This window comes from Mus caroli, unplaced genomic scaffold (genome assembly GCF_978045245.1).
Source record: "Mus caroli unplaced genomic scaffold, Mus_caroli_1 scaffold_18, whole genome shotgun sequence".
In the NCBI taxonomy this organism is placed as follows: domain Eukaryota; kingdom Metazoa; phylum Chordata; class Mammalia; order Rodentia; family Muridae; genus Mus; species Mus caroli.
In genome coordinates, this window is record NW_028227273.1 from 72,900,755 (window position 1) to 72,972,804 (window position 72,050).

At 43.0% G+C, this 72,050-nt stretch overlaps 1 protein-coding gene and 2 pseudogenes across 2 annotated transcripts; 1 reads left to right on the top strand and 2 right to left on the bottom strand.

The window, feature by feature from the left end:
* Positions 1-21,874: 21,874 nt before the first annotated feature.
* Positions 21,875-30,836, bottom strand: LOC110283944 (uncharacterized; annotated as a pseudogene).
* A 1,570-nt stretch (positions 30,837-32,406) lies between these two features.
* Positions 32,407-37,958, bottom strand: LOC110312208 (vomeronasal type-1 receptor 4-like). 2 transcript variants are annotated; one of them, XM_085833019.1, is made up of 2 exons: positions 37,547-37,958; positions 32,407-36,772 (listed from the first exon to the last, which is right to left on the bottom strand). In XM_085833019.1, the coding sequence occupies exon 2, from the start codon at positions 35,766-35,768 to the stop codon at positions 34,779-34,781; it is 990 nt and encodes a 329-aa protein (XP_085689145.1). In that variant the 5' UTR covers positions 35,769-36,772; positions 37,547-37,958; the 3' UTR covers positions 32,407-34,778. The 2 variants fall into 2 exon arrangements, with proteins under 2 accessions (XP_085689145.1, XP_085689144.1); XM_085833018.1 differs by having other exon boundaries at positions 32,407-36,884.
* A 22-nt stretch (positions 37,959-37,980) lies between these two features.
* On the top strand, positions 37,981-46,044 carry LOC147000496 (FERM domain-containing protein 1-like; annotated as a pseudogene).
* Positions 46,045-72,050: the final 26,006 nt, after the last annotated feature.

Below are 72,050 nucleotides of genomic sequence, written 5' to 3' on the forward strand. Positions count from 1 at the left end.
AAAACCACATGATCATCTTGTTAGATGCTGAGAAAGCATTTGACAAAATCCAGCACCCATTCATGATAAAAGTCTTGGAAAGATCAGGAATTCAAGGCCCATACCTAAAAGCAATCTACAGCAAACCAGTAGCCAGCATCAAAGTAAATGGTGAGAAGCTTGAAGCAATCCCACTCAAATCAGGGACTAGACAAGGCTGTCCACTCTCTCCCTACCTATTCAACATTGTACTTGAAATCCTCGCCAGAGCAATTAGACAACAAAAGGAGATCAAGGGGATACAAATTGGGAAGGAAGAAGTCAAAATATCACTTTTTGCAGATGATATGATAGTATATATACATGACCCTAAAAATTCCACCAGTTAACTCCTAAGCCTGATAAACAGCTTCGGTGAAATAGCTGGATATAAAATTAACTCAAACAAGTCAATGGCCTTTCTCTACACAAAGGACAAACAGGCTGAGAAAGAAATTAGGGAAACAACACCTTCTCAATCACCACAAATAATATAAAACATCTAGGTGTGACTCTAACTAAGGAAGTGAAAGATCTGTATGACAAGAACTTCATGTCTCTGAAGAAAGAAATTAAAGAGGATCTCAGAAGATGGATAGATCTCCCATGCTCTTGGATTGGCAGGATCAATATAGTCAAAATGGCTATCTTGCCAAAAGCAATCTACAGATTCAATGCAATCCCCATCAAAATTCCAACTCAATTCTTCAACGAATTAGAAAGGGCAATCGGTAGATTCATCTGGAATAACAAAAAACCTAGGATAGCAAAAACACTTCTCAAGGATAAAAGAATCTCTGGTGGAATCACCATGCCTGACCCAAAGCTGTTCTACAGAGCAATTGTGATAAAAACTGCATGGTACTGGTATAGTGACAGACAAGTAGACCAATGGAACAGAATTGAAGACCCAGAGATGAACCCACACACCTATGGTCACTTGATCTTTGACAAGGTAGCCAAAACCATTCAGTGGAAAAAAAGACAGCATTTTCAACAAATGGTGCTGGCACAACTGGCTGTTATCATGTAGAAGATTGTGAATTGATCCATTACTATCTCCTTGTACTAAGGTCAAATCTAAGTGGATCAAGAAAAAGACAACCAACAGATTGGGAAAGGATCTTTACCTATCCCAAATCGGATAGGGGACTAACATCCAACATATATATATATATATATATATATATATATATATATATATATATATATATATATATATAACTCAAGAAGGTGGACTCCATAAAATCAAATAACCCCATTAAAAAATGGGGCTCAGAACTGAACAAAGAATTCTCACCTGAGGAATACCGAATGGCACAGAAGCACCTGAAAACATGTTCAACATCCTTAATCATCAGGGAAATGCAAATCAAAATAACCCTGAGATTCCACCTCACACCAGTCAGAATGGCTAAGATCAAAAATTCAGGTGACAGCAGATGCTGGCGAGGATGTGGAGAAAGAGATACACCCCTCCACTGTTGGTGGGATTGCAATCAGGTACAAAAACTCTGGAAATCAGTCTGGTGGTTCCTCAGGAAATTGAGCATAGTATTACCTGAGGAACCAGCTATACCCACTCCTTGGCAAATACCTAAAAGATGCTCCAACATATAACAAGAAGACATGTTCTACTATGTTCATAGCAGCCTATTTATAATAGCCAGAAGCTGGAAAGAACCCAGATGTCCTTCAACCAAGGAATATATACAGAAAATGTGGTACGTTTACACATTGGAATAATACTTCTTGATTTTCTTGAGGTTTGTAAGTTGTACCTAGGAATTCTAAGTTTCTGGACGAATATCCACTTATCAGTGAGTGTATATCAAGTAAGTTCTTTTGTGATTGGGTTACCTCACTCAGGATGATATCCTCCAGATCTATCCATTTGCCTAAGAATTTCATAAATTCATTGTTTTTAATAGCTGACTAGTACTCCATTGTGTAAAGGTACCACATTTCTATATCCATTCCTCTGTTGAGAGACATCTGGGTTCTTTTCAGCTTCTGGCTATTATAAATAAGGCTGCTATGAACATAGTGGAGCATGTGTCCTTCTTACCAATTGGAACATCTTCTGGGTATATGCCCAGGAGAGGTATTGCTGGATCTTCTGGTAGTACTATGTCCAACTTTCTGAGGAACTGCTAGACTGATTTCCAGAGTGGTTGTACAAGCTTGCAATCCCACCAGCAATGGAGGAGAGTTCCTCTTTCTCCACATCGACAGCATCTGCTGTCACCTGAATTTTTGATCTTAGCCATTCTGACTGGTGTGAGATGGAATCTCAGTGTTGTTTTGATTTGCTTGCTTCTCAGCCCTTCCATAACCCTTACTTGAGAATTTTTATAAGCTCTATACCCCATTTTTAATGGGGTTATTTGAATTTCTGGAGTCCAGCTTCTTGAGCTCTTTGTGTATTTTGGATATTAGTCCCCTCTCAGATTTAGGATTGATAAAAATCTTTTCCCAATCTGTCAGTGTCCTTTTTTGTCTTATTGACAATATCTTTTTTCTTACAGAAGCTTTGCAATTTTATGAGGTCCCATTTGTCAATTCTCAATCTTACAGCACAAACCATTGCTGTTCTGTTTAGAAATTTTTCCCCTGTGCCCATATCTTCAAGGCTTTTCCCCAATTTTTCCTCTCTAAATTTCAGTGTCTCTGATTTTATATGTTGTTCTTTGATCCACTTAGACTTGAGCTTTGTACAAGGAGATTAGAATGGATCAATTTGCATTCTTCTACATGATAACTACCAGTTGTGCCAGCACAATTTGTTGAAAATGCTGTCTTTTTTCCACTGGATGGTTTTAGCTCCCTTATCAAAGATCAAGTGAACATAGGTGTGTGGGTTTATTTTTGGGTCTTCAATTCTATTTATTTGGTCTACCTGTCTTTTGCTGTACCAGCACTATGCAGTTTTTATCACAATTGCTCTGTAGTACAGCTTTAGGTCAGGCATGGTGATTCTCGCAGAGGTTCTTTTATCATTGAGAATAGTTTTTGCTGTCCTAGGTTTTTTGTTATTCCAGATGAATTTGCAAATTGCCCTTTCTAACTCAGTGCAGAATTGAGTTGGAATTTTGATGGGGATTGCATTGAATCTGTAGATTGCTTTCGGCAGGATAGTCATTTTTACTATATTAATCTTGCCAATCGATGAGCATGGGAGATCTCTCCATCTTCTGAGATCTTCTTCAATTTCCAGAGTGCTCTTCACGCTGTAGGACCTCGGGATCACTTCGAGATTACGGTGAGTGGAATGCAACATCAGGTCCAAAGAATTGTGGAGGGTCTTGAGCTGGCAGGAACAGGGACAAAGGAACTCTGCCTGACCAGAGGCTGGAATCCATTCAGGTCGGGGCCAGCCCCACCATCTTCTGTGTGAACCTGGCCAAGGGCGTCTAGGGCCCCAGAGGACTCTCCACAGCGCAGGACCCCTAGCACACCCAGGACCTCCTGATCATCTGAGAGCATGTGGGCGATAGAAGCAACAGAGCTTCTTGGTCAGGGTCACGTTGGACCTTCATCCTCAGCCAGAATGCAGAGCTGAGACCCAGACCCCTGGGCACATTCCTTGCCAGAGGAGAGTTGGCCTACAGGGAGGGTTCTGACCCCAGAACTCAAGAGGTGCATCAGAGCTCCAGACTGGAGGTGGATCAGAGCACTGTTTTCATTGTGTCCCATAAGTTTGGCATGTTGTGCCTTCATTTTTCATTGAATTCTATAAAGGCTTTAATTTCATTCTTTATTTCTTCCCTGGTCAAGTGATCTTTGAGGAGATTGTTGTTGTTCAGTTTCCAAGAGTATGTGGGCCTTCTGCTGTAGTTGACGCCCAGCCTTAATCCATGGTTATCTGATAAAATGCAAGGAGTTATTTCAGTCTTCTTGTGCCTGATAACATGGTCAATTTTGGAGTAATTTCCATGATGTCCCAAGAAGGCATATTATTTTGGGTTTGAGTAAAAGGTTCTGTAGATGTCTGTTAGATCCATTTGGTTGATAAAATATGTTTCATTAATTCTGTTTAGTTTCTGTTTTGATGATCTGTTGATTGGTCAGGTGTTGAAGTCCCCCACTATTCTTTTGTGGGGTTCAATGTGTGATTTGAGCTTTAGTACTGTTTCTTATATGAAGGTGGTTACCCCTGCATTTGGAGCATTGATAGTTAGAATTGAGATGTGATCTTCATTGATTTTTCCTTTGATGAGTATGAGGTGTCCTTCCCCATCTCTTTTGATTGCTTTTGGTTGAAAGTCTATTTTACTACATATTAGAATGGATGCTTTTTTTCCAGCCATTTACTCTGAGGTAGTGTCTATCTTTGGTTTTGAGGTGTATTTCTTTTATGTAGCAAAGAGGTGAATCTGTTTATGAATCAGTCTATTAGCCTGTGTCTTTTATTGGTGAATTTATTTCATTGATGTTGAGAGATATTAATGACCAGTGATTTTTAGTTCCTGCTATGTTAATGTTGATGGTAGTACTGTGTGTGTCTGTGAGTGTGTGTTTTCTCTTTTTGGTGGTGTTGTGAGATGATGATGATAATGATGATGATTTTTCTTCCTTGGGTGCACTCCTTGTGTTTTTCTTTTATTATCTCCTGTAGGGCTGGATTGGTAGAAAGCTATTATTTAAATTTGGATTTGTAATGTAATATCAACATTTCTCTATCTATAGTGATTGAAAATCTTGCTGGATATAGTACTTTGGGCTGATCTCTGTGATCTTAAGGAGTCTGTAAGACATCTATCCAGGTACTTCTTGCTTTTAGGGTTTCTTCTGATAGGTTTGCTTTTATGTTTTTGGGCATTTTCCTTGTAGCTTTTAGTATTCTTCCTTTGTTTTGCACATTTAGTTTTTTTAGTTATTATGTGGAAGGAGGATTTTCTTTTCTGGTCCATTCTATTTGGTGTTTTGTAAGCTTTTTGTATATTTATATCCATGTCTTTCTTTAGGTTGGGAAGTTTTCTCCTATGATTTTGTTGAGGATATTTTTCTGGCCCTTTGTCCTGGGGACCTTTACCTCCTCTATTCTGATTATTCTTAGGTTTTTTTTTTTTATAGTGTCCCAAATTTTCTGGATAATTTGAGTTAGAAACTTTTAGATTTGGCATTTTCTTTGACTGATATACCAGTTTCTTCTATTGTATCTTCTATGCCCAAGAGTCTTTCTTCCATGTCTTGTTTTCTGCTGGTGATGCTTATGTCTGTAGTTTCTGTTATCTTTCCTAGGTTTTCCATCTCCAGAGTTGCTTCCACTTGTGTTTTCTTTATTGAGTCTATTTCCATCTTTAGGTATTCGACCATTTTGTTCATTTCCTTCACCTGCTTGTTTGATTTTCCTGTATTTATTTAAGGGGCTTATTTATTTCCACTTTAAAGTACTCTATTATTTTCTTGAGATGAGATTTAATGTCATAGTTTTACTCTTCACATGCCTTAATATATACAAGGCTTGCTGTAGTAGGAGGACTGAGTTCTGATAGTGGCATATTGCACTGCCTTCTGTTGATTGTATTTTTTGCACTTCCCTTTAGCCTTGTGGATATTTCTGGTGTTGGCTGGCCTGAGAGTCCCTGTGATTAACAGGCCTCTCGCACTGTTTGACCCAGGTGGCAGTAGGCTTCCCAATAAGTTGAGAGAGCTGACAGCTGGGGAGTGGGATATTGATCTGAGATTTTAGATAGAGGTGTGGACTGGAAGAAAGATAGATGGAGCTACTAAAGAACCAGGCATACCCCAGAGCTCCTGATCTGGGCATGGATGTCTCACCTGCATGTGCCAGTAGGGAGCAGGCCTTCTGAGAGGCAGGTACAGCTATCAGCTGGAGAAAGGTGTGCAGATCTGAGTTTGCAGGCTGAGGTATGGACCAGAAGAAAAATAGCTTTTATGGGTCAGTTCTCTAACAATACATGAGCACCTTGGAGCTTCCAGAAACAGCCTGTACAAGTCACCTTGTGGCAAATGATGGAATTATTAATATGAAAATTTCTGAGAGTCTGCACAGGTGAGAGTGTGGAATACAGAAGCTACACAGCTTCTGGTCCAGGCAGAAGAGACACAGCTTCTGGGGCAGACCCCGTGTTGGGCTCCAGACATCCAGGCACCTTCCCTGCCAGAGAAGAGGTGTCCACACCCCCACCCCCACCCCCTGGGCAGGCTTTGCTGGAGTACCTGGGGGACCCAGCTTGGTTCCCGTATCCCTCAGAGACTAGTCTGCACAGGTGAGAGTGTGGACTACAGAAGCTACACAGCTTCTGGGACAGGCAGAAGGGACATAGCTTCTGGGGCAGACCCTGTTTTGGGCTCCAGACATCCAGGCACCTTCGCTGCCAGAGGAGAGGTGTCTGCCCCGCCCAGGAGGGCTTTGCCTGAGCACCTGGAGGAGCCATCTCTGGTCCAGGATCTCTCAGAGACTAGTCTGTGTAGATGAGAGTGTGGAATACAGAAGCTACACATCTTCCAGAACAGGCAGAAGCGACACAGCTTCTGGGACAAGCACTGTTTTGGGCCTTCATCTTCTGCCAGGAGGCAGGTCCAAACGCCAGATATCTGTGCACCTTCCCTGCAAGAGGAGAGCTTGCCTGCAGAGAGTACTCTGACCACTGAAACACAGGAGAGAGCTAGTATCCCAGGTCTGCTGATAGAGGCTAACAGAATCACAGGAAGAACAAGCTCCAACCAGAGACAACTATAACAACTAACTCCAGAGATTACCAGATGGCAAAAGGCAAATTTAAGAATCTTACTAACAGAAACCAAGACCACTCACCATCATCAGAACCCAGAACTCCCACCTCAGAAAGTGCTGGATACCCCAACACATCTGTAAAGCTAGACCCAGACTTAAAAACATATCTCATGATAATGGTAGAGGTATCAAAAAGGACTTTAATAACTCACTTAAAGAAATACAGGAAAACACTGATAAAGAGGTAGAAGCCCTTAAAGAATTATAGGACAACACAACCAAACAGGTGATGGAATTGAACAAAACCATACAAGACCTAGAAAAGGGAAGTAGACAAAATAAAGAAAACCCAAAGTGAGACAACGCTGGAGATAGAAATCCTAGGAAAGAAATCTGGAACCATAGATGCAAGCATCAGCAACAGAATACAAGAGATGGAAGAGAGAATCTCAGGTGCAGAAGATTCCATAGAGAACATGGACACAACAATCAAAGAAAATGCAAAATGCAAAAAGATCCTAACTCAAAAACATCCAGGAAATCCAGGACACAATGAGAAAATCAAACCTATGGAAAATAGTAGTAGATGAGAATGAAGATTTTCAACTTAAAGGGCCAGCAAATATTTTCAACAAAATTATAGAAGAAAACTTCCCAAACCTAAAGAAAGAGATGCCCACGAACATACAAGAAGACTACAGAACTCCAAATAGACTGGACCAGAAAAGAAATTCCTCCCAACACATAATAATCAGAACAACAATTCCAGAATATTAAAAGCAGTAAGGGAAAAATGTCAAGTAACATATAAAGGCAGGCCTATTAGAATTACTCCAGACTTCTCACCAGAGACTATGAAAGTCAGAAGATCCTGGAGAGATGTTATGCAGACCCTATGAGAACACAAATGCCAGCCCAGGCTACTATACCCAGCAAATCTATCAATTACCATAGACAGAGAAATCAAAGTATTCCATTACAAAACCAAATTCACACAATATCTTTCCACGAATCCAGCCCTTCAAAGGATAATAACAGGAAAACACCAACACAAGGACAGAAAGTACACCCTAGAAAAAGCAAGAAAATAAGCCTTCAACAAACCTAAATAAAGACAACCAAAAAAATAGAATCCCAACTTCAACAACAAAAATAACAATAAGCAACAAATACTTTTCTTTAATTTCTCTTAACACCAATGGACTCAATTCCCCAATAAAAAGCAATAGAATAACAGACTGGCTACACAAACAGGAACCAACATTTTGTTGCTTAAAGGAAACCCACCTCAGGGAAAAGGACAGACACTACCTCAGAGTGAAATGCTTGAAAACAATTTTCCAAGCAAATGGTCTGAAGAAACAATCTGGAGTAGCCATTCTAATATAAAATAAAATTGACTTCCAACCCAAAGCTATCAAAAAGAGAGGGAGGGGCACTTCATACTCATCAAAGGTAAAATCTACCAAGATGAACTCTCAATTCTGAATATCTGTGCTCCAAATACAAGGGTAGCCACATTCATTAAAGAAATTTTAGTAAAGCGCCAAGCACACATTGCACCTCACACAATAATTGTGGGAGACTTCAATACCCCACTCTCACCAATGGACAGATCATGGAAACAGAAACTAAACAGAGACACATGGACACTGACAGAAGTTATGAAACAAATGTATTTAAAAGATATCTACAGAACATTTTATCCTGAAACAAAAAGATATATCTTCTTCTCAGCACAAATGGTACCTCCTCCGAAATTGACCATATATTTGCTCAAAAAACCGGCCTCCACAGTTACAAAGATATTGAAATTATCTCATGCATCCTATCTGATCACTAAGGCTGATCTTCAATAACAACATAAATAATAGAAAGCCAACATTCACGTGGAAACTGACCAACATTCTACTCAACGATTCCTTGGTCAAGGATTAAATAAAGAAAGAAAGTAGACTTTTTAGGGTTTAATGAAAATGAAACCACAACATACTCAAACTTATGGGATACAATGAAGGCAGTCCTAAGAGGAAAACTCATAGCCCTGAGTGCCTCCAAAAAGAAATGAGAGAGCATACACTAGCAGCCTGACAGCACACCTAGAAGATCTCAAACTAAAGGAAGCAAATTCACCCAATAGTAAGACAGCAGGAAATAATCAAACACAGGGCTGAAATCAACCACGTGGACACAAAAAGAACTATTCAAAGAATCAACCAAACCAGGAGCTGGTTCTTTGAGAAAATCAACAAGATAGATAAACTCTTAGCAAGACTACCTAGAGGGCACAGGAACAGTATCCTTATTAACAAATCAAAAATGATAAAGGAAACACAACAACAGAACCTGAAGAAATACAAAACATCATCAGAACCTACTACAAAAGCCTATACTCAACAAAATTGGAAAACCTGGATTAAATGGACATTTTTCCAGACACATAACAGGTACCAAAGTTAAATCAGGATAAGATTAACATTCTAAACAGACCCATTTCTCCTAAAGAAATGAAACAGTAATTAATAGTCTCCAAACCAAAAAAAAAAAAAAAAAAAAAAAACCAGGACCAGATGGCTTTAGTGCAGAGTTCTATCAGACTTTCAAAGAAGACATAATTCCAATTCTCCTCAAACTATTTCACAAAATAGAAACAGAAGGTACTCTAATCAATTCATTCTATAAAGCCACAATTACCCTGTTACCGAAACCACACAAATATCCAACAAAGAAAGAGAACTTCAGACCAATTTTCCTTATGAATATAGATGCAAAAATACTCAATAAAATCCTCCCAAATGGAATCCAAGAACACATCAAAATGATCATCCATCGTGACCAAGTTGGCTTCATCCCAGGGATGCAGGGATGGTTTAATATACAGAAATCCTTTAACATAATCCATTATATAAACAAACTCAAAGACAAAAATCACCTGATCATCTTGTTAGATACTGAGAAAGCATTTGACTAAATCCAACACCAATTCATAATAAAAGTCTTGGAAAGATCAGAAATTCAAGGCCCTACCTAATCATAATAAAAACAATATACAACAAACCAGAAGCCAACATCAAACTAAATGGAGAGAAACTTGAAATAATCCCACGAAAATCAGGGATTAGGCAAGGCTGCTCATTTCCCCCCTAACTATTCAACATAGTACTTGCAGTCCTAGCCAGAGCAATTAGACAACAAAAGGAGATTAAATATACATATTGAAAAGGAAGAAGTCAAAATATCACTATTTGCAGATGATATGATAGTGTATATAAATGACCCTAAAATTTCCACCAGAGAACTCTTAAACCTGATAAACAGCGTCAGTGAAGTTGCTAGATACAAAATTAACTCAAACAAATCAGTGGCCTTTCTCTACACAAATCATAAACAGGCTGAGAAAGAAATTAAGGAGACAACATCCTTCACAATAGTCACAAATAATACAATATAACTTGGTGTGACACTAACTAAGGAAGGGAAATTTTTGTATAAGAACTTCAAATCTCTGGAGAAAGAAACTGAAGAAGATCTCAGAAGATGTAAAAAACTCCCATGTTCATAGATTGGCATGATAGTAAAAATGACTATCTTGACAAAAGCAATCTATAGATTCAATGGAATCCCCATCAAAATCCCAACTCAATTCTTCACCGAGTTAAAAAGGGCAATTTGCAAATTCATCTGGAATAACAAAAAATCTAGGATAGCAAAAACTATTATTAACAATAAAAGAGAATTCTGGTGGAATAACCATGACTGACCTCAAGCTGGACTACAGAGCAATTGTGATAAAAACTACATGATATTGGTAGAGTGACAGACAGGTAGACTAATGGAATAGAATTGAAGACCCAGAAATGAACCCACACACCTATGATCACTTGATCTTTGACAAAGGAACTAAAACCATCCAGTGGGGAAAAAAAAAAAAAAGACAGCATTTTCAATATTTGGTACTGGCTCAACTGGTGGTTATCATGCAGATGAATGTGAATTGATCCATTCTTATCTCCTTGTACAAAGCTCAATCCTAAGTGGATCAAAGAACTCCATATAAAACCAGAGACAATGGGGTACAGAACTTATCCAAAAAATTCTCAAGTAAGGAATACCAAAGGGCTGAGAAGCATGCAAATCAAAACAACCCTGAATTTCTACCTTACACCAGTCAGAATGGCTAAGATCAAAAATTCAGGTGACAGCAGATGCTGGCATTCCTGTTTGCATTTTGAAAGGTTCCTGAATAAACTGCTTTGAGAAGAATGCTGTCATCGCTCTTTTCTGCTGGTCAGATACAGAAGTGACACATACATACTGTCTTAATCAGGGTTTCTATTCCTGCACAAATATGACAAAGAAGCAGTTGAGGAGGAAAGGGTTTATTCAGCTTACACTTCCATACTGCTGTTCATCACCAAAGGAAGTCAGGACTGCAACTCAGGCAGGTCAGAAAGCAGGAGCTGATGCAGAGGCCATGGAGGGATGATTTTACTGGCTTGCTTCCCCTGGCTTGCTCAGCCTGCTCTCTTATAGAACTAAGACTACCAGCCCAGGGATGACACCACCCAAAAGGGGACTTCCCTCCTTGATCACTAATTGAGAAAATGCCTTACAGCTGAATCTTGTGGAGGCATTTCCCCAACTAAATCTCCTTTCTCTGTGACAACTCCAGCTTGGGTCAAGTTGACACAGAATTAGCCAGTACACATACATACATACACACATACATACATACAAATACACATTCACATCATGAGTGGATAGAGCAAACTCCAATGAATAGGCTCGAGCCACTGCTTTTTCTTTCCTACAGCTTATATGTACCATTAAATCTGGCAAGCAGTATAGAATTACAATGTGATTTTTATTTTGTACATTACAATGCCCATTTTATTTTTCTTCTAGGGAATGAGTATGAAAAGCAGTATGTTCCCTAATACTTTCACATTACATAGCAGAAGTAAAGAAAACAATTTTTTCTCAAGACTCCAAGTACATTCATAGCTAAACAACTTGTTATAGGTTAACAGTGTAAGCAATCAAAGTAACTTTTTCAGTTACCAGTTTGTTGCCAGCAGACAGGAGATTACTATTACAAAGAAAGAATCAGTTATGTAATTTTAAATTATAAAGTGGTTTATAAAAATCTTAAATTAATCACAAATCTAAACTTTTCTATAAAAAAATAGTCATTTCTTCTTTAAGTCCGCAGAATGAACATCTACTCATCAGCAACTTTTAATATATCATACAAGGAAGCTGAGGCAAAAATGTATCAAGGCATTAATTACCACCTAAGTTGACAGGCCTGTCTCAGTAAAAGTCACATTAGCCAGTGCTAGTTAGTTTTCTAATAGTTTTGTTCCCTGACCTCAAAATGTCTCTAGGTCAACTATTAAGAGTGTGTGTGGATGCTTCAGTCCTATTTAGAAGAGGGAACAAAATAATTATGGAAGTAGAGGGTGGGAGGGATTTGGGAGAAATGGAGGGAAATGGGGAAAAGGGTGTCTAATCAGGTATAAGAGGAGATGGGGGAAATGCACAGAGGTTCTGCACAGGAAATTGAACAGAGGTATGTAGCAATGGGAGATGGGGAACTAGGGGTAGCCACCAGAAAGTCATAGATGCCAGAAAAGAAAGAGGCTCCTAGGACCCAACAGTGATGGCATTAGCTGAAATACCCAAGGAAGAGGAGGGAGAACCTGTAGAGACCATATCCAGTTGTCCCGACCAGCAGGACAGTTGAACAGGGACTTGAGGGGCCACCTGGAAGAGAATGGGGCACAAAGAAACACAAAGAACAGACAGCAAGACTGGTTTCTGTTCAAGCTGACTGTCTTAGTTAGGGTTTTACTGCTGTGAACAGACACCATGACCACGGCAAGTCTTATAAAAACAACATTTAATTGGGGCTTGCTTACAGGTTCAGAGGTTCAGTCCATTATCATCAAGGTGGGAGCATGGCAGTATCCAGGCAGGCATGGCGCTGGAGGAGCTGAGAATTCTTTGTCTTCATCCAAAGGCTGCTAGTGGAAGACTGACTTCCAGGGAACTAGGGTGAGGATCTTATGCCCACACCCACAGTGACACACCCATTCCAACCAGGTCACACCTATTCCAACAAGGCCACACCTCCAGATAGTGCCACTCCCTGGTCCAAGGATATACAAACCATCACATTCCACTCCCTGGTCCCCATAGACTTGTTCAAAAACATGAGTCTATGGGGGCCATACTTAAACATAGCATAATGCAAAATGTGTTTAGTCCAACTTTCAAAGTCCTCATAGTCTATAGCAGTCGCAACAATGTTAAAAGTGCAAAGTTCAAGGTCTCTTCTGAGATTCATTCAACTTAATTAACTGTAATCCCCCAAGCAAGGCAGGAAACCAGCTGGGAAAACTCCAAACTCTGCATCTCCACGGCTGATGTCAAAGCAGTCTTCAGATCTCCACTCCTTTTTCATCTTTGTTGACTGCAACAAACTGCTTTCTCCTGGGCTGGTTCCACTTCCTGTTAGCAGCTTTTCTCAGCCTGTATCCCATTGCTCTGGCATCTTTAACATCTTTGAGTCTCCAAGGCAATTTCAATGTTATAACTTCTTGTTTCAGTATCTGGGATTCCACTTGATCTTTTAGACTCCTCCTAAGGGCTGGCATCACTTTTCCAGCTCTGCCCTCTGTTGCACTCTAAGTTCAGGTTGATCTACTCCACTATGGCTGCTGTTCTTGGTGATCATGCCATGGTACTGACATCTCCAATACACTGGGGTGTTCCACTCCAACTAGGCTTCACCAATAGCCTCTCATAGGCTCTCTTCAGGGTGCCAATCCTCAAATCCTTTGTATGACCCCTTCAGTCCTAGGCCATCAACTACAGGTGAGGCTTCACCTTCTCCAATGGCCTTCCCTGGCCTCTCACAGTAATAAGCCTCAGCTTCTCTCCATGATCCCTTTATTCCTTCACAAGCAGTACCACCGGAGTGACTCTTACACATTACCAAGTCCAGCCGCAGCATGAGGTACAACCTTGGGTATCTCTGGAACACAGCTTCTTTGTGTTCCCAGAAAACAATTTCCAGAAGATTTCACCTCAGTGATGCTGGTCTCTTCTTAATCACTGCTAATTCCTTAGCTCCAGCTAACCAGCATCAATTTTCCCAGTAGTTCCTTCCATTCTTAACTCTAGAGCCAGAGCCACATGGCTGAAGCTGCGGAGTTCTGCTGCTTACAGGAACTAGAACATGATCCCCCTTGTACTAGTGAAAGACCCTGAAAGGAGCCCCTTGCTCAGGCCTCAGGACAATAGCGGACACCCAAGAACTCACGACAGACTGAGCTTGTTGCAAACCACATGAGGCTTTATTCGGAGAAAGCCAGAGCTCTGGGGACGACTCATATCCCACGCAGGGGTAGAGGAGTCAACCTCGAGGGGAGAGAGGTCCCAGTTTTTATAGGCCCTCAGGGGCGAAAGGAGAAGGGGGGAGTAGGAGATTTCCAGATCTAAACAATATCTATTCTAAAATGATTGATTCCTCAAGAAATGGGTATGGGAGAGAAACAAGAAAAGAATCTAATGAAGGTGCAGCAATGGGCACACACCTGGTCAGAACATTGGCAGACACACAGGTTGGAGGAGTGGCCATAGCATTGTGCACCTTTATTTTTCTAAATCAGTGAAGCCAGTTCTACTAACAATAAAATCTATTTTACCAATTCCAGGGCATCTATGAACTTTTACATTCTGCCAGGATCTTTCATTCCCCACTTCTTCTAGTTACTAGTTCTAATCTTAGAACTAAACTGCAACCTCTTCAAGGGTCTGTAGAGACTAATATTGTTGTCTTAATACTAACAACTGAACGGCACTAATCCTCTCTCTAACAAAGGTCATTAGTTTATTAAGAATTAGTGGGCCACACATCAGCAGTAAAAGCAAAATTATTAGAGGGCCCATCAAGGTAGAAATGAGGGTGGTCAACCAAGGGAATTTATTAAAAAGTCCTTCAAACTATCCAGTCTGTGCTTCTCGGTCTCGTTTTCTCTTATCTAATCTGTCTCTTAACTTGCTCATGGAGTCTTCTATGACTCCAGAATGGTCTACATAAAAGCAACATTCTTCTTTTAAGGCAGCACACAACCCTCCTTCTTTAAGGAAAAGCAGGTCTAACCCTCTGTGGCCTCCCTTCCCCCCAGCCTGGAACCTGCCTGCTCAAGGGTGGAGCTACCGGCTCATTCGTCCTGCCACGCCCACTGCTGGAACCTGCCTCTGCTGCCTGGAGTCACACACGTGTTCGTCCTGCTACTGGACCCTGAGTTACTTGGCGGGAAATTGGGTTCCCTCCCCCTTCCTTTATAAACTGAGTGTCTGGAAATATTAAATTGAGTCTTGATCAGAATGTTGTCTTGACTCCATTGTTTCTTCCGCCCCGTCTAGATTCCTCTCTTTGCAGGGAACTGCCATTCTCAGTGAACCGTTCGTGTTGTGGACCGCGGGTGGGCCGCAACAGTTGGCGCCAGAACTGGGACCTGAAGAATGGCAGAGAGATGCTAAGAGAAACGACTGCTGTGTGGAGCTCCACAAGAAAGGAAAGAATCTTCGTATCGGAGGAGCATCGGAGCAACGGACAGGTACACATGCTAGCGCTAGCCTAAAAAATTTCAGTTTTGAGAGTGTTGCTGGGGATGCGGTAGGATACGAACAAGTTTGAAGCAGTGCTGACCCAACACTGGTTCTGCTTGGGGTCAGCAGTTCGTAAATCGGAACTAGATACGGAGACAGGCGGTGTGCCGCAGTTTTTTAGAAAACTGCTTAGGTGGAAGAAAGAAGGGTTCAAAATCATGGATCAGGTGATTGTGTTTAGTTTTCAGGAGTTGCTTAAGGAAAAAGGAGTAAGGCTTGAAGTACAATTAGTAAGAAATTTTTTAGATAAGATAGATAGCTGTTGTCCATGGTTCAAAGAAGAAGAAACGATAGATTGTGGAACCTGAGAGAAAGTTGGTGAGGCCCTGAAGCAAGTTAAAGTTTGAGATTAAGCTTCAGAGGCTGAGTCTCTTAAGATATTTCTAGTTTAGATAATGATAAATGTGGTTCCTATCCTAAATAGTAAAATTTAAGATAAGATATAAAGCAATGCCTCTTTATTAAAGCGTTAAAGCTTGCTTTAATAGGTATTCATAGGTATTAATTGATATCCAAACTTCGTAATATAATAGTAATGCTTCTAATATTGATTTTAACAGTGATAAATTGCTTTAAACGTAGGTTTTGCTTTCCCAAAGTTGTAGATATTATCCTAACCTTGCACAAAAACTTAAAAATTATGGTTAAAACTGCCATTGTTCCATTGACTGCAGCTTGCAGTTTGATTGCAAATTTAAGATTGATGCTCAGATTAAAAAGTATTTTACCTTTGAGTCAATACAGGGCTCTGGGCAGTCCCAGAGCGGCTTGTGGCCTTTTCTTTTGTTTTGCAAACAATGCCTAAAAAAGTTTTTCCCTGTGTTCAAGAAAATTTCTTTTTAACAGTGTTACAGATCTATTCAGATGTTTAAAATAATGCTTAAATTCAAAGATTTTTGCTTCTAGTAAACTGGTAATCACTAGAAAATTTTGCCTCTATGTATGGCTAATATAGCTTTACATTATGTAAGAAAAATGTTTATTGTTTCTGCTTCTTTACAAGAAGCCAAAAGTTTTAATCTTTCAGTATATATTGTTTCCTAAGTGGAAAGTATTTTATTAACTAATGCTTCTCAAGGGAAGTTTACCTTAAATCCTTGCTCTCACCCAAAAGATTCAGAGACAGTATCCTTTTGTTATTTGGTGTTTTGGTTTGCTGCAAGGGGTTTTACAAAAAATAAAGAAAGCTTTTATAATTGTTGTTAATTGGTAATTAAAAATTAGTTGTGCCGAAGACAATTCTTTGGCCAGAAAAAACATTATTGTAAAGTCATTTTTCTCATCCTCCCAGCCAATCGTTAGCCCACGTGGGCCCAACTAGCTGCTGTGGAGCGGAGTCTTAAGACACACAGTTGCCCCTATTCCAGCACAAATAATCTGGTTGTGTGCTGTAGATGGTGTTTTAAAATGCTGAACAATCAAACCTTAATTTATATATTGATAGTCAATGCTATATCTCTGAGCTCATAATTACTTAAAATTGTTCGTCCCTCAGATACTATTAATTCTCAAATTTACAATTGCTTATACATATTTTTAGTTAATAAATAAATAAATTATGCACGTGTGACTCTTAATAACTTTTCTAGCCTTCTAGTTACAACCGTTCCTTAAGAAAAATGATTGAAAGTGCAATTAGTCACTGCCCCTTTACAGCCAAATATTTAAAATGTTTTGTCCAAAAAGTTATTAATTCAAAAGGTTAGATATTGTAAAATTTTAAACTTTAACCTCTTAAAAGACAAAAGAGAGAAATTGTATCCCCATATATACTATTTAGTGCATTTCCATGCACACTATTTAAAACATACCTTTATTTTCAAAATTTGAGATTAAAATGTCAAATTTAATAAATGCTTTTTAGTATCTTAAAAGGATCTACTTATTGGCTTATAAATTGATCCTAAAACAGCTACCTTATTAGGAAAGGGAAAAACAAGTTCTCTCCACAGAACTCTACAGAAGCATATTGGTAATTCGTGTGCTGAGCTGACAGGTAAGTTAACTCAGTGTCCTGATTAAAAGGACTAAGAGATTAAATTCATGTTTTAGATCCATCCTTACTTGTCATTTTTCCAGTTTAGACTAGCTTCTAGCCTTTTAACCTTATGGCAATAGTACATCAGAGACTGTATATTCAGACTTAGTAAAATTAGTCATTTAATAGAGTCATAATGATTTTTCACTCTTCTTCAGTGTGACCAGCCATTCTAACTCAATCTTAGACTGGTCTAATATTCAGTTCAATTATTAGAGATTCCTATATTCTAAATTACCTAGTAAAGTTAATTCAGAGCATTTTCCCCAAGGTCACCAAAGGCTCATCTTGCCTTTACCTTATTTGTCCTAAACTTTTTGCAAACTGACATTAAAGGTCAGTCTGCAGCGGAACGCCACTGGCACCCAGTTACTTCTAATTCTTATGCATTGGTAAAATGGAAGGACGCCCTGACTAATAAATGGAAGGGTCCAGATCCAGTTCTAATCTGGGGAAGAGGCTCGGTTTGTGTTTTTTCACGAGATGAAGATGAAGCACGGTGGCTACCAGAGAGATTAATTCGTCAGGTAAACACAGATTCTGTCTCTCCTCGTAAGTATCATTCTAAAGACTAAAATTCCTCTTGAGCTGGGAGTGGAAGCTCTCAAAAAACACTGTTTCCTCTGAGCCAATTCCCCTACAAGAGGCCGGAGATTAACTTTAGCTTTACAATTTGCATCTAAATAAAGTACCTTGACTTCTCCAAACAGAAAATTTACATTACTACACTCTAATTGTTTAGTATTCTTCCTTCTCTCAAGCAGGTCAATCTACATTCTCCGGTTCTCCGCCCCGCCCCTAAGAGCAAACAGGTGGTTCTGCTAATCTCCCTTCCAGGGACATCCCAGCATGTGGCTTTTCAGTCTAAGATAAGATTTAGATTTACCAGGAGAGCTAGGGAAGTAGAAATTTCATATATATTTACAAAGATTAGTTCTTATTTTGATAGATATAGGCTTAGTCCCTTAGCTGGCCTCTGGCTTTTCACCCTTGCTGTTACTGCAAGGTGTCCTTAGTTCCTCAGGCTACTGGGAATAACAGGGATGAAGAGGAAAGACTTTCAGCTCCTAGTTTAACCAAAATTAATGGTGTTAATACTGACATAATTCTTGTCTAGGCCTTGCTAAATCTGAGGTTGACACATAGAGACCTCGCAATAACTCAGAATTGCGATACTGATTCATAATCATATGAATACGGTATGGGTACCGCTTGGCGCAGGAGATTACTGCGGAGGGAAGGTCCAGTTTGACCGTTTCTGAGTTCCCTGTGCGACACACCTGATTTGAAAGAGGTTGGTATCTGACTCCAGCTAAAAACCAAAAATACTTAAGGCTCTGCCTCCCCTCCCCAAAAGATACCAAGAGCCACAGATGTGAGTCGTTACAATGCTCACGGGAGGAATCAGGCTAATGTCCACCCAAGTCAAGGTTAAAGGCCCACTCATCTACGGATGAGAAAATCATTTGATCACCTCTGTTAAGCATTGCCTATTTAAACTTAATTAATAGGGGGGAGAGAGATTGGAGACCTTGCTGTTGTAAGAGCAGGCCCTTCACTGCCTCCCACCCAAAAAATAAAAAAGCCAATTGGCCTTGTACTAGGAGCCAGCCAGTCTTAATCTCTTCTCACTGTTTCCCTGCCTGTCACCCAAAATTGTGGATAATTATCAGTTCAGTGTTATTCTAAAATTGTTTAGCTAAACTCAGCCAGGGTTCCAACGCCCTACTTAAAAGGCAAACAGGTAGCTACCTATTCAGCACTAATTAGCATTATAAAGTCAGAGCCTACAGCCCAGTGCTGGTATTCAGTCAGTGCTTTTAAGACAGTCTCAGCCAGATACAGTTTACCATTAGAATAGTTAGGGAATCCCACGGAAATAGGTTTTTTCTTTAGCCCTAGGAACTCAGGCAGAACTATTGAACATAGATAATTTTTCTGCCACAGGCCACCCCCTTTTTTTATTTTTGTTTTGTTATCTAATGGGGGGAAATGTGGCCTCCCTTCCCCCCAGCCTGGAACCTGCCTGCTCAAGGGTGGAGCTACCGGCTCATTCGTCCTGCCACGCCCACTGCTGGAACCTGCCTCTGCTGCCTGGAGTCACACACGTGTTCGTCCTGCTACTGGACCCTGAGTTACTTGGCGGGAAATTGGGTTCCCTCCCCCTTCCTTTATAAACTGAGTGTCTGGAAATATTAAATTGAGTCTTGATCAGAATGTTGTCTTGACTCCATTGTTTCTTCCGCCCCGTCTAGATTCCTCTCTTTGCAGGGAACTGCCATTCTCAGTGAACCGTTCGTGTTGTGGACCGCGGGCGGGCCGCAACAACCCTCTACGATTCTGAAGAACTACCTCTGACAGGGATGTTAAAGATTCTTTTAACTTAGTGATAGACTGTTCTAGGACCGCAATATCAGTGTCCATTGCTTGTCTTAATTGATTATAATAGCGGGGCACGCTGTCTAGGGCCGCAGCTCCAGTTCCGATTCCTGCCACTATTCCTCCTACCCCTAAAAGCATGGCCAAAGTCATAGTCACAGGCTCCCTGCGAAGGCGAGTCAGCCGTCTATCAAACTCATCAACAAAAGTTTCTGAGGGATGGTAGATGACTCTGGGCACTAACTGCACCAGGATGCAATAGTCTCTAATGTCATTGAACACTGATGTCGATACACAGGGGGTCAATCCAGTGCTGCAAGCCCACCACTTATTGGGACCAGGTGACAAATAATAAGTCAATTTGGTCTGGGGGCTCTCATAGGTAACATTACACAAATGTCGATGACTCAGAGGCACTTTTCCTATGCATGTGACTTTGCCAGATACTTCAGTGAGGGTGAGTGTGTGGCTACGTCCCCAACTGCAGTGATCATGACTGGTGGTATTATTATAAGTTCCCGTTACTGCCATCCCCTCGTAATAGAGAGGTCCAGATGTTAGACACAGCCAACAAGACTTGGTGCTATTGAGATTGGTACCATTTAACACAGAGAAAGCTCCTTGGAGGAGGCCTAACAGTCTTTGTCGGGTGGATGATAGCTCAACTTGCTCTGGGGCTATAGAGTACAGAACAGGACTCAAAACGTTTTTCTGTGGGGAAGACATTTGGTGAGTCTTTTGAGTGTGGGGTAAGGTCGGGGATGGTCTTGGGAGAAGAGGTCGGTTTGGCTCAGGGAGCACCTTATTAGGGCCTACTGATAGGGCCGGAGGACTTTCAATGTTTAGATGGACATGGAGCAATGAACCAGGTCTACTACCATAATTGTAGAACACTACTCCCCAGGTCATGCCTCCAATCCACTGGGCAAGAGCATATTTTTCCCCATGTTTGTGAACTGCAGTTTCACACGGTCTAAGTCTGTAGACTTACATTCCTGATTTCTGTATAGCCTCATTACTGCACGCTTGCCTGGCCCTTATTTTGAAAAGAAAATTCTAATCCATCCCCAGAGGGCTCAACAGTCCATTTCCAATCTCCATTGTTTGAGGTAACACAACTCCATTGACTGCAAATGGAGGCCCCCCACACCAGGAGCTCTTAAGGTGCTCGGGGCAGCTATAGAACCCATAGCTTCGAACTACATTAGGGGGAGTAATCCTGGCTGCAGGAATGATTTGGCAGAGGCAAAAATACAGGGTTGGCCACCATGCCCCCAGAGGTTCTAATTTTGAGGTGGCAAATAGTATTTACCCCGATTGGGATAACACTTGCCAAGTGAGAGTTATAGGCTGGTGTGGGTTGTCACTCTTCTCTTTCAGGATGGCGCCGACGAAATAGGCATAACTTAAGAGGATTATCAGTCCTTTCCAATTCCCATTCATCTTGAAGTTCTCCAGGAGCTCGCTTTACGTGAGAGGCGTGAATCCAAGCAGAGATGCCTTCTACTTTGACAGCAGTGGGGGTGGTCAGTAGTACAATGTAAGGGCCTTTCCACCGAGGTTCTAGATTGCCAGCTCGATGTCGTCTGACAAGAACTGTATCTCCCACCTGGAACTGGTGAGATACCATCAAATCTCCTGGTTCATAGGCCTCCTTGAGCTGCTCCCAGGCAGTGTTTCTGACCACTTCTAGGGCTTTCATGCGTGTAAACAATGAAGAACCAGGGTTAAATTCTAGAAAATCTGGCACTCTCCCTACTTCAGTGAGCGGGGGAGGTCCCCCGTACAGAATTTCATATGGAGTAAGCTTAAATTTTCCTGGTGTGTTCCTAACACGGAACAAAGCAAAGGGAAGGAGGGCTGTCCAGTCATTCCTGCCCATCTCTATTGTCAATTTAGTCAAGGTTTCTTTTAGGGTTCTATTCATCCTTTCTACCTGTCCTGAACTCTGGGGTCTATAAGCACAATGTAATTTCCAATCAATCCCCAGTTGGATGGCCAGTCCCTGACTTACCTGGGCAACAAAGGTGGGTCCATTATCAGACCCTATTACCTTAGGTATTCCAAACCGTGGAAAAATTTCTTCTAGGATTTTCTTAACCACAACATTGGCTGTTTCTTTTTTTGTTGGGTAGGCCTCCACCCTTCCTGAAAAGTTATCTATAAAAACTAAAAGATATTTATTACCATACTTAGCTGGCTTTACTTCAGTAAAATCTACTTCCCAATAGGCTCCAGGGTGATCGCCTTGTAGTCTTCTCCCTGGGGGATATCTCGAATGTCCTGCATTAGTCATGGCACACGGTACACAGTTCTTAACTACTGCTTCTGCAACATCAGAGAGTCTTAAAACATAAAAAGCAGATGCTTTAACCAGTGTTTGCAGGTGTTTGACTCCCAGGTTGGACAACCGATGTATATTTTCAATAAATCTCTTCCCTTCTTTTTGTGGTAATATTATTTTAACATTACTGGCTGCTCGTTGGCCCTGTGAATTTTTTGCAGTAAACCCTAAATTGTCCATTAATTTTATATCTTCAGGTGTATACTCAAAACTCTGGCTACACAATTCCAGTTCTGGCAGAGCAACTTTCTGGAACGGTTCTATCTGTTGAGTCCTGAAGGGCAGAATCTTAGGGCCGAGTGCAGCCTGTTTAGCTTTAACATCAGCCATATTATTTCCCCTTGTCACAGCATCGTGTCCTTTTTGATGTCCAGGAAAATGTATAGTGGCCACTTTGGCAGGCAGATGACTAGCCTCAAGGAGGCTCAAAATCTCCTCTTTATTTTTTATGTCCTTGCCTGCTGATGTCAGCAACCCTCTTTGTCTATAGATGGCACCATGGACGTGGGCTGTAGCAAAAGCATACCTGCTATCGGTGTAAATGTTGATGGACTGCCCCTCAGCCATCCGAAGGGCCTGGGTCACGGCAATTAATTCAGCTTTTTGAGCTGACATACCTTCTGGCAGGCTGCCAGCCCACATGACTCACTTACCATCTACCACCGCTGCCCCTGCCATCCTCTTACCTTCTACTAGGAAACTGCTTCCGTCTGTGTACCAGTTTGGAACACCTGGCCACGGCTGGTCACGTAGATCACTTCGGATCCCAATTTCCTCCACAAGGATGTCTGCACAGCAGTGAATGGGTGAGGAATCATCTGTTTCAAGAAGGAAGGTGGCAGGGTTGAGAATAGCGGGGGGCGGGAGGGGGCAAACACGACCCATTCAGTCAGCAGCAGACTCTGGTAATGAGTCATCCGGGCATTTGTCACATCGGTCTGGGGGCTGACGGATAATGCTTTCAAGAGAGTGGGGGGCTACCACAGTTATTTGCTGTCCCAGAGTTAATTTGTCAGCATCCTTAATGAGTAGGGCTACTGCAGCAATGGCCTTTAAACATGTGGGCCATCCGCTGGCCACTGGGTCTAGCTTCTTAGACAAATATGCCACTGGCCTCTTCCACGGCCCTAGAGCCTGAGTAAGAACTCCTCTGGCCACCCCTGCCCTCTCATCAACATAGAGGATGAAGGGCTTGGTTAGATCTGGCAGTGCCAAGGCTGGCGCAGTCTGCAGGGCCTCCTTAATATTTTCAAAGGTTTTCTGATGTTCTGATGTCCATCTAAATTCTCCACTTTCCTTGGTCAGGGAGTACAGGGGGGAGGCCAGTGTTGCAAACCCAGGTATCCAAAGTCTGCAGAACCCAGCGGTGCCCAAGAATTCTCTCACCTGCCTTGGAGTAACCGGTGTTGGTATTTGAGTCACAGTCCTTTTTCTAGCCTCTGTCAGCCACTGTTTTCCATCCCAGAGGGTATATCCCAAGTAGACTACTTCCATCTGACATAGCTGGGCTTTTTTAGCAGAAGCCCGGTAACCCAACTCACCCAGTTCTGCTAGCAATCTCTTGGTCCCCTGCCAGCATTCTCTCTCCGTGGTTGCAGCAAGATGCAAGTCATCAACATATTGAAGCAGAGTTTTCAGTTCAGAGGGAGGCTAAATCTCAATGTAGAGCCTCATCAAAAAGGGTGGGGGAGTTTTTGAACCCCTGGGGTAACCGTGTCCAGGTCAATTGTCCCGTTTGTCCAGTGTCAGGATCTCTCCACTCAAAGGCGAATATGGGCTGGCTGGAGGGATGTGACTTCAGGCAAAAGAAAGCATCTTTTAAATTAAGTACTGTGTACCATTTTCGCTCTGGAGGGAGTGAGCTGAGGAGGTTATAGGGATTAGGAACAGTTGGGTGAATATCTTGAACCCTCTTATTGACCTCTCTCAGGTCTTGGACTGGTCAGTAGTCACTCGTGCCAGGTTTCTTTACCGGCAGTAAAGGAGTATTCCAGGGTGACTGGCAAGGTACCAAAATACCTAATTGTAATAGTCTCTGAATATGTGGCCTGATTCCATCTCTTGCTTCACGGCTCATTGGGTATTGGCGCACTCCTATAGGAGTTGCATCTGTCTTCAGTCCCACAACCACAGGGGGAACTCTGACAGCCATTTTCATGCCTCCAGTCTCTGCCCATGCTCTAGGGAAAGCAGTCAACCAGTCTTTTAGGTCTGGCACCTCCGTTTGCTTTATGCCTTCATGCAATCGGTATTCTTCCTCAAGCTGCAGGGCTAAGACTATGGAGGTGGGAGATTCCCAACATACTCTCAGCCCTTCTTGGGTAAATCTGATCTGGGCCTTTAATTTAGTCAGAAGATCTCTTCCTAGAAGCAGTGTGGGACACTCAGGAATGACCAAGAAGGAATGACTCACTTGGCCTTTCCCCAGATTTACAGTGCGTGCAGTGGTCCAGGGGTATTGTTTCTGACCAGTGGCTCCAATCACTATGTTTTTTTTATTTTTTAATTTTCCCAGTGGATGTTTCATCACAGAATGCTCTGCCCCTGTATCAATTAAAAAGTCCATGGGGGTCCCCTCCACCATCAGGGTTACCCTAGGCTCGGGGAGGGGGTCCGAGCCCCGTCTCCCCTATTCATCATCTTTCAGAGTCAGGACCTTAGGGGCCCTTCCCTTCTTCTTTGGGCATTCCTGTGCCCAATGTCCTCTTTCCTTGCAATAGGCACATTGGTCCTTCTCTAAAATCTTATGGACAGATCTTCTTCCTCCAGGTCTGGGTTCCTTGTTGCCCAGGTACCCTGTCTGTCTATTCTCTGGCCTATTCCTTCCTTCACGTTCCCCTACTACTGTGGCCAAAATCCTGCTTAAATTCCTCTCCTGTCTTCTTTCCCTTTGTTTCTCTCCCTCTTCTTCTTCTCGCTTTTCCCTCTCTCTCTTCTCTTCCTCTGTTTCTCTCTTATGATACACCTTCTCTGCCTCCTTAACAAAATCCTGTAAAGCCGTGGCATGTAATCCTTCTAGTCTCTTTAACTTTCTTTTAATATCTAATGCTGATTGTCCTATAAAAGCCATTGCAACTGCAGCTTGTTGGCTCTCAGAGATCGGGTCAAAAGGAGTATAGCATCTATAAGCTTCCATCAATCTTTCCAGAAAAAACAGATGGGGGCTCGGTAGGGCCCTGCATCACTTCCCTTACCTTAGCCAAATTGGTGGGGCATCTCGCCGCTCCCTTTAGACCTGCGACCAGAGCCCGGCAGTAAACTGCCAGTCTCTCCCTACCTTGAGCTCTGTTGTAGTTCCAATCTGGTCGATCCAGAGGGAACCCAGCATTAATCTCATTAGGTAGGTTGGTTGGGGCTCCATTCACTCCAGGAACATTTTTCCGAGCCTCCAGGAGAATGCGCTCTTTTCTTCAGTAGTAAACAGAACCTGGAGGAGTTGCTGACAATCACCCCAAGTGGGTTGATGAGAAAACATGAGAGACTCTACCAGCCCCATAAGGCTGGTCGGATTCTCAGAAAAGGAGGCATGGTTAGTTTTCCAATTATACAGATCAGCTGATGAAAAAGGCCAATATTGGAGGGTCTGAAGAGACTGCAGGTCTGTGGGCAGGTCACCCACAGCCTGTAAAGGAAAAGCAGAAGTAGTGTCAGGAACTCTATCTGCTGGGGGACTCTGGGCTCGTCGGCTCTGGGTCCCCGCTGCTGGCCCTCTGACCGCACTGGCAGCAATCCCAGAGCCTGGCACAGGGACCTGCGGAGGCAGAGGATAGGGAGGAGGGGAAGGGGACTCTGGCCACTCGGAGGCCCTTCAATCTCAGGATAGATCTTGGGGGGAGCTGTGGGTTGAAAAGGAGGCTGCGTTTCAGGTGGAGCCTGTGGTTTCATTTTTGCTTCTCGTAGAGTCAGGGCTCAGGAGCCTGACCTATGCTGGAGAATCCATGGTTTGATCCAAGGTGGAGGATTCTGGACGAGGTCCTGCCAAACAGTAATGTAAGGCTGTTGATCTGGGTGGGACCCAGGTCCATTCTGAAAGACAATGGCTTTAACTTCAAAAATACGAGTCAAATCAAAAGTCCCCTCCGGTGGCCATCCTACATCAAAAGCTGGCCACTCGGAGATGCAAAAAGTCTGCCAAGGTCCTTTCTTAATTTCTACTGAAAGATTATGGGCCCTTGATCTAACTTCAGTCCAGTGGTCTAAAGTCAAACTTAGGGGGGTCGTTATAGTCTGCCCCATTGTTGACACCACGTAAAACACAAAACAAACACAAAAAACACCCATACACACACTGACAAATATCTGTAAACAGACACAAAAAACAAACACACACTGACAGATGCCTGTTTTCCATCAAACAGATAAAACCAACTCAGAAATGCATATGGTCGAGGGAGTACACTCCCCGCCCCAGACAGACTCCTGGAGTCCTTCCCCTCACTCAGGGCATCCCCCAGAGTGAGCAGCAGCCGGTGATTCCAGCACATCTGCTGTTCACACTCAGTGCCTCATCCCGAAGCAAAGGTCTCCGTTTCTCACGAAACGTCGCGGCTGCAAATTTCAGCACAGAACCTAGCCGGCTTACAGAAATATTTTTGGACAAAAATCTCACCTCCAAGTGGGTCTTCAGAGACTTGGGTGGTCACGCCAATCCTGGACGAGCCCCCAAATGAAAGACTCCGAAAGGAGCCCCTCGCTCAGGCCTCAGGACAATAGCGGACATCCAAGAACTCACGACAGACTAAGCTTGTTGCAAACCACATGAGGCTTTATTCGGAGAAAGCCAGAGCTCTGGGGACGACTCATATCCCACGCAGGGGTAGAGGAGTCAACCTCGAGGGGAGAGAGGTCCCAGTTTTTATAGGCCCTCAGGGGCAAAAGGAGAAGGGGGGAGTAGGAGATTTCCAGATCTAAACAATATCTATTCTAAAATGATTGATTCCTCAAGAAATGGGTATGGAAGGGAAACAAGGAAAGAATCTAATGAAGGTGCAGCAATGGGCACACACCTGGTCAGAACATTGGCAGACACACAGGTTGGAGGAGTGGCCATAGCATTGTGCACCTTTATTTTTCTAAATCAGTGAAGCCAGTTCTACTAACAATAAAATCTATTTTACCAATTCCAGGGCTTCTATGACCTTTTACATTCTGCCAGGATCTTTCACTATTACATTATCACTAGCTTTATGTTTTCTAAATCCTTCACTGCCTAAGCTTGGCTATCCTGGTTCTTGCTCTGTAGATTGACCTTGAATGCAGAGATCAGCATGTCTGTCTCATGGGGTTAAAGGTGTGTACCACCATGCCTGGTTCTAAATTCAGCTGTGTAGGGTCTTGCCCCAAGGTCCCACTCCCTTAATCTGTTATTTCCTAGAACACAGGATTTTGCTCCATTTCACTTCCTGGTATGACTTTAATACTCGAACCATATATTTTATATTTTGCCTTTCTAAGCTTGCTATGCTTGTTCAAACTTCTCTTTGTGAGACTTAACCAGAGAACAAAGTCTCTGCTGGGCTTTTTTGAAACTTCCTTTGTCAATGCAATTAATGCAATTAATCCAAGTCTCTTCACCTTAGCCTCAGGCAGACTTTTCACACAAGGGTAAAAAGTAGCCGCATTCTTCACCAAAATACCACAAAGACAGTCTTTATTCCACATTCTGAAAGTCTTCTCCTTTGAAATCTCTTGGGCCAGGTCAACACAGTTCAAATTACTCCCAGCAACAAAGACTTCCATATTCCTACTAGGATGACCCATTAAGCCCCATTTAAAGCATTCCACTGCTTTCCAAATCCAAAGTCCCAAAATCCACATTCTTTCAAATAAAATCATGGTCAGGCCTATCACAGCAATACCCCACTCCCAGTACCAACTTCTGGGTGGCGCCTGCATAATGTGCAGAGCCATCAGTAAACTAGGACCTAGTCCTCTTCGGTCATTCAATCATAGGGAACACCCCATGAGGCTATAGGCACATGCTTGGCAGCAGATGGCATTGTAACAGGAGTAGAAACCATAGGCATTTGAGCAACTTCTTGTAACTTGCTTGTGCCTTCAGGACCTGCTCTGGCCCGATCACGTATATACCACTTCTATTTGATAATAGACTGTTGCTGTGCACGTCCCACTTTATAACTTGCAGGGTCTGATAGTACCCACTTCATGATGGGTAGTTCAGGTCGCATAGTAACTTGGTGTCCTATTGTTAAACGTTCAGTTTCCACTAAGGCCCAATAGCAGGCCAAGAGCTGTTTTTCAAAGGGAGAATAGTTGTCTGCAGATGATAGTAGAGCTTTGCTCCAAAATCCCAAAGGTCTTTGTTATCCAGGAAACTCTGAAGCACCTTGTTCTCATCAGAGATTTGGTCTTTTAGTCTCTCCTGAAAAAAAAAATCTTGTAGTTGCTGAGCTGTTCTGACAGGATAGAGTTCCCCTTCTTTAGCTCCTGCTGCTTCCTCAACACTACAGCTTCCTTCTTCTTCCACATTTCTATTGTCTGCTCCAGCATCTTCCAGTGCTGCTTCTGCTTGGTCAATCTGAGGGTGAGCTCTGCCAACTGCTCTGTCTTTTCTTGATCTTTCACAATAAACGCCTCCTTTTCTTTTCTTTTCTTTTCTTTTCTTTTCTTTTCTTTTCTTTTCTTTTCTTTTCTTTTCTTTTCTTTTCTTTTTTCTTTTTTCTTTTTCTTTTTCTTTTTTTTTTTTTTGAGTTGCCAGCTCAGCCTGAAGCTCTTCTACTCTGATCCCCAAGGCCTTCTTTTCCGAGACCATCTTCTGGTTGCATTCTTTCAGCTGGCACAGCTCACTCTCCCAAGAAGTCTTCTCTTCCTCCCAGGAGGCCTTCTTTTCCTCCCAAAAGGCCTTCTCTTCCTCCCAGGAGGCCTTCTCTTCCTCCTAGGAGACCTTCTCTTTCTCCCAAGTTAGTCTTCCAATAGTTTTGTTCCCTGACCTCAAAATGTCTCTAGGTCAACTATTAAGAGTATGTGTGGATGCTTCAGTCCTATTTAGAAGAGGGAACAAAATAATTACGGAAGTAGAGGGTGGGAGGGACTTGGGAGAAATAGAGGGAAATGGGGAAAAGGGCGTCTAATCAGGTATAAGAGGAGATGGGGAAAATGCACAGAGGCTCTCTGTGCATGCACAGGAAATTGAACAGAGGCGTGTAGCAATGGGAGATCGGGAACTGGGGGTAGCCACCAGAAAGTCATAGATGTCAAAAAAGAAAGAGTCTCCCAGGACCCAACAGTGATGGCATTAGCTGAAATACACAACTAAGAGGAGGGAGAACCTGTAGAGACCATATCCAGTTGTCCCGACCAGCAGGATAGTCGAACAGGGACTTGAGGGTCCACCTGGAAGAGAATGGGGCACAAAGAAACACAAAGAACAGACAGCAAAACTGGTTTCTGTTCAAGCTGACAAATTTTAATTTTTTCCACAGAAGTTATATACTCATAGGAGCAGGGAGGGGAATGTAGGGAGGTTGCTTTGTCTCTGGCTAATACATCCAATCCCCAGGAATAGGATAGTGACTGGGAAAATAGTTCAGCAGGAGGATCAGAGCAGAAAGGGTTATTAGGCACCTAAGATTTATAGCTATATTTTCTCCGCTGACTTCAGGTTCTGTGTCTATTTGTACTCAGGTGGACTAGTACTTTCCCACAGAGACCAAGACTTTGTAAGTAAGCACTTATGGCTGACAAGGAAGCTAATATTCAAACAGGATCGCTGCCAACATCCAGTGGTGAAGCATGGCCTCCAGGTTTAGGAATGGGGCCACCCACCCATCTTCAAAACTTTGACCCAAAACTGCTCCTGTCTAAAAGAAATACAGGGACAAAGAGTGGAGCAGTGACGGAAGGAAAGGCCATCCAGAAACTGCCCTACCTGGGAATCTATCACATATGCAGACATCAGACCCAGATACTATTGCTGATGCCAAGTGCATGCTGACAGGAGCCTGATATGGATGTCTCCTGAGAGACTCTGCTAGAACCTTACAGACAGATGAGGATGCTTGCAGCCTTGGACTGAGCATGGGGACCACAATGAGGGAGATAGGTGAAGGACTAAAGAAGCTGAAGGGGTTTACAACCCCATAGGAAGAACAACAATATCAATCAAACATACTTTCCCACAGTTCCCATGGACTAAACCACCAAAGACTACACATGGAGGGACCATGGCTTCAGCTGCTAATGTAGCAGAGGATGGCCTTATCTGGCATCAATGGGATGGGATGTCCTTGGTCCTGTAAAGGCTTGTGCTCCAGTGTAAGGTACCACTAGGGCAGTGAGGTGGCAGTGGGTGAGTGGGTGGGTGGGAGCACCCTCATAAAAGCAGGGGGAGAGGGATTGGATGGAGAATTTGCAGTGGGGAAACCAGGAAAGGGGATAACATTTGAAATATAAATAAATAAAATCTCCAATAAAAAAATTTTTTTTAAAAAAGAGAGTGCATTTTTGAACTTCAAATTTCTCCCTAAGATTTTCTATTTCACAGTCACTAGCAAAAACACCCTAACTAACTTTGCTAACAATTTTATCTTTCCAAATGCATACTAAGTGAGATGGCCATTACTAACAATCTACATGTCTATGTTCTTTACAGAGGTGGTGATTGACTCATTAATTTGCTCCTGCAGCAATGCTTGAAAAATTTCAAGCACCATTATTGTAAGTGCCAATGACAGTGTTCAGTGAAGGGATGGAGACCCCTTACAGATTTTGTATAATTCTTATATTAAGATGGATGTGAAAGAAACAAGCAGAGAAAAACTCCAGAACACAAAGTCCACTGGATACACAGTACTCAAGAACGTGTCTCTGAGGCATACCTATCTTAGTTGTGCTAACTAATGGGCCATATTCCTTGAGTTTTAAAGGTGTTTGTTGTTCCTCCTGTATAACCTTCAGAAACACACACACATGTATGTGTGTGTATGTGTGTGTATATATTCACACACATCACTCCTCCAAATTGCTGCTGTACTGAATAAGAAAGGGAGAAATACAATAAGAGCTAGAAAAAAGGAAATGAGTTTTTTACTCTTTCCTCTGAATTGAAATATCCATTCCATCATGAGGAAAGTGATCATAGACTTAGAAGGATTCTAAAGCTTTTTTGTTGTCATATTGGTGAAACACTGAATGACTCCAGACCACAACACTGTAAGAAATCCCTTTTCCATACTTCTTTTACTGGTCCTAAAAAAAATCAATTTGTTTTCCAAGATACAAGGATTTTTGTGGGTTTGCTTTCTATGTGTATTTAAGCTCCCCAGGAAGAGCCTATCACAAAATATTCTAAACACAATTCTAAAACTTTGTTCTGAAATTTGTTTCCTCTCCAGGGTAGATATTTGCTCATGTTTCTTCAGAAACAGTGTCACTATTTAATTTCTTCAGACTAAAAGGGACTCACCATGTCTGAGAAAGAAAAACAAACAGCCCTTCTAAAATTATCCCACAAAATAGAAAGCTGTTTTTCTATACTATACTCTGACACCAAAATGAAAACAGTGAAAATGTATGTTTCCTGGTGTATGGCTTAATTCTCAGAACATGCCAAGACCCAGCTTTAAATGCCATGGCAATCCAGGGCTTACATGGGGAAAAAACCATGTGGGTACACTTTAGTAGAGTAAGGAAGCTTGATTACAAAAGCAGAAATAGCAGTTATCCTTGTGACCCATTCTTTTGTAGAACAACAAAATTGTTAACCCCAAATTGTTCCAGTCTAAAAGAATTGCAGGGACAAAAATGAAGCAGAGACTGATGGAATGGCAGACCAGTGACTGGCCTAATTTGGGATCCAGCTCATGGGCAAGCAATAATCTCTAACACTATTACTGATGCAGTATTGTGCTTGTACAGAGGAATGTAACATGGTTGTCCCCTGAGACTCAAACAGCTTCTGACTGAGATAGATGCAGATACTCATAGCCAAGCATTGACCTGAGATCAGGGACCCAGATGGAAGAGTTAGGGGAATGATTGAAGGAACGGAAGGGGATCCAACTCCACAGGAAAACCAACAGTGTCAACTAACCTGGACCTGTGGGAAGTCCCAGAGTCTAAGTCACCAACCTAAGAGTGTAAGACCTCCTTTCGGGGACCCCCACTCTGTCTCGGGAGGAGAGCACACCCAAAGAAACATGAGAATCCTTCTTACTGCAAACACATGAGACAGTTTAATGGTGGACCTCCAGGTCGAAAAGTATCTCACTCATGAGACAGTGGATTCGACCCTAAGGCTCGAAAGCTAGGGGTTTTTATGAGGTAAAGGGCTTAGGGGTGGGGAATTCAGCATAGTGACACACTATTGGCTTATTCAAACATCAGCAGAAAAAATACATGTAAGCAAAAGAATACATGCAGGTCAGGGTGTCGGATTTCTGTGAGTTGGATGTTTATTAATGCGAGCAGAGTATCTGGTTAATTTATGACTTTAAACTGTGTCAAAGGGCAATGGGCAGAGGGAGGTGCCAGGCCAGATGGTCGTTGACTCAGTTCAGATAGCCCTGTTATGTCCTGACATTCCTCTTTATCTTTATGGTCAAGCTGTTCCCAAGAATGCTTTAATGATGGGGCATGCCTGGGTTTGTTCTTCTTTCAGCCCCAGGCAGCCTCTAGGCTCACAAACAACCAGCAATTTCTGAGTACTTTATATGACTTACAGGTCTTGAAATTTCATCTTTCTTTCAAGAGCATACATGGACTGGACCAAAGACCCTGGTACATATGTTGCAGAGGTCTGCCTTGCCTTGTCTCAGTGCTAGAGTATACACCTAATCCTGTAAAGACTTGATGTGCTAGGGTAGGGGGATACAAGGGTTGGGTACCCTCTCAGAGGCAAAGAGGATAGAGGATGGGAAGACGAACTTTGTGAGAGGATACAGCATTTGGGATATAAATAAATAAAATAATTAATAAAAAGCATATCAGACAGTTTTTTGAATAGTCTTCAGTGTCTGAGACAAAATGGAATAGGCTGCAAGGTTATACCTTGTATAAGCTAGGAACTTTCATGACGGAAGCGTTTTTTGCCTTGTGGCTTCTCATAAAGTATGTTTAAACTGTAAGTATTCTGTTAGCCATCACAACAGAAACAGGAAGAGAAGAAAGGCAACTACATCACTAACAGAAACACAGAGATTGAAAAGGCAATGCTGAAGCTTTTTTATGGCTTTTAAGAATTCTCACCTGTCTACCAATTTCCTCTAGGCAGAAAGAAACAGAAGCCACCACCCGCAACAGTTGACTTATTGTTTAATAGCACTGAAGAGAGGATCTTGTGATCCTTGCAAGTTTCTTCTTTCACAGACAAGAAAAATTTGTCTTCTTCCTGATTCCAGGGACCTCATCTCCCCCATACTTCTTCTTGAGAGAATGTTTCAATTTAGAGGAAACTACTGTACTATGAAGACAGTCAGTAGCAAACAGCCACAATTAATCCTTGGCTGAAAGTTGTATTGAGAGGTAAAATCCCTGAAATTCCTTCCTGATGCTTGTTTGATTGTTGTCAGGCCCAGTCCTTTGCAGCCACAGTACAGGTAAAAACTCCACCTGTGAGATCTTGATTCTAACCAAGGAAAAGCATGATGGACAATGGAATAGTCATTTCCAAGGTTGAAGTTCCATGCATAGTGTACTTTTACTGGGAAATGTTCTTAACAACAAGAAAACTGACTTTCATGAATGCTTCAGAGATACAAACTAATAACTGAAAAATTAATCTAGGAAAGGAATTCAAGCTTGTCATGTCCTAATTTGACATTTTTGATACTCATTCAATTATTTTATATTTTGAGTGTTTTCAACCGTAGTATGCATTTAATTTAAATTCCAATTATGTACATCACTGTGTAAGCAATTAAAAGTAGTGAAAATCCACATATAGAAAAAAAGTTGTGCCGGACAATGGTGATGCACACCTTTAATCCCAGCAATTTGGAGGCAGAGACCAACCTGCTCTATAGAGTGAGTTTCAGGACAGCCAGGGCTACACAAAGAAAGAAACAAACAAACAAAAAGTTGTTGGATGGCATAAAGCATAAATCACATGGTGATGAGCACCCACCATATTTCTACCCAATTTCCAGCAAGACAAAGGCATATTGCATGGACTCAAGTGAAATATTGTGTGCATTAGTTCCAAGGTTATTTAAAGTAACACCACTAACATGAAACATAGGGAGCACAATGAAAGAATTTCAGTTTATTTTCATTTTGACTCAGACCCCATAAAGAAAAGCTAATACGAAATGCATTTTGTTTGAAAGCAATTTGTTATTGTTGTAGGTATCATTATTTCAGTTTCTGAAATTCACAATTATTTGTATCCTTTTATGTCTTGTGATTGATATGTTCTGTGCTGTCTTCCAGTGGTATTTCTTGATGGATAGTAGACTCAATCTCAGTAAATATGTGCTGACTTGTTCTTATATGAAACAAACAAATGAACAAACAAACAAGCAAAAACATACACATACCTTTAGCACTAAATATTGTTATACAAAATATAATAATATTCCTAGTGAATACAAACATTTCTCTGAGCATGATAATTAATGTCAGAATTCCATAAGTGTTTGGAATACATAGGATGACCTTTAGGATTTTTGATAGTTTACCCAAGCAAAGCAATGGATGGATGTGCTGGAACCATGTCTCATGAGTAAGTAGGGGCTTACAGAAGCAAAACACATTGAGAATATTGAATGGATACTCACTAGATGCCAGGTAAGATTAACTAAAAAGTTTAAACAAATAGTTAAAAGTGTGGAGAGTGTATAGAAACAGACAAAGGTACTCACTAGGAGAAGAATGGTTTGTGTTGCTCTGGACTCATGGCTGGATCTAGGGAAAACATTGCGCCTAATCATATGTTCCATCCTCTGCTTGTGCCTGTGCAGAATAAGAACCATAGAACCACTGGAGCACAGCATGAAAAACATGCACACAGCACCAGGGATAATCACATGTACTGCATGCAGTACCTCAGCAGTTTTGTCAAAAAAAAGAGAAGAACAGTAACCCAAGTCCTTGAGATTTGTGTTGTTAACATTGCACAATTTTGCAGACATATACTTAAGGGAAACAATGCTAAAAAGGAGAGATAGAATCCAAGTTAAGTATAGGGAAGAGCTGATGTACTTGGGTGCTTTATTTTTAAAGATTGTCCAAATGGCATCCTCTGGGCTGATGGTGATGACCTGGAAGACACTCAATAAGCATGCACTGCCAAATGACACACCTCTTCCCACCCTATGAAGGTAGGAAAGTAGTTTGCACTCAAAATCATTGAAGAAACATTGGAAACCAAAAGCTGCCATTGCTTGTGGAACACCTTTACATAGGAGAGTTAAGAAGTTGGACACAATCAAGTGCGTCAAAATCCAGTCCATGTGCTTTAATTTGTATGATTTGAAGTAAAGCACTATATAATTGTAGAGGAGACACGAATTGCCCAAAACTCCAGCAACAGTCTGTGATACCAAAATAACCCCTATAGCCATATCACCAGACATGATTTGACGAGAACCTTCTGCCTGATCCCGAGGATTCTGCATGAGGAGGTAGGCATGGACTACTTGCTTCATGTTACTTAAAACCTGGCATTTGCCATGCAACTTATTCTCACTAGAATTAATAAGTGATTCACTATGATTTTTTAAATGTATAGATCCTAGATTTCTAAGAAAAACAATGTATAATTAGTTGACACTTCTAAACCTATAAGGTATATATTATTACTTAATGTGTTATCAGTGAAGATGAAGGAATCTGAGTTACGTACAGTATAGTTGAGATTTAGAAATTTTGCTTGTTTCAGAATACTGAGAGGAATATCTGGCTAGGTGGTGATATTTTGGGTGTATAACCATTTCACATGCTCCATTAGTTCTAGCTATTTATTGGGTTTTTCAGGTATACTTGTGGAGTATTTGCCTCTATTTTCTTATGTTCCTATTGTGTCACATGTGGCTAGACTTTCATGATTTCTTTCAATTTCAAGTAACCATTGGTTTGTGAATATTAATGGTATAGACCAATATAAATTATTAGAGAACATTGAGATCTGTTGATAGAAGTGCATAAGCTATTCTATCAAAAAAACTCAGGGTCCTGAAAGATTATATGTCTTTGCAATGAATAAAGTGCAGCATGAGTCAAAGGTGTTGACCTAGAACTCACTTATTTCATATAAAGAAAAACAGCACATCAAACAATCGTAAGACTTGTTGGTTGATCAGTGGTCAAAACATCACCTTATAAAACAAAGAAATCACATAATAGCAAAAATGTATAGAAAGGAATAAATACATTGCTTATTTCGTGTGATGAACTGATGTACCAGTCATTAGCTGAGCTTTGTAGTGCTATTAGCATTGAAGCAGGTTTTCATTCTGATTTTTATAACAGTTTATGTACACAAGCTTGAATATTTGTAACCCAGGCATGTCCCATATGATATAATTTTTTTCAGGTGTGAATAATTTCATCGGGTGTGCTTATCAGCCCTTACTTTTTTCAGCAGTATTAAGTAACCAGAAAAAGACAACAAAGGAGTCTTCTGAGACTTCATATGTTCACATATTCTTCTCTATCAACAAAGAACATCTTAAATCGGTGAAAACATTTTGTGGCTCCTATGAAAATTGATGCTACAAACTGTTTATTTTTGTGTTAGCTCTTCCTGAATGTCCTCACCAAGGCTACAGACAGAAATAGACTCTTGGTTAGAGATGGGAATGTTATCGGGATGATTACTACTAGTATCTCACTTACCTGACTCATTTTCATGGTTTTCAAAGTTATCCAGGCTTTTCATTAATCATTCTTGTTGACACTTCACCAGAAGAATCCTAAACTAGATTTTTCAGAGCTACTAACATTATACCCATATTCCATCAAGGCTTGATTTCTAGTTTGTAATGAATGTGCAAAAAGTATCTCGGTGTGCATAAAAGTGTCAGTTTCCAGAAAGTCTGACAGAATAATAACGCAGATGAAGGACACTTTTCTACAAACCTAGACACTTCCTTCATATTCATTACAAACTTGTAAACAAACCTTGACAGAGTATAGGTACAGTGTTAATAACTCTGAAAATATTGTTTAGGATTCTTGTCCTAGAGGCTCAACAAACTTGATTAAGAAAAATCCTGGATCACTATGAAAACTAGATTTCATAGCTATTTGGATTAAGTGGCAATGGCCTCTATGAGTGAAGCTTCTACTCAGTCATGAGAATCAGGGTATGTCTAGAATCACATGCCTCTTACTGCTGTGCTTCTTTTGCTCAGGGGCAATTCTGCTTTCTCTGTTATGAAACAGCTTCAGTCTCAGATCCAGTTTTAGTCAGGTGATGACTTACCAGAATGTTGTTAGTGTATTTTCTTCATAAACTCTGATTGCCAGACAGGTGTTAGAAAATCACATTCTAGAATTGTATTCATACATTCTAGAATTGTATTCTCAGTGCTCTAGTCTTGGTAAGTTTGTTGCCTTAAATGGTGGGCAGTGCCTGAAATGTGAATCTGTTAGTCTTTGATCTCCTCTCCCCTCAGTCTTGCAATTACGATTTCACCTGCAATAGCAATGGACACAGAGCCTTGAGAAACAAAAAAACTTAGCTGAAAATTGTTTGCCACTGATAGCAATGATAGAAAACAAGGGCCAATTTAATATTCTTCTCTATTAAGATGTTACTGTTGAAGTTGATCTGGTAATTCTTAATCCAGAGAGGAAAGCAAGATCTCACAGAGAGCAAGCAGGAAATCCTGAGGTCTGACATGTAATGGCGTGGCAATGAGCTACGAATGTATTTACTTCTCTAAGGAGGTAAACTTATTAATCTTATAATTGGGATACCCATTGGGATACTAGAAGATAGTTTTTCTTCATTGGCATTCCCTCTTCCTTTATTTAACAAAATATGTGCTTAAGTACATAGATGGAATTCTCACCCACAGGAACATAGTCAGAATCTTAGTCATTCCCTCCAGAGAAATACATGAAATGATGTCATATTTGAAGTTAAGAAATTTTCTTAGAAGTTTTGGATGTAAATTAAATTTCTATCTTTAGAAATTGGGAAGTAGTGTGCTCATTGGCTGCAACTGCCTCTTCAGGCCATGTCTATGCCTCTCCATTGGCATCGTTTAAGGTGAAAACTTTCAAGTATGTAGGCGACTCCAGGCTCCTCTACTATGTCTTGAATATGATGCTCAATATCATGGTTCCCCTGTCTGTAACTGGAAAATAGGGATATGGTAGTAATATCAACAAAGAAGATTATTGGTATCATACACCAACCCCACAGTATATGTCAGGTATTTCATATACATACCATTGGTAGTAGTCCAGGACTTTCTGTGTGTGTGGGGGGGGGGGCGGGGGGGCTTAGGTTCTGTTCCAGAATCTGTTGGGGATTGTTGTATATAAATACTAAATTGTGAGCACCACGATTTGGTTGTCCCCAGATGAATGAATTCTCGTGTGAACCTGCCATTGTTATTTAAACTGTGCTCCCCAGTATAAGGCTATTGGTTAAATAAAATGGCTACAGCCAATAGTAGGTAGAATAGAGGTAAGTAGTTATTGAGCTGGTGGGTAACAGGTAGGGAACACGCTAGAGTGAGAAGAGGAGGAAAAAGGAGAAGATGAGAACAGGAGGTCTCCACTAGATGAAATGAACCAGAAGAAGTGCATCCTGAGAACAGACTAATGGACTAGAAATAACCTGGGACAGACTTAAACAGCAAATAACTTGGGGAGAGAAGCTGAGATTTAGGCAGTTTGCATAAAGAAAACTGCCAGTAATCTCCCAGTAATTGTGCTAAGCTGATTAAATAGGACCCATGTCTCAATTATTAAGGTACTGCCCCTGTCATATTTAGAACTAATAAATTAATAGTATTTAAAACAATAATAAGCATGTTCATGGTTATCACCCTGCTCAGGTACAAACAGAAAGTGCAACATACTCAAAGAACCTATTTTTCCTAAAGATGTTCCTTGGATGCTCAAACCTCTGTAACATTCTAGGACTGATGAGCACTTTTGTATATCTGTATACTCTCTCCTGAATGTTTCACATTTGTTTTACTCTTTTGAACAAACCTTGTTAATGGCTATTGAAAAGTTTAATACCATTCACTGGGGGATTCCCAATGAAGGAAGGAAGGAAAGAAAGGAAGGAAAAGCCATTCGGGAGCTAATCCCTGGTACCACCACCTGGGAAACCAGCCCCTATATCAGGTACCATGATGAATCCAGACTAAAAGTGAAAATGAGCAGACAAAGATGCAGACAGAAAAGTTGACTGCCATTTATCAGCATCAGCATGCATCAGCAGCAGCCATTTATCCAGAAGAGTACACCCTCTTTGATTGGATAAAATATAGAAAAACATACTGAAATCTTGGGAGACTGAAGATAGTTCAGAAGAGAGGTAGGCAGGCCAAATGGGGATAACATTTTTAGTCCAATAATAATTTGGACATGCAGCTCTCTTCTCTTCTCTTTTGCATCCTAGATACACATAACTTCTAGTTCCCCTTTGCCCTAGACAATCATTTGTGTTCAGGCTAACTTGGTAAAAACTAGCTGCCTTTAGAGAACGATAACCTTTTCTTCAGCACCTCTCTTTACTCGCTCTTCCACCTGATGGCATCCATTTTCTTCTTATCTTACTCTATCCTCTGCTTCTAGTTTGTGAATCTTGTCCAACTATGTGGGCACCAGTGCTCCTCATCCTGCAACTAGCAATAAAAGGAACTTATTTTTCACCCAGTCAACCCCACCAACACAGACACAGAAAACACCACATGAGACAAGCAGTCATAGACACAGAAAGTCAAATAGAAAACATCAGGCTAAACAACTGTTGTAGGGTGGTAAAGTTCATGTATTAATTAGCTCTTACCATTTCCATGTAAGTCACCTAAAAGCTTTGTCTCACAGTCCCAATGTTATTCTTCCATTAATTATGACTCAAACAAACAAGTTATTCCATACATTCATGCAATAATATAGAAAGATTCTTTTGCTAAAATAATTTTGTTAGCCACTTCCTACAAATCACCAATAGGTTCCACGTTAACAATTATGTAATATGATAACCACCTGAAATGTTAAGTAATTCCACTTTCTTTCTGGATGTGGGTAGGACTTGCACATCCTGAGTCCAGTCTCAGTTGGGAACTGTTATAAACAGCCTATTTTTACTTGGGAATGTTTAAAAGTCTGAGGCTCCCCTTCTTTTAGCAATTTTGTTCCCTTCATATGTCAATGGACTCAGGGAGTCTCTTTCTAGACTGACGTGACCTCAGACTTGCAGTTTAGAGTTGGGACTCATTATGGCCCATTTCTGATTATCACACATGGGGACCACTGCTAACTCCCCTACACAGGACACACTGCTTTATGTGACAGCTGGTTTTAAGTTTATATGCAGGTCCCAAATCCATCAGTTGATGCTTGTCTATTTCTGATCATTAAGTTCTACCTTTCTGAAACAACAAAAGATCCAACACCCTCTGTTTCCAGTGCCCAACACTACCAGCCACCTTCAACTGCCAGTGACGTGCTTCTCCTTGTTTGTTGTGACTCCTTGAACCTTCTGACCATATTCCTCAGCATCATGAGTTCTAGGGTAGGATAAAGACTCCCCTTTATCCATGCTGACCTGCAGCTATGTCTTTGGTTTTGTCACAGACTGTGGTGACACTGAAATGCTGCACTAGAGCTGTTCTGGGCAGAAAAACACCAGCACTGTGATATGTCACCGTGAGGACTGACTCAAACTCTCCATAATTTAAATCCTAAAATTATACTGCTAATGTCTAGCTACTGTAGAAACTCTTTATAATAAAGAGATTCTTGTGAGATCCAGTTCAAGTTCCATAAAATCACCAGTTTGCCTACACAGTGTTTATAGAAATACTATTTAAACTTCTGAACTTAGAATGTATGTGTATGCTTAAAAAAATCACACACACACAAAATCTAAAATTTTATTCCTTATTTTCAATGTAATAAAACATTAGCTCAGCAGTTAAGAGCCCTGGCTGTTCTTCTAAAGGGTCCAAGGTTGATTCTCACAGAACTGGAGATCATCTATAACTCCAGTCTAAGGGGATCTGATGCCCTCTTCCAGCATCAGAGGGCACCAGGAACAGTCATATATGCTGGCAAAATGTTCAAGCATATAAAATAAAAAATTAGAAACTCTACTATATCCAATAGAAAAGAATAATTTAGCCTGTGATGTTGGGGTTATTGATGTCAGCAAATAATAAAACATCCCAGAAAAAAATTGTCTTCTCAAAAAGACAAATGAAGTTAACTGTTTTTTTTTTTAAAACAAATTAGGTGCAAGTCTGAAGAGAAGTTGGGATTTAGTTGGATTTTATAGCAGGCATAGACACTGGTTATGACAAACCAAGGTTCAAAGAGACAGGAAAACAACGGTCTTCACTGAGAACTTCAATGAGGGGGGTGCAGCCAACTTTGCACACCCCAGAGGAGCCAATGTCAAAACAAAAGAATGTGGTGGTTAGGAAAAACTGGGAGAAACAGAACCCCACAAGAGCAACAAAATCCAAAAGCCCAGGGACCATCAAATGCTCAGGGAAGGCAACTGTACTGGCTGGTTTTTTCAACATGACACAGGCTGGAGTTATCACAGAGAAAGGAGATTCAGGTGAGAAAATGCCTCCATGAGATCCAGCTGTAGGGCATTTTCTCAATTGGTGATCAAGCAGGGAGGGCCCATTGTGGGTGGTGCCATCCCTGGGCTGGTAGTCTTTGGTTCTATAAGAGAGCAAGCAAAGCAAGGCAGGGGAAGCAAGCCAGTAAGGAACATCCCTTTGTGGCCTCTGCATCAGCTCCTGCTTCCTGACCTGCTTGAGTTCCAGTCCTGACTTCCTTTGGTGATGAACAGCAACATGGAAGTATTAGCTGAATAAACCCTTTCCTCCCCAATTTGCTTCTTGGTCATGATATTTGTGCAGGAAGAGAAACCCTGACCAAGGCAGCAATTTAAAAGCAAAACCTAAGCTACACTTGCCCTTTTCCACAACTGAGCTCCTCTTGTTACCCGGCAGGAGAAGCACTGCACAATGGTTTAGCTAACAAGTTCAATCACAGAGCTCAAATTCAAAGTGCAGAGCTATCTCCGGTGCCAGGCTGGAGGCCAGACAGCTTTTCCCAAAGCTTCTCTCAACCCACACTCACACAGTCCCTCACTGGCAAGTTTTTCCAAGAACAGTAGCTGTAAGGTTGAAATGAGCTCAACAGACCTCTAAAGAGAGCTGCTTCTATGGTCCTTGTAGACACCTGGGTGACATGAGAGGGGAGCAGAACCAACGATTTATAAGCATCACATCCTCACCTTTGGGTGTGAGGCTAAGGCAGATAAAGTCTGGACATAGTCTGTAATTAGCTTATTTGTTCTGACTCCAGGAAGTCAGTACAGAGAAAGGGCAGGGTGGGGTCTGAGCTAGCTGATGACCCAGTCCTCAGATTATCAACAAGAGAGGAGTTGATTACATCATAAGGCACATGGCTGCCATGCACCACGAACATGGTGGACTCTGTTCACCAGGGTCTGACTCCAAAGGAGGCAATACTGTGCTTCACCAGGGATGCTTGCCTACTTGAGGATGTTCCTGTCCACTTCTTCAGACTGTGTACAAGATTGACCCTGAGATGTTGGGAATGGGAGGAACACAGGAAAAGTGTGGTTCTATTCCCCATGCCTGACAAAGTGACTCAGACTCCAGGCAAGGGTAGGCAGGACGGTCCCTCGGGCCTGGTTTGCAAGTGGTGAGTTGGCATGGCCTAGAGGTAGCATGCTGGATTTCTCTGGTGTCAATTCTGTTAAAGCTTTACTCAGCCTGTGCTGTAACTGGTTTGATCTAACATTGATTGGACTGGTATGCCTGGTCCCTCTGGGTGTCTCCCATTCAATGCCTGAGCACTGCATGGCCTGTGTTCCCAGGTGACAGCCTCCCATAGAGCACAGTAAGTGTGGAACTTTGGTCTACGAGGTTCATAGCACTCAAATATCTAGAGAAGCATACCGCATACACATGTGCCCTCGGCATATGTAGGGAAACAAGAGAGGCTTAGACAGAGCTCTTGGTTTGTGGAGACTCTAGCCTGTTAGATGGACCTCCTTCCATTTGCCTCCGGGTCAAAGCCTAAGCCTCTGACTTGTGTTCTTTAAGGAAAAGAAGGAGGATCACCCTACTCTTCTCCTGGGACTCACTCTGAATGGAGTAACCATCTATCAAGTAAGGACTCCACTTTCTTTCCCATCTCCTGCTGCCACAGATCCCACCCCATGCTCTGGTTCCCACAGTTCACCTTACTTCTGTCTTTTAGGAGGTGGACAACACTCCATAGCTGCTCTGCGACTTCCCCTGGTCACTTATTTCGATGGTGACATTTCTGGTGGGCGTCTGAAGAGGCAAGGCATCTATAAAGCTCAGGAGTCCAAAGAATCCTGGACCCAACAACCTCAGCCTCACCAATGCCATCCAGAGCTCCCTGAGGCTTCTCCACACCCTCGGCATCTCTCCGTCCCCACATCCAGGTCTGGTGGCTCATCACAGTAGTATTGAACTCTCTGAGTGAGGTACAGCTCTGACTGCCAACAATACCCCACTCACCAACTAAAGGAAAAACCACGGTACCTTAGAGATACAACTGTCAGCCTCTGTCCCCCTTCCACATTCCCTAAGACATGACAGTGAGGATTGCTGCACAGCAGAATGGCTCCAGACACTGATTATGGTTCACTACAAACCCTGCATGCCAGACTTGTGTACAGCCATAAGCAGGGGTGTCCTACATAGTAGGGCTGCCCCAGGTTTCTTCTGCATTCTTAAGGCTGCAGATGGATGGTACTCACAGTGACCTGAGACCTGTTTCCACAGGGTCACCAGTTCTCAACCCTGGAAATGTGGGGCCAGGGCCAAGTCAGGGCTTGTGATTGGCTAATGTATTTCTCTCCTGCTTCTGGCACAGTTTTCTGGACTGTAAAATCACATTGTCCTTCCTGTCTGTCCAGACGAAGAAGCTGGAAATCCAGCCAGAAGGGCTGTCGGCAACACAGAAGCTGCTGTTCTACACAGGCCATACCTGGTGTTCCCGTTTGCTGCTGCAAGTGCCCTGGTTCCCACTACCCATAGGTTTCACCACAGCTTGGAGCCTGGGCTGCAGTGGCTACAAAAACTGGAGGAGGCAGAAAGTGGGTATTAGCTCCAGCTGGGACTGTGCACCCAGCTGATGGCTGCACACACCCTCTCTGGGGTCTGAGGAAATAGCATATCATCTCCTGGAGACCACTCAAGGAGTTGTCTGACTGTGTTGAAAGGGGAATCTGTTGAAAATCATCATTGCTGATGGTCATCAGTCCTATTCCTCCTTTTAAGGGTTAGTATGAAATGTGGGAGTGATCTTTCCTTCACTCCAAGATGCCTATGATTCTACAGTGTAATTTTCCTTACATCCTTAGCCTTGCAAAGAGCCAGAGGTGTAGTCTGGGAGGTGAAGAGCCTTGGTGTTGCCTAAAGACCCACTGTTCTCTCCACTTTTCTTTTTTCTTTTCTCTTCTCTTCTCTTCTCTTCTCTTCTCTTCTCTTCTCTTCTCTTCTCTTCTCTTCTTTTCTTTCTTTTTTTTTGGGGGGGGGGGTTCAAGACAGGGTTTCTCTGTTTATCCCTGGCTGTTTGGAACTCACTTTGTAGACCAGGCTGGCCTTGAACTCAGAAATCTGCCTGCCTCTGCCTCCTGAGTCCTGGTATAAAAGTAAGTGCCACCATGCCCGGCCTCTCTCTACTTTTCAAAGTTTCCACTGAGAGAGGACTCGACTTGCTGCACACTGAAGCCACAGTGCATTGGCAGGAGTGTGTGCTTCTGTCTGTGCATGTATGTGTGTACATGCAATTGTGTTTGTGTATATGTGGGTGTGGACATGTGTGCATGCCCTTGTCTATGCATGCATGTGTGTGCATGTGTCTTTGTGCACATAGTACATGTATGTTTGTGTGCACGTACCAGTGTGATTTGTGTATTCATGAATGTGTTTGTGTGTGAGAAAGACAGAGACAGACAGACAGACAGACAGACAGACAGACAGAGGGACAGAGAGGGAAAGAGAGGGAGAGAGAAAGTGGGGGGGGTGGAGAGTGAGCCATGAGCAAGAAGAACTCTCTGCCTATGTTACATGGCAGGCCCTCAAGGATGCCAGGTGCATATTCCAGGATCATACAATCTCTGAAGCAACTGATGGGCTCTGTTTTTACCTGCTCCTGTCCTGCATGACAGATCACCAGGGCTGCTGAGGATGGCTCTGTAGCTAAGAGACAAAGTGTCACAGCCAGAAGAGCCATCAAGCCAACAAGGAGATGCTAGGAGCCTGCTGGGGAGTAAGTCTATTCATGGTTGCCTAGTTGTCATGGGAATGCAGAGCTCATTCTCCAAGGATGCAGCTTTGCTCTATGCGCCTAGGCTCCTGTGTATCTCAAGGGTGGCAGGACACTGATTACCACTGGCTCCCGGAACGCAGGGGTACTTCATGTTCCTCCAACACTAGCTCTTGTGCTGCTTTTCACACAGAGAAGAGCTATCAGGAATCCTATATCAGTGACCTGCTGTAGCTAAACCTGGACCTGGAAGAAAGCAGCAGGAACTCCCTAGGTAATGAGGACAATAAGAGCAGCACACAGCATCTCCTCTACTGCCTCTCATTCTGCTCCAAAAGCCATGGCAGCTCCCACACAGCAGGCATCAAGCCTAACTCCCAACAGGGAGAATGTAAGATGTCTGTGGATAAGCCCACAGGGACCTCAAGGTTCTGTTGAAGGACATCTAGTGGTTCCTGGAGCAGCTGCACAGCCAGGATACATGGAACTACAGTGGAGGTGAGCTATAGGACTAGGTAGCAAGTAGCCTGACCTGGCCAGTGCTAATCTGAATCCCTAGGCTCAGGCTGGAATGACCACTCAGGACTACACTGAAGGCCACTCAGGGGCAAGAAATGTGTCACTAACACTGTGGGTGGCCTCATTCTCAGAGTCTTGTACAGACAAAATCAGCTGGCCTTGGCCACTGAATCCAGACTCTAAGGGTGACAGTGTAGAATATCGGCCAGAGCATGAAATCACATGAGTGTGGCCACTGGGTGCTCCCTGGACTCACTATAGATGGGCACAGAGAAGGCACCATTTCTGGGTCTGCAGGGGTAGGGAGAGCTCAGAAGAGAAGGCAAAGTATGCCTCTCCTAACCTTGTCCCTGGGGAGGAAATGGCCTCACTAGTGAGATAGGCTCATCTGGGACCCTGCACACTGGTGTATGTCACAGACAGCTCCTGTCTTTCTTGCTGACAGTTCAGACACCCAGCTGGCCTCATCTTAGACAGTCCTATGAGGAGGGGTATTTGTTTACTACTTCAGAGTTATGGCAGGAGAGGGTCCAGGACAAGATGGGCCCACAGCAGTGTGTATGGGCAGTGATCCTGTCTTAGCCCTGCTTACTCGTCTCCTCTTCATCCTCTACATTCTCCTCCCCTTTATTTAGCAGCCACCCAGAGACCTTACAGAACTGTGGGTCATGCTAATCAGAATGACGGGCCAGAGGTCACATCCCAGGTAAGGATTCCATTCAGTCCTTTTGGCTCCCACCCTGCCCACCTAAGATTTCCAATTTGGATCCTCAGGGTCCTGGAGAATCCTTTACCTGCAGTCCTGGAGGGACAGCCAGGTTCTTGGGAACACTGGGTTTAGCAGTGCTTCTCTGCTTCAGGCTCACAGCCTTAGTGAGTGGACTTGTTGAGTGGCTTACCAGGTGCATAGCAGTGTTGCCCCCTCCAGTGGTGGACATGCAAATCGGCAGGATATTATTTCCACCTTTCTTTACCTCTTATTATAAAGGGCTGCTACCAGACAACTCAGGACCTATGAAACTTGAGTGTCCACCACCATAGGGCACCAGAGTGACTACACTCGAGGCCCTGTGAAACCTAGGTAGAGTGCAATGTGTGTGACTGTACTACCTGTGGTATGTGTAGGGTCTTCAGAGCAGAACCTAAAGTCTGTCATGGCTAAGTCTGTCATAGCTGAAAAGCATAAGTTTGCCCATCAATGTGGAACAACTGTCAGCTGATGGAACCCAGACAATCAGTGGAGAAGTTTGATTAAGTGAAAGGTTGCCCTCCTAAAATTCTCAGGGATTATCAGGGATTCTAAGGTAGGGTGGGATTTGGAGCTGATGAATGCTGGGATGGTTGAAGGAAACAACATGAGGTAACATTCAGGGAAGTGTGTTGTGAGAGCTAAGACGGGGCATACCAACAGGATGGCCTATCAGGCCCAGGATAGATAGCCTATGCCAGAATTAGAACTGTCTGGGTAGAGCTGGCTTCTGTGGCTGTAGGAGCATTGAAAACACATATGCAGGACTACCAGCACACTCTTATATCTCTCTGCAGGTTGAGGAGGCAGAGGACAACCACATAGGTGACCGGTTTTTCTGCCTAGTCATCTAGAAAGCTCATGACTAGATCACATACCAGCACCTGAGGCTGCACTCCGGTGGAGCTGCTGGTTTTCAAGAAGTTAACGCCTCTCAATGGAATGAAGTTCCTAAGCTTCCTTTCCCTGTACTGGCCAGGTGAAGATCTACCCCTGCAGGACATTGTGGTGTAGGCAAGAAATGTACAGCAGCCCCATCTGTGCCAGCAAGCCTTGCAGGTGGCTTGCTAGCATTCCACGACCAGCAGCCTTTGTCCATGTCTGGGCAAGGCAGTTCTTGGCCCTCAACCCTCTTCCCACCATATCATTCTGTTTTGTCTACCCACTGGTAGGAGATGGGCAACCAGCTCTGACACTAGTCTCAGCATAGGCAGGTCCTATTCTTCCTGTCTCTGGCTCTCAGCTTCTGGGATTCTCAGGAGCAAAAGTGTCTGAGTGAAACAAGAGTCAATGTTAGCCCTGAAGCCGCTTGGATTCCTGTCTTATTTTCTAAAGAATGTATCATGGTGGGACTTGGGCATTAGAGGGAGCCCTATGACTGCAAAGCCAGCCTAGGCTCCACAGACCCAGAGCAGGCTCCTGCAGGATCTCCAAATCACAAGTCTCTAGTTCCTCTTCCCATGTCTAGCTTAAAGTACTGTAAACAACACAGAGGTCTCCCTTGCAGTATGGCTCACTTCCACAAGAGACACTGCCACTGGCTATGCAAACAAGACCTTATTGGATGCAATGGTAAAGAACACTTACCCCAGTCCTCAGGCTGTGGAGGCTGACTCCACCTGGCAGGACAGTGTAGCTGATGCAGAGGATAGGGCTGTTTGGGGTCTCCTCTCCTTATTTATTCAAGGAGGTCCAGGGTCCATTAAGCAGGTACACTTCATGAGCTCTGGGAAGGTATAGGATGTATTATCTTTCCACGGAGCCCTCAGGATTCCTTACTGCCTAAGATACAAAGAAGTACTTGATGTCAGTTTACTTGGACAAGAGGAGGCTTGCATGCCACTGCTTGTCACAGATTCTTCGTAGTTGTGCCAAACTTGCACCCATTGGTAGGAGGGCCACATCTGGAAACCCTTTAACATTTGTCAGAGTGGAGCTCAAGACTGGCTGGCTGGGTGTGGAAGCACCTTCTCATCTAGGCCTTCTGTGTTATACTCATCTCAGTCAGAACAGGTGGACTTGGGATAGTCAGCCAGGATTTCAGCTAGTGCAAGGACTCACACAGGGGTGCTGGTTGAGTTGAGGGTTCTGTTCCCTGGACAGTGTGATACTGAACAGACTGTGAACTGTAGGAAGATGAAGGCCCCAAGCCCCCATGCCTGGCTCAAGCTGCAATCCCAAAAGATCAGTGTTCCCCATTGGTACAAAATGAGGTGAACCTGCCCTGACTGAGAGGCATAATATATTCCATTAGAAAGCCTTTGTAAAAAAAAATAAAAAATAAAAATAAAAAACAAAAACAAAAAAAAACACCCTGGTATTGAGTCTGTACCAATTGTGGGGGCCCTGCATATTACAGGACTGGTGTCAGGACATGTCCCACCCACACAAGCACACATGCAGTTGCATATACAGACAGCAATCACTCACACAAATACACAGACACACACACACACACCACATTCATAAACAAATGTAGACATACACTGATTAGCATGTTGGAAGGCTACCATGGGCATGTGTCCAGCATGCCTACCCTCACTACATATGTTCCTGACGATTGTGAGCCAGGGCTAGTCCCCTCCCCTTGCTGGGGCCTCTATCCCACAAGCTCAGGTAAGGTCACTCTGCTCCTCCTTATCCTTGCCTGGCCTCAAGCATGTCACCTGGCCCAGGGGTTCACAAGTGATCCCAAAGGAAGAAAGTCGTTCACGTCCCCAGCTTTCCATGGCTGCACATAGTGCTGACAACTAGCAGGACTCAAGTGTGGACATATACTTGGCAAGGGTCTAGGTCCTTGTCTTTGTCAGTGTCTTCACCACCACAGAGCTCCTGTGGCATCAAAGCACTGCAGACAGAGCTGGGTAAGTGCTGGGTAGCATAGCTAAGTATGCCTGTGAAGATCAGATAGGCCCAACATGCCACAGTACATCCTTCTCTGGGCCTGGAAATGCCTGTCTGCCCTTTCCACCAGAGCATGACTTGTTCTTACAGCTGCTCTTCATTTTCTTTGGGAATAGAGCAGTAAGAACCCAGCTGGGGCTTCTGGTCCTCAGGGAGCAGGCAGGCTCAGTTGTCTACCTCTAGTCACTTTGGCCCAGTGATTGTGGTTTTCAATATTTCCAAAGCAGCAAAGGCCAGCTCAGCTCATCTTTAGCGTGTGCAGCAGCTATGGGTACATGGAGGTCAAGACCTCTGCCCCCTGTCTGCACACACAAGAGGGAGCAAAGACCATTGGCCGACCCTAAAAAAAACACCTGGGTCCCATAATGATTCTATTTCTGTCCTTCCTCCGGGCCTGTACAGACGTATAGGGAACTATACCAAGTTTTTCTGGCTGCCACACTGTGCAGCGCTGCAGACTGTGGTCATAAAACTTAGGGAATAGAGACGACAAAGGCCAGGCTCTCTACAGGCCTCTGACCAAGATGGTGCAATTTGATCAAGGTGTGGCCATATGGAAAGTCACAGGCAGAATCTGAGTGTCTCCTTACTATATTTGTCTATGAGCCTGGTGAGAGAAAGCCACCACTCACAGGCCCTCTGTTCCCTGAACAGAGGTTGGAACTCTGTTAATAGGTCTCTCATACAGACTGGCCTCCTGGTCCTATGATAGAATCAGGCTGAAGGTACAGCTAGGTGTCCAGCAAGGAGACACGCCCCCGGAGCACACTTAGCCATCTACAGATATGGAGTATTTTTGCAAGGTTCACTGGGACTGAAGCCCAAAAGCCTGCTGTTAGGCCATGGTATCCACTGAGTAAAGGGGATGGGAATCGCTGGGTGGGGTGTGCAGGCAATGGTGGCTGTTTGTTTGACATGGCTATCAGAGAAGAGTGACTACACAGAATCTTGGATTCCCATCCTTAGATGGTAGAAGCCAGAATCCTGCTCCACATTCCACTTCTGATAGGAGTGCCTTTGCTTTATGAATATCATTTACTGAAAGTCTCATAGAGGTAGCCATCCTAAGAGGAGATGAAGCTTCGGGGCTCCTATAGTATATTGACATTGGTTGCAGTTTTAACAACTTGCTGAGAAGGACATTAGCCATGTGTTGCTGCGATCTTCTCCCTTTTGACTTGGCACCATCACTAGTCTGGAGATCAGTGGCTCTAGTGAGCCAAGGCAGATGGGAAGCACCCCAGGGCCTGTGATGGAGATGTCTTAGCTCTGGGATGTGAAAGATGGTCTCCAGGTGAATGTATTATTGCTCATTGTAGATCAGCTCACTGAAACTTGGCAGCCCTGGATCATTCCTTTTCAAAATGGATAACAAAGTATAGACATCTTGTTATGATGGCATTGTGTCAACCCCCTCAGTCACAGCATATGATATTGGGGCCGCACAGGATCAAGACACAAAAGAACCAGTCTCCAAACCATACAGCTCCAGTTTCAAAAAAAATTTTTTTTCTCGAGACAGTGTTTCTCTGTATAGCCCTGGCTGTCCTGGAACTCACTTTGTAGACCAGGCTGGCCTGGAACTCAGAAATCTGCCTGCCTCTGCCTCTCGAGTGCTGGGATTAAAGGGGTGTGCCACCATGCCAAACTACCAGTTTCAAAATCTTAAAGGTCATCTGTGCCCTATTAACAAGCTGTGGAGGAAAGGCACCTTTGAAACATTCTAGAAACAAACTACATTGGACACACCAGGAACATGATGAGTATTCCAGTCACATGAACGGGTGATGAACTAGAGTCAGCAGGCAACACAGAAAGGGACCATAAATTAAGACATTGCTTACGAGCTGCTGACCATCCTAAGGGTGCTGTCAGGTTTGTCAAGTAGTTCAGAAGCATTATTTGCTCCGCACATGTATGGTCCTGCATTTGATCCCCAGCACCATGAAACAGAAGACACTGGCACTTTGAGTCTGGTGCCGATTTGTCCACTTTTTAGAGGCAGGACCTTAGTGGTGTATAATCTTGACTTCATTTATCCTCAGAAAGATATACATACAGATCCTTGACCTCACTGTGTCTTCTGCAGTAACAAGCTTAACCTGGTGTGTGTCTGTCCTCGTGACTGACAATCCAGCTCCTTTTCCAGCAGTGGGACTGGGAAACCTTGGGATTCAGGAAGAGTCTCCTCACCATCCACCTTCCTCCCCTATCATTCTAGGTTCAGGGGATCTGGGTTAAGGTTGTGCTTTCACCCCATCCAGACTCACGACCAGCCTCAGGGAGCAAATAGTCTCCTCACAGGCAAGAGAAACCTTTTTATTTCTGAAGTATGCAAGATGCAAGACCACATGTGCACATACACACACACACACACACAAACACACACACATCCTAAAGCAATGACAAGAAGCACATCTTAAGGAAGAGCCAGTTCCCACACCAGGCTTCTCCCTGTCTTCCCCATCAGAAAGCTGGGAGGCCTCTTTCTAGATGGTCTTTGCTCAACTTTCTGAACTCAAACCCTGAATTTTAGGCCTCATAGAGTCTCAGTCATGTATTTCAGCCTAGGGGATACACATAGAGTCATCAGTAACTTTGCATCACCTTCTTTTAAAAGAAAAATTTAAAATGCCATATGTAAAGCATGAAAATGACATTTGTGAGTGCCAGACAGCTGTTGGCATGGAGAGAGTCTTTCCACACTCCAGCAGGGACTTCAGTCATGGAGTATGTCTGATTACATGTTGAACAGAGATTACATATTACCAAACAAGTGGTAAAAGCTATCATGCACAGGCCCTGGGTCAGTAAGCCACTGAAAACCACTCATCTTGCAGTGGAGTCCTAATTCCAATAGCTTAGAGACTCATCCACAGACCAAGCCTGCCAGAATGAAGACAGCCATGATAGTCTCCCCCCAAAAATTTTACAATCTAGAGATGCAAGAGGAAAGTCTACCATCTGTACCAGTCTACATCACAGTTAATACATAGTGTAAGCTCTAGTGACTCACAAAGACACTGAGGACAGAACATGGCAGGGGCCTGACCAAGCTGTAACTTTGCCAGAGGTTGTATGGCTTAGGCAAAAGGAGAAGCATGGCTGTAGTAGTTCCTGAAAGCTTGGCTCTCTGTCACCTCTATTTTGGGATTTCTTAGGAAGATAAATTGATGGAATCCTGGAGCAGGTGAGTGAGCTAGGTGTTATATGGGATGTGGTCACAGTGCTCTGACAAGGTTCCAAGGACATCTGGTAGGACAGACAGACTCCTGTTGATGATAAAGTTCTCCTTCACTGCCAATCCAGTGATCCTAGACACAGCTTGAAAGTCTGGAGACCAGCCATATGTGACCATGCCATTGGGACAGGAACCAGGCAGGCAGAGATGCCTCTTAGAAGGGACCATGTGACCCACACAGTTTCTGGAAAGGCACCATGGTCTGATAGTTATTGAGTCCCATGGTTGGTTAATACATTCCTTTTAACTGTGGGTAGACACTCTGCTAGGCACAGAGCACAAGCATGAAGGCCCATCAGAGAGTAACAGAGATCTAACATGGCCTTCCGTGCCAGTTCACAATCTGCCTCTACTATGTTGCCCTTTGCTGATGCTGGCATTCATGGGAGAGCAGATCTAGTCCAATCTCAGCTGCCCACACATTGCTGGCCAATCCATGAGTCCAAGGCCAGGAGCTGTCCAGCATGGACTGCAGAGTCTACTAGAATGGTTTGCAGACATGAAGCACAGGGTGGCATGATCCACTAATTACCAGACCCTGCTTTCTCATGTAGGGAAGTTTGGCTGCACTTTAGGCCTGGGGTCAGGAGAGTAGAAAACAGAGGGTCACAAAGGTCTCCCAAGCCTCACACGTAGCTGAAAATCTATATACTCTTGGGACCCCACTTCTCATTTTACTCAAAAATACAGAGAGATTAGGAGTAGAGTAACAGTCCTTGCCCCTCTGGGGGAAAACAAAATATGTTTCATGGAATAGGGTTGAGGCAGTGTCTGATCAGTACCCGCTAAGCAAAATGATGCTGTTGGAAAGTACTTGTGCTGGTGTGAACTAAAACCTCAAACAACAGTTGTCTGCCCTGTTACAAGCAAACCTGATGCCCTTGTTCAATAAGCTCTCAGAAACTCTGTATGGGCTCTTCGGCTCAAGGTAGCAATTTGTCCATCTTGCTGTGTGCTTCCCCAAGCAAACCTCTTAGAAACACTTTTCAAAGCTTAACCAATGTACCCTCATTGTGCAAACAAAGTAAAACTCCCATGTCAAAAGAAAGAAAAAAAGAAAGAAAGAAAGAAAGAAAGAAAGAAAGAAAGAAAGAAAGAAAGAAAGAGAAAGAAAGAAAGGAGGGAAGGAAGGAAGGAAGAAAGGAAGGAAGGAAGGAAGAAAGAAAAAGAAAGGAAAGAAAGAAAGAAAGAAAGAAAGAAAGAAAGAAAGAAAGAAAGAAAGAAAGGAAGGAAGGAAGGAAGGAAGGAAGGAAGGAAGGAAGGAAGAAAGAAAGAAAGGAGGAAAGAAAGAAAGTTAGAACCAGAACAGACAGGTAGTTTCACTACACAAAGGACAGGCTTCTGCACATAGTCTGGGAATCCCTTAGCATACAACTGGGGCTCCCTACGCACCATGAAGCAGTCGTTCCCCAAGCCCTGACTACAGTGAACACATCCTGGAACAGGCTGTTGCTAGTTAATAAACTATGGTACCTTTACCAGTCTCTTCCCTTGCAGAAGTGTCACTGTGGCAAGACAGATTATACCATCTATACTGCCTTTTCATGAGCATTAGAACGAGCTTGCATTGGGACCAGCTGTGTCCAGGATTCTGCACTCCTGCAGTAGGATATGGAGGCCCAAGGTAGCAGCTGTCCAGCATAGCATGTGAGGCAATGAAATGCCTGTGTTTAAGTCCTGGAGTGTGTCTCATATGGTCGAGTTCTGCATGACTTAGGTGGCTAACATCTAACATCCTGCCCTGGATGTCACTGGCATTTCCAATGTGGGTATTGGCTTCATGGATGTGTTATATACTGGACAACTGGCAACTAGAGCTTGTGTTTCATTTAGGATGCATCTGTGTCCTATCAAAGTGTAAGTCCACCATCCTTTCTGGCTTCCTTCCCTCACTCTCCCTATCCAAAGCTGGGAGTCCTTTGTTCTCAGGAACTCTTACCAGGTTCTCAGGAAGGGACATTTTTTTAAACACCAGCTGTTCTGTGAAGATCAAAATGTTTTCCTGATGGTTTCATTTTGTTTTATCTTTTCAAGACAGGTTTTCTCTGTGCAGCCCTGGCTATGCCTCTGCCTCCCAAGTGCTGGGATTAAAGGCATGCACCACCATTGCTCAGCTGAAAACACTGAGAGACAGACAGAGAGAGAGGAAGGGGAGGCCCATGGGGAGGGGCAGGCAGGGGAGTGAGAGGCAGAGGGAGAGGCAGAGGGAGAGGGAGAGGCAGAGACGCAGAGGTGCAGAGGCACAGAGAGAGGCAGAGAGAGGCAGAGAGGCAGAGAGGCAGAGAGGCAGAGGCAGAGAAGCAGAGGCAGAGAGGGAGAGGCAGAGAAGGAGAGGCAGAGAAGGAGAGGGGGAGAGGGGGAGAAGTGGAGAGGGGGAGAGGGGGAGAGGGGGAGGGGAGAGAGGGATAGAGGGAGAGAGGGAGAGAGGGAGGCAGGGAGAGGGGGAGAGAGGGAGGCAGGGAGAGAGGGAGGCAGGGAGAGGGGGAGAGGGAGATGGAGAGAGGGGGTGAGGGAGAGGGAGGGGAGGGGGAGAGGGAGGGGGAGGGGTAGAGAGAGAGGGAGATGGGGAGGGAGAGGGGGAGGAGAGGGGGAAAGGGGGAGGAGAAGGGGAGAGAGGGAGAGGGGGAGGGAGAGGGGGAGAGGGAGGGGGAGGGGGAGAGGGAGAGAGGGAGAGGGAAGGGAGAGGGCGAGAGGGAGAGGGGAGAGGGGGAGAAAGGGAGAGAGGGAGAGGGAGAGAGGGAGGGGGAGGTAGATGGAGAGAGGGGGCAAGGGAGAGGGAGAATTCCCTGAAATGCTTTAGTCAGTACTTATGCTTCAAGTACCCAGAAACTATCCCATCAGGTCAGTGTTCTGAGTATTGAAACAGGCGATGGATGTGCTGAAAAGCAGATGGTTCTCAGATGTGACTCAAGGCCAGTGGAGCTCTCACCAGATGCAGACACACAGGTTCTGGGAAATTTGCTAGTAGGGTTCAGAGAAACTAGAAAAAGCACACCCATGGAAGCCATGTCTTTGAGACGTGGGCTGGCCAAATAAACCCTAGACCTTAGGGTGACTGGAGACCTGAATTTGACCTTCTAGTCCTCCAGGGACCTTAGGTCTTATGCCTCTTGGGAAGGCAAGCGATCTTCGTAGCCTGCTCTGGGTGGAGAAGCAACACAAGGTTTTCAGGGAGGAAGCACATCAAAAGGCCTCAGGGACCCTGAACTGCATGTGTGAAACTTCTGGAGTTCTCATATCCTGAAAAAAATCACCCCTACTATCAGTCTTAGGTGTCTTGATGTGATCACATTAACTATAGTGAACACAGCTATTGGTGCCTCTTAACCCCAGTACTGTGGCAACTCTCTTCGTCCTGATTGTGCATGCTGGTAGAGCAGAGTGGCCAGTGGCTTCCAGTGGTGAGTATGCTTGATATTGACAGTTCATGGCTCAGCTCTGACATTCTCTGCCCTACTCAGGCTGTGACTCCTGCCCCCAAGCATTCCTACAGGATTCTAACACTTTCTCACACAGCTGTGGCCTCCCAATCATCCTTGGATATATACTGAGCTGAGGGAGCACTGAGGTGAGGGAGCACTGAGCTGAGGGAGCACTGTGATGGCAATGCAGGGACTCACCACAAGGCTGTTATGGAGGGCTCTTCTCTTCTGCTGCTTGAGGTGTAGCATGAATCAAGGTCCTGCAAGCACTGATATGAATGTATAGCCTCTGACTGGCAAACTGCAGGGAGAGTTCACCCAGGTCAAAGTCCAACCCTTGTGAGGAGACCCTGTAGTCCCCTATGCAAGCGAGTCTTAAACCACAAGGAGTGTGATGGGGTAGGCTGTGGGCCACAGTGCATTCTCCAGCCAAGATTCCAGGTACTCCATGCTCATGGTAACTAATGACCCACGAGGAACCCTGGCTCTGTGACCACTCACTGTGGACTGAAATGTACCCATCCCTGAGCTGGCTTAAGTATCACATATTTCCATGATACCCTCCTGTGTAGAATGAGACTGCATGGCAGAAGTTGGGGCTAACTTCCTGTAAATCTGGGACCCAACACTTTCTCTATGCAACCGGGAAGGGAAGATCCCCATCTTTTACAGGAAGAGTCATAATTCTTCAAAAAGACTCCTAGTGCCTATTTCCAGACATGGAGCGGGTGAGAGATCCTACTCTGAGGAATCTACACAGAGTCCCTATAGTGTGGTGTACAGCTGACCTCACATCCTCTTGGCCTATAAAATGAACTGCTGCTGCCTGCTTTTCCATCAAGACTTATCGCATAGGCTGCTTGAGCAAAGCATGTTGGTTGATATCTGTCTCTTGGGAAGAACTGAAGGGGGACATGCTGTCTTAGGTGACTAGGACCTACTGAGAGTCACCACCCCCCAGACACACACACACACACACACACACACACACACACACACACACACACACAACCCAGGATCCAGGATGCCTTCCTGGCTTCTTTCCCTAGGTACATCATGTGTAGCACTGCTGTGGGTAGTGATTCACAGCTGCAAGCATATCCTGCACATCAGCATTTTCCCAGAGAAATTACACAGATCCTCTTCTCTCCATTCTCCCTTTTAGGTTGTTATCATTTCCCCCAATCCTCCTGGGAAAGATGACTTTTCTCCTGGGGCATTCAAGTGAAGATCGTACATGCGAATGAAGGCCACACACACACTTCACAAACAAGTGAAGACCATTCACAAGTGAAGACCATACATGCAAGTGAAGACCATTCCTGCAAGTGAAACTGTACACATACCACACATACTCCCCATGCACACACCACAGATGCTCTACATAACTCATGCACAGCAGACACATACACCACACAAACAAGCTTATGTACACATGTAACTATATCACATATAACCATATCAAACATGTAAACACATTCATATGAATATATTATAAAACACACATATACATACACACTCACCACACACACACACACACACACATACATACATACACATACATATACACACTCACACTTGCATACGTATACCATACAAACATACCCATACATGCTCACACCCACAAAAACTCAGGAACCCACCAGGAACTTAATGAACTCCATCTTACTAGGGAGATTACAGTGAAATCCCTGGTCAACCATTATCTAAAATAAAATGTTAACCTAACCTCAAAACAGCTGTACTGGCTGGTTTTGTGTGTCAATTTGACACAAGCTGGAGTTATCATAGAGAAAGGAGCTTCGCTTCGGGTGAGGAAATGTCTCCATGAGATCCAGCTTTGGGGCATTTTCTCAGTTAGTGATCTAGGAGGGAGTGGTGGTGCTAACCCTGGGTTCTATAAAAAAGCAAGCTGAGCAAGCCAGGGGAAGCAAGCCAGTAAGTAACATCCCTTTGTGGCCTCTGCATCAGCTCCTGCTTCTTGACCTGCTTGAGTTCCAGTCCTGACTTCCTTTGGTGATGAACAGCAACATGGAAGTATAAGCTGAATAAACCTTTTCCTCCCTAACTTTCTTCTTGGTCATGATGTTTGTGCAGGAAGAGAAACCCTGACCAAGGCAGCAATTTAAGAGCAAAACCAAAGCTACACTTGCCCTTCTCCACAACTGAGCTCCTCCTGGTACCTGGCAGGAGAAGCACTGCACAATGGTTTAGCTAACAAGTTCAATCTCAGAGCTCAAATTCTAAGTGCAGGCTCACAAATATGGCAAGAGACATTTTCTCTAAAAAACATGGTTCTACATTCTCCTAGCTGGTGAAGTGGTTGTCAACCTTGACATCAGTCTCACTGTTCTGTACCCTGACTAAGACAACAGTAGAAGGCTGTTAAGTTTTGATGCAAACTCTTTAGAAATAACACCATGATGACAGACTTCCCTAGGAGTTGTCACAGGGTGGACTGCAGGGCACTGGAGAATAAGTGGGGCTCTTGCACACTCAGTGTTGCTGGGGGACACGACTGGGAGCACAGGAGCCTTCTGGCACAGGTGTAAGCCCAGTGTAATCTAATAATTTCACTCTTGCTGCACACAAGGCCAGCTACTAGCAGATTCCTGGAAATGACAGAACAGAACTGGTAGATCAGAACCCTTCACCTCCTATTTAGGAGGAAATCTAACCCAGAAAGCTCGTGTCCCTGAACTTGTTATGTGGATGTCAGAGGGGAAAAGGAGGCCTTTGGCAAGGTGAGCTATAGGGGAGGTGGGCAGATCAAACACTGGAGGAGGAGGCACTTAATCACTGTGTGAATGGCACAGTATTTATTATTGTCACCGCATTTGGGATATGCCAGGAGTAAAAGAATACAGGGCTGGAATCCCAGGCTGTTCACTGTTTCATACAGGTTTCTCCTAAGTGTGCACAAATACATTCTCTCACCTCACTGCTCAGCTGTGCCTTCTGCACAACAATCATTGTGTCAGAAAGGCAGGTCTGGTGCTCATCCTGACAGCTCCATAAGAGCACCAGAAAAGAATTTCGAAAGGAAAAGACAGTTAACACAACTGATCATGCCACTATTCGCTGCCACAGTCCAACTGTGCATCCAATCTGAAGGTTCCCTTCAGAAATTCTAACTCAATAGTTCTGGGGTTAGTGATTTGAGAACGGCTCATGGTTTCATATATTCCATATTATTAATAGCCTTAGGAAACAGGACACCAAAGTTTTGATTTCTTTCTTCAGAGACTTGAAGTTCTTGTCATACAGATCTTTCTCTTCCTTAGAGTCACACCATGGTATTTTATATTGTTTGTGACTATTGTGAATGATGTTGTTTCCCTAATTTCTTTCTAATCCTGTTTATCCTTTGTGTAAAGAAAGGCCACTGATTTGTTTGAATTAATATTATATCCAGATACTGCACTGAAGCTGTTTATCAGGTTTAGGAGTTCTCTGGTAGAATTTTTAGGGTCACTTATATATCCTATCATATCATCTGCAAATAGTGATATTTTGACTTCTTCCTTTAAAATTTCTATCCCGTTGATCTCCTTTTGTAGTCTAATTGCTCTGGCTAGGACTTCAAGTACTATATTGAATAGGTATGGAGAAAGTGGGCAGCCTTGTCTAGTCCCTGATTTTAGTGGGATTGCTTCAAGTTTCTCTCCATTTAGTTTCATGTTGGCTACTGGTTTGCTGCATACTGCCTTTATTATGTTTAGGTATGGGCCTTGAATTCCTGATATTTCCAAAACTATTACTATGAAGAGGTGTTGGATTTTTAAAATGCTTCCTCAGCATCTAGTGAGATGATCCTGTGATTTTCGTCTTTGAGTTTGTTTATATAGTGGATTACATTGATGGATTTCCCTATATTAAACCATCCCTGCATCCCTGGGATGAAGCCTACTTGGTCATGATGGATGATCATTTTGTTGTGTTCTTGGATTTGGTTTGGGAGGATTTTATTGAGTATTTTTGCATCAATATTCATAAGGGAAATTGGAATGAAGTTCTCTTTCTTTGTTGGATCTTTATGTGGTTTAGGTATCAGAGTAACTGTGGCTTCGTAAACGAATTGGATAGAGTAGCTTCTGTTTCTATTTTGTGGAATAGTTTGAGGAGAGTTGGAATTAGGTCTTTTTTGAAGGTCTGATATAACTCTGCACTAAACCCATCTGGTTTTTGGCTTTTTTTGGTTGGGAGACAATTAATGACTGCTTATATTTCTTTAGGGGAAATGGGACTATTAAGATTGTTAATCTGATCCTGATTTAACTTTATTACCTGGTATCTGTCTAGGGAGTTGTCCATTTCATCCAGGTTTTCCAGTTTTGTTGAGCATAGCCTTTTGTAGTACGATGTGATGATGTTTTGGATTTCTTCAGGTTCTGTTGCTATGTCTCCTTTTTCATTTCTGATTTTGTTAATTAGGATACTGTCCCTGTGCCCACTGGTTAGTCTGGCTAAGGGTTTATCTATCTTGTTGATTTTCTCAAAGAACCAACTCCTTGTTTGGTTGATTCTTTATATAGTTCCTTTTGTTTCCACTTGGTTGATTTCAGCCCTAAGTTTGATTATTTCCTGTAGTCTACTCCTTTTCGTTGAATTTGCTAATATCATTCTAGATCTTCTAGGTGTGCAGTCAGGCTGCTTGTGTATGCTCTCTCTAGTTTCTTTTTGGAGGCACTCAGGGCTATGAGTTTTCCTCTTAGGACTACTTTCGTGTGTCCCATAAGTTTGGGTATATTGTGGCTTCATTCTCATTAAACTAAAAAGTCATTAATTTCTTTTTTTCTTTCTTCCTTGACCAAGGAATCGTTGAGGAGAATGTTGTGCAGTTTCCACGTGAATGTTGGCTTTCTATTATTTATGCTGTTATTGAAGATCAGCCTTAGTCCGTGGTGATCTGAAAGGATGCATGTGATAATTTCAATATTTTTGTATCTATTAAGGCCTGTTTTGTCACGGATTATATGGTCAATTTTGGAGGAGGTACCATGTGGTGCTGAGAAGAAGGTATATCCTTTTGTTTTAGGTCAAATGTTCCGTAGATATCTGCTAAATCCATTTGTTTCATAACTTCTGTTAGTGTCCATGTGTCTCTGTTTTGTTTCTCTTTACAGGATCTCTCCATTGGTGAGAGTGTGGTGTCGAAGTCTCCCACTATTATTGTGTGAGGTGCAATGTGTACTTTGAGTTTTACTAAAGTTTCTTTAATGAATGTCGCTGTTCTTGCACTTTGAGCATTGATATTTAGAATTGAGAGTTCATCTTGGAAGATTTTACCTTTGATGAGCATGAAGTGCCCCTCCTTGTCTTTTTTGATAACTTTGGGTTAGAAGTCAAATTTCTTCGATATTAGAATGGGTACTCCAGCTTTTTTCTTCGGATCATTTGCTTGGAGAATCATTTTCCAGCCTTTTACTCTGAGGTAGTGTCTGTCTTTGTCCCTTTGTGGGTTTCCAGTAAGTAGCAAAATTTTGGGTCCTGTGTGTGTACCCAGTCTATTAGTCTATGTCTTTTTATTGGGGAATTGAGTCCATTGATGTTTTTAAAAGAGAAATCAAAGAAAAGTAAGTGTTGCTTCCTGTCATTTTTGTTGTTAAAATTGGGGTTCTGTTCTTGCGGCTGTCTTCTTTTAGGTTTGTTGAACGATTTCTTTCTTGCTTTTTCTAGGGTGTAGTTTCCATCTTTGTGTTGGTGTTTCCCTTTATTATCCTTTGAAGGGCTGGATTCATAGAAAGATATTGTGTAAATTTGGTTTTGTCATGGAATACTTTAGTTTCTCCATCTATGGTAATTGAGAGTTTTATTGGGTATAGTACCCTGGGCTGGCATTTGTGTTCTCTTAGTGTCTGTATAACATCTGTCCAGGATCTTCTGGCTTTCATAGTCTCTGGTGAAAAGTCTGGAGTAATTCTAATAGGCCAGTCCTTATATGTTACTTGACCTTTTTCCCTTATTGCTTTTAATTTTCTATCTTTATTTAGTGCATTTGTTGTTCTGATTATTATGTGTCAGGTGAAATTTCTTTTCTGGTCCAGTCTATTTCGAGTTCTGTAGGCTCCTTGTATGTTCGTGGGCATCTCTTTCTTTAGGTTTGGGAAGTTTTCTTGTATAATTTTGTCAAAGATATTTGCTGGCTCTTTAAGTTGAAAAATCTTCATTTTCATTTACTCCTATTATTTTTAGGTTTGGTCTTCTCATTGTGTCCTGGATTTCCTGGATATTTTGAGTTAGGATCTTTTTGCATTTTGCATTTCCTTTGATTGTTGTGTCCATGTTCTCTATGAAATCTTCTGCACCTGAGATTCTCTCTTCCATCTCTTGTGTTCTGTTGCTGATGCTTGCATCTATGGTTCCTGATTTCTTCCCTAGAATTTCTATTTCCAGAGTTGTCCCCCCCTATTTTTTTTCTTAAATTGTTTATACTTCCCTTTTTAGAACTTGGATGGTTTTGTTCAATTCCATCACCTGTTTGGTTGTGTTCTCCTGTAATTCTTTAAGGGATTTTTGTGATTCTGCTTTAAAGCCTTCTACTGGTTTAGCAGTGTTCTCCTGTATTTCTTTAAGTGAGTTATTAATGCCTTTCTTAAAATCTTCTACCACCATCATGAGATATGATCTTAAATCCAAGTCTTGCTTTTCGGGGCTGTTGGGGTATCTAGGACTTGCTGTGGTGGGCGTACTGGGTTCTGATGATGCCCAGTGGTCTTGGTTTCTGTTAGTAAGATTCTTATGTTTGCCTTTTGCCATCTGGTGATCTCTGGTATTAATGTTCTAGCTGTCTCTGGCTGAAGCTTGTTCCTCCTGTGATTCTGTTAGCCTATGTCAGCACTCCTGGGAGTCCTGTTCTCACCTGAGTCCCAGTGGTCAGAACACTCTCTGTAGGCAAGCTCTCCTCATATAGGGCAGGTGTCCAGAAGTCTGGAGGTGTGATCCACATCCTGAGTCCTGGGGTCAGAGCCCTCCCTGTAGGCTGACTCTCCTCTGGTAAGAATGGTGCCCATGGGTCTGGGTCTCAGCTTTGCCTCCTGGCTGAGGATGAAGGGCAGAAGGGATTCTATCCAAGAAGCTCTGTTGCTTCTATCACCCACGTGCTCTACCGTGATCAGAGGTCCTGGGTGTGCTTGGTGTCCTGCTGCATGGAGAGTAGTGGAGAGTCCTCTGTGGCCCTTGATGCCCTTGGCTGGGTTCATGCAGAAGATGGCGGAGCTGGCCCCCACCAGAAAGAATCCCAGCCTCTGGTTGGGCGGGGTTCCTTTCTCCCTTTTCCTGCTGGCACAAGACCCTCTGATTCTTTGGAGCTGATGTTGCGTTCCACTCACCCATGATCCCGAGGTGATCCGGAGGTCTTGCAGCATGGAGAGTACTCTGGAGCCCTTGACAGCCTCTGCCGGGTTCATTAGCTTCTCTCAAACCAAACAACAACATACAGTCCTGTGGGCAGGGTAGAGCAGACCTGGACTCAGGGTAACAGCCTCCTCACCCAGCAGAACCTCAGCCTCTGACAAGGATGCAGAGAGACTACACCATAAGTTCTTGCTTTACAGAATGTCAAAAATCAGCTATCATTTTAAAATTCAACTATTGAACAGTATCAGAGTTAGAGTCCACATAAAGAAATAACCAGAATGTTTGTTGGGTTGCATTATTAATTTTGTGTGTTTTTTACAAGCCATCTACAATCTTGACCATCAAAATTAAGTGATTTAGGTGGATAAGCTATTTGAAATGGCTAATGAGAACTGATTGCCTTCCATGTTACTGTTGCCTCCCACAGAACTCACACTCAATTCTCACAAGAACTGTAAAACTTTCATAAAAGCCACCTGAACTCTGCCTGGGAAAAAGCCTTCCTCGGGGACATGGTGCTCAAGAATTTGAGGGAAACTAGCTCAGAAGGCAAGGGAGCCTGAACATAGTCCATAAGAGAAGTAGGCAGGCCAGATAGGGCTAGGAGTTTTTGATCTAATAACAAAAGTTGGAAGATGCAGCCCTGTTCTGTGTTATGCATACTAGATACACATACTTTCTAGCCCCTTTGCCCAAGCCAATCATTTGTGTTCAGGCTAACTTGGTAATAACTATCTGCCTTTAGAGGACCATAACCTTTTCTTCAGCATCTCTCTTTACTTGATTCTCCACCTGATGGTGTCCATCTTCCTCTTATCTTACTCAATCTTCTGCTTCTCATTTATGCATCTCTTTCAACTGTTGCTGGCACCTGCGCTCCTCATCATGCATCTAACAATAAATAGAATTTAATTTTCACCCAATCAACCAAATCAGCAAAGACACAAATAAGCACACCCTGAGACAAGCAGACACAGACACACAGACAGATACAGAAAGTCAAGTAGAAAACACCAGGCTAAATCACTGTTGTAGGGTGGTAAAGCTCATGTATTAAACTAGCTCTTACCATTTCAATGTAAGTTACCTAAAAGCTTTGTCTCCAAGGCCCAGTGTTATTTTTATTTTTTTTCCAATTTTTTATTAGGTATTTTCTTCATTTACCTTTCAAATGCTATCCCGAAAATCCCCCATACCCCCCTGCTCTCCTACCCACTCACTCCCACTTCTTGGCACCGGTGGTCCCCTATACTGGAGCATATAAAGTGTGCAAGACCAAGGGGCCTCTCTTCCCAATGAAGGCTGACTAGTCCATCTTTTGCTACATATGCAGCTAGAGACACGAGCTCTGGGGGTACTGGTTAGCTCATAATGTTGTTCCACCTATAGGGTTGCAGACCCCTTTAGCTCCTAGGGTACTTTCTCTAGCTCCTCCATTGGGGGCCCTGTGTTCCATCCAATAGCTGACTGTGAGCAACCACTTCTGTGTTTTTCAGGCACCAGCATAGCCTCACAAGAGACAGGTATATCAGGTTCCTTTTAGCAAAATCTTGCTGGCATATGCAATGGTGTCTGCATTTGGAGGCTGATTATGGGATGGATCCTTGGGTGCAGCACTCTCTAGATGGTCCATCCTTTCATCTCAGCTCCAAAATTTGTCTCTTTAACTCATTCCATGAGTGTTTTGTTCCCAATTCTAAGAAGGGGCAAAGTGTCCACACTTTGGTCTTCGTTCTTCTTGAGTTTCATGTGTTTTGCAAATTGTATCTTGGTTATTCTAAGTTTATGGGCTAATATTCACTTATCAGTGAGTACATATCATGTGAGTTTTTTTGTGATTGGGTTACCTCACTCAGAATGATACACTCCAGATCCATCCATTTGCCTTGGAATTTCATAAATTCATTCTTTTTAATAGCTGAGTAGTACTCCATTGTATAAATGTACCAAATATTCCGTATCCATTTCTCTGTTGAGGGACATCTGGGTTCTTTCCAGCTTGTGGCTATTATAAATAAGGCTGCTATGAACATAGTGGAGCATGTGTCCTTATAACCAGTTAGAACATCTTCTGGATATACACCCAAGAGAGGTTTTAAGGGATCCTCCAGTAGTACTATGTCCAATTTTCTGAGGAACTGCCAGACTGATTTCCAAAGTGGTTTTACAAGAGTGCAATCCCTCCAACAATGGAGGAGTGTTCCTCTTTCTCCACATACCTGACAGCATCTGCTTTCACCTGAATTTTTGATCTTAGCCATTCTGACTAGTGTGAAGTGGAATCTCAGGGTTGTTTTGATGTGTATTTCCCTGATGAGTAAGGATGTTGAACATTTATTTTTATTTTTTTATTAGGTATTTTCCTCATTTACATTTCCAAAGCTATCCCAAAAGTCCCCCATACCATCCCCCCTTCCCCTACCCACCCACTTCCACTTTTTGGCCCTGGCATTCCCCTGTACTTGGGCATATAAAGTTTGCATGTCCAATGGACCTCTCTTTCCAGTGATGGCCGACTAGGTCATCTTCTGATACATATGGAGCTAGAAACATGAGCTCCGGGGGGTACTGGTTAGTTCATAATGTTGTTCCACCTGTAGGATTGCAGATCTTTTAGCTCCTAGGGTACTTTCTCTAGCTCCTCCATTAGGAGCCCTGTGATCCATCCAATAGCTGACTGTGAGCATCCACTTCTGTGTTTGCTAGGCCCTGGCATAGTATCACAAGGGACAGTTATATCAGGGTCCTTTCAGCAAAATCTTGCTAGTGTATGCAATGGTGTCAGTGTTTGGAGGGTGATTAGGGGATGGATCCCTGGATATGGCAATCTCTAGATGGTCCATCCTTTCATCTCAGCTCTGAACTTTGTAACTCCTTCCATGGGTGTTTTGTTCCCAATTCTAAGAAGGGGCAAAGATACCATGAGGTGCTGAGAAGAAGGTATATCCTTTTGTTTTAGGATAAAATGTTCTTTAAATATCCGTTAAGTCCATTTGTTTCATAACGTCTATTAGTTTCAGTGTGTCCCTATTTAGTTTCTGTTTCCACAATCTGTCTATTGATGAAAGTGGTGTGTTGAAGCCTCCCACTATTATTGTGTGAAGAACAATGTGTGCTTTGAGCTTTACTAAAGTTTCTTTAATGAATGTGGCTGCCCTTACATTTGGAGCATAGATATTCAGAATTGAGAGTTCCTCTTGGAGGATTTTACCGTTGATTAGTATGAAGTGTCCCTCCTTGTCTTTTTTGATAACTTTGGGTTTGAAGTCGATTTTATTCGATATTAGAATGGCTACATCAGCTTGTTTCTTCAGACCATTTTCTTGGAAAATTGTTTTCCAGCCTTTCACTCTGAGGTAGTGTCTGTCTTTTTCCCTGAGATGGGTTTCTTGTAAGCAGCAGAATGTTGGGTCCTGTTTGTGTACCCAGTTTGTTAGTCTATGTCTTTTTATTGGGGAATTGAGTCCATTGATATTAAGAGATATTAAGGAAAAGTAATTGTTACTTCCTATTATTTTTGTTGTTAGAGTTGACATTCTGTTCTTGTGGCTGTCTTCTTTTTGGTTTGTTGAGGGATTACTTTCTTGCTTTTTCTAGGGCGTGGTTTCCATCCTTGTATTTTTTTTTCCTGTTATTATCCTTTGAAGGGTTGGATTCGTGGAAATATAATGTGTGAATTTGGTTTTGTCGTGGAATACTTTGGTTTCTCCAGCTATGGTAATTGAGAGTTTGGCTGGGTATAGTAGCCTGGGCTGGAATTTGTGTTCTCTTAGTGTCTGTATAACATCTGTCCAGGCTCTTCTGGCTTTCATAGTCTCTGGTTAAAAGTCTGGTGTAATTCTGATAGGCCTGCCTTTATATGTTACTTGACCTTTTTCCCTTACTGCTTTTAATATTCTATCTTTATTTAGTGCATTTGTTGTTCTGATTATTATGTCTCGGGAGGAATTTCTTTTCTGGTCCAGTCTATTTGGAGTTCTGTAGGCTTCTTATATGTTCATGGGCATGTCTTTATTTAGGTTTGGGAAGTTTTCTTCCATAATTTTGTTGAGGATATTTGCTGGCCCTTTAAGTTGAAAATCTTCATTCTCATCTACTGCTATTATCTGTAGGTTTGGTCTTCTCATTGTGTCCTGATTTCCTGGATGTTTTGAGTTAGGATCTTTTTGCATTTTGTATTTTCTTTGATTGTTGTGCCGACGTTCTCTATGGAATCTTCTGCACCTGAGATTCTCTTCCATCTCTTGTATTCTGTTGCTGATGCTCGTATCTATTGTTCAGATTTCTTTCCTAGTGTTTGGACTTTCTTTATTGTGTCTACTTCCCTTTTTAGGTCTTGGATGGTTTTATTCAATTCCATCACCTGTTTGGTCGTGTTTTTCTGCAATTCTTTAAGGGATTTTTGTGCTTCCTCTTTAAGGTCTTCTACCTCTTTAGCAATGTTCTCCTGTATTTCTTTAAGTGAGTTATTAAAGTTCTTCTTGATGTCCACTACCATCATCATGAGATATGCTTTTAAATCTGAGACTATCTTTTCGGGTGTGTTGGGGTGCCCAGGACTGGGTGAGGTGGGAGTGCTGTGTTCTGCTGATGGTGAGTGGTCTTGGTTTCTGGTAGTAAGATTCTTACATTTGCCTTTTGCCATCGGGTAATCTCTGGAGTTAGTTGTTATAGTTGTCTCTGGTTAGAGCTTGTTCCTCAGGTGACTCTGTTAGCCTCTATCAGCAGACCTGGGAGACTAGCTCTCTCCTAAGTTTCAGTGGTCAGAGTACTCTCTGCAGTCAAGCTCTCCTCTTGCAGGGAAGGTGCCCAGATATTTGGTTTTTGAACCTGCCTCCTGGCAGAAGTTGTGATTCACTCACCAGAGGTCTTAAGATCCCGTGGAGGGTCCTGTGGGGACCTTGGGGGTGTCTGCAGACTCCACGTCCAAGGCACCCCGGTGATGGCGCAAACCAGAAGGGACTTGTGACCCTGGTCAGGCCGGGTTTTCTGCTTTCCTAATTAATGCAGTCTCAGGTCCCGCATGATTGGATTGGAGCAGAAGTTGTTTCCCACTCACCAGAGGTCTTAAGATCCCGTGGGGGGTCCTGTGGGGACCTTGCGGGTGTCCACAGACTTCACACCCAAGGTACCCCGGTGCTGGTGTGGACCTGAAGGGGAACATTTTTTTCAAGTGCTTCTCAGCCATTAGGCATTCCTCAGGTGGGAATTCTTTGTTTAGCTCTGAGCTCCATTTTTTAATGGGGTTATTTGATTTTCTGGAGTCCACCTACTTGAGTTCTTTTATACATTGGATATTAGTCCTCTATCTGATTTAGGATTGGTAAAGATCCTTTCCCAATCTGTTGGTAGCCTTTTTGTCTTATTGACAGTGTCCTTTGAGGGGAGGGGAGGAGAGGGAAGGGAAGGGAAGGGAAGGGAAGGGAAGGGAAGGGAAGGGAAGGGAAGGGAAGGGAAGGGAAGGGAAGGGAAGGGAAGGGAAGGGAAGGGAAGGGAAGGGAAGAAAAATAGGACGTTGGTTCCCAGGAAACCTCTTACTTTACCATACACAGTGACAATTCGTTACATTTTAAGTCTGGGAGTAGTGGCAATGCCCTTTCAACTGAGTTCTCAGTGAACATACTTTTTAGAAATAGTGAAAATCTATTTCTAATGCAACAAGAAATAATTACCCAATGCAAAACCTATTTCATTTGTTTTCCTACTTGATACTAACTATGAGATAGAATCAGATTATGACTAACACTGTAGAAAAGTCAAACCCATAAACAAACAATGACACTTAAGGTTAATAAGGAAATAGAGTAACTAGTCTAGTAACATTCAGAGGCATGCTTCTAACCACAGAGCTCACTTCCTGACCCAGGAGGTGCTAGAGAGAACTGACTACTGAGAACACAGAACAGCCATCACCAAAGGAGGAAAGAAAATCAAGACCAAAAAAAGTACCAAAGGGGAAGAAACAAGAATATACCAAATCTAGAACAGAGATTGCTGGCATAGCAGTCTGCTGCAGGTAATAGAGAAGGGGAAAAAAAGAAAGATGAAGTGTCAACAAAAAAGTTAGGTGTGTTCCACCACCGGCATCTTTGTTGCTGTCAAGAGTCATCTGGTTTTAGACAACTTGATGAAAACTATAGAAGCACAGACTAACTTCTAGCATTCAGAAATAGAAAAATGTCCACGTGGCATTAATATTTTGAGATTTATCATTCAAAGACATATTTAAAAAGCAAAACTTTCTTTAGTATTTATTTGGAGACTAAGATAATAAGATAAATATATAATTATTAAAATGAAATTACTTTTTACTAAATTAACATCAAAATTTTCCCAGGCATCATAATCCATACTAAAAGGCTTTAAAATATTCAAAGTAGCTCTTCCGGCCGGACCAGCACCGGGGTAGCTAGAACGCAGGGTCGGCTGACACCCACCAGCTACCCACGACCCCCGCCACAGGATTTTGAGACTGCTGGTGAGTGGAACACAGCTTCTGCTCCAGTCCAATCACGCAGGACCTGAGACTGCTTTGGTTGGGGAGGCAGAAATCCGGCCTGAATAGGGCCACAAGTCTCTCCGGTCAGAAAAGTGTGGACACTGTGCCCCTTCTTAGAATTGGGAACAAAACACCCAGGGAAGGAGTTACAGAGACAAAGTTCGTAGCTGTGATGAAAGGATGGACCATTTAGAGACTGCCGTATCCAGGGATCCATCCCATAAGCAGCTTCTAAACGCTGACACCATGGCATACACTAGCAAGATTTTGCTGAAAGGACCCAAATATAGCTGTCTCTTGTGAGACGATGCCGGGGCCTAGCAAACACAGGAGTGGATGTTCACAGTCAGCTATTGGATGTATCACAGGGCTCCCAAAGGAGAAGCTAGAGAAAGTACCCAAGGAGCTAAAGGGATCTGCAACCCTATTGTTGGAACAACATGATGTACTAACCAGAACCCTGGAGCTCTTGTCTCTAGCTGCATATGTATCGAAAGATGGCCTAGTCGGCCATCACTGGAAAGAGAGGCCCATTGGACTTGCAAACTTTATATGCCCCAATATAGGGGAATGCCAGGGCCAAAAGAATGGGAATGGGTGGGTAGGGAAGTGGGGGGCGCTATGGGGGACTTTTGGGATAGCATTGGAAATGTAACTGAGGAAAATATGTAATAAAAATATTAAAAATTTAAAAAAATATTCAAAGTAGTAGCAATTTTGTAAATCTATGACAAATCTTCAATAAACATTTCATCCTCACAGAAAATTGGGATGTTCTATCGTAGTAGCTAACTTTTTATCTCTGCAGTGATCTGCTGTCAAAGGAAGCAATGCTAATGCTAATGCTATGTGATCAATACCAGCTGGACATTCAGAGCTATTTACTGTAGTACAGGGGAGGGGAAATCTTCCTCTTCGTGGAACTTGGGGTGAGTGCAATACAAAGCCACAAATCACCGTATCTGTCCCTAGCCAGTCAGGGCAGAGGGACATACCAGTGCTGGCCAGTCCAGACAAGAGCTAGAGAGTATGTCTGAGAGTCCTGAGCATGAGCACAGTGGAAACTATTCAACGCACCCTTATTGTACAAGTCTCATTCATCGCTTATTCTTTGAGATAAAATAATTGAAGAGGTGGATACAGTTATGTTTAAGGATGTTTACTAAAGGTACTAGAAAAATACTAGTAAAATGATGTAATTGTTAAAATTTACATTCTGGTCTCATTCAAGAAAGCCAGTATGTAAAATAAATCTTAGGTGAATCAGAGCACTGTATATGCTGAGGAATGTCAATATGAAGAAGCCAGTGAATCCCCCTTTGAATTTCTCAACAGTCTTCAGGAAAAACTCACTGAAAAGAGACTAATCACAGTACTGGACTGTTACAATATCAACCAAGATTAACCAGCATCATGCCCTTGAAGTAAGATGTCTGACCCAGCAGCTACTGTTTCAACAACCCCTTTTATGCACAGCATAAAACAGAAAAAAGAAAAAAAGGAAAAATCAGAAAAATATTATTGTACTGGCTGGTTTGGGGTGTCAACTTGACACAGGCTGGAGTTATCACAGAGAAAGGAGCTTCAGTTGGGAAGATGCCTCCATGAGATCCAGCTGTAAGGCATTTTCTCAATTAGTGATCAAGGGGGAAAGGCCCCTTGTGGGTGGGACCATCTCTGGGCTGGTAGTCTTGGGTTCTATAAGCAAGCAGGCTGAGCAAGCCAGTGGAAGCAAGCCAATAAGTAACATCC

Excerpts from the sequence above, each read along its gene's own strand:
- LOC110312208 (XM_085833019.1), bottom strand. The coding sequence starts at position 35,768 with ATGAAGCAAGTAGTCCATGCCTACCTCCTCATGCAGAATCCTCGGGAT.